Source organism: Triticum aestivum, chromosome 1D (assembly GCF_018294505.1).
Source record: "Triticum aestivum cultivar Chinese Spring chromosome 1D, IWGSC CS RefSeq v2.1, whole genome shotgun sequence".
NCBI classification, from domain to species: domain Eukaryota; kingdom Viridiplantae; phylum Streptophyta; class Magnoliopsida; order Poales; family Poaceae; genus Triticum; species Triticum aestivum.
In genome coordinates, this window is record NC_057796.1 from 96,271,950 (window position 1) to 96,343,629 (window position 71,680).

Sequence of the window (71,680 nt, forward strand, 5' to 3'; positions counted from 1 at the left end):
GGTCCAGCCAAAACAATGTGTTGGTACCCGACCCAACGCAAATCGAAGATCCTACCCGAAGAACCGGCGTCAATTGGTTGATCGAATGCCAGAATTGGGAGCCACCCGCTCTGGGGGCAAAATCTAGGGGTTGCCCACAAAAGTACTTTGCGCGGATAATCTCAAGCCACAACCCCCTTCACCTGTCTCAATGCGCCACAACCACTTGGACAGAAGGGTGATATTCATCTGCTTGGAGGAGGTGAACCCCAGGCCGCCCTAGTCCTTGGGCTTACATATCTCAGACCATCTAACCATGTGGTATTTCTACCGATCACCCTGCCCTGCCCAGAAGAATCTGGACAGGTATTTGGCAATTTCCTCATGAAGGGATTCATGCTGGCTATAGAATCCCATCATATACATCAACAAGCTAACCATGGATGAGTTCATCAAGACTACCCTCGCTGCCTTGGAAAGCCATCGCCCTTGCCATGCTTTGACTCAATGTTGAACCTTGGATACAGTAGGGCGGAGGTCCTTTTCCTGGAGACGGGAATCACTAATCGACAAGCCGAGATAGGTAGTTGGGAATGATCCTAGTCGACAAATAATTCAATTGGCTATGTGGAGGGATTCCTCTGCGGTGTCGCCTAACACCATCACTTCGCTCTTCGCGAAGTTTATTGTCAATCCCGACATTTCTTGGAGCACAAGAGGATGAACTTAAGATGTTGAATGTCCTCGTCTAAGCCTTCGACCATCAGGATTGTGTCATCAGCATACTGAAGGTGGGTAAGTCCCCCTTCTCGAATGAGGTGCGGGCAGATACCCCTAATGTGGTCGGCCCTTTTTGCTAGATCCAAGATAGTCGCCAAGGCGTCGACTACAAGGTTGAATAAGAAGGGTGACAAGGGATCTCCATGTAGCACCCCTTGAGCCGTGTGGAAATAGGGGCGAACCTCCCCATTGATATCAATCGACGTGCGTCCGCTCGACACTTGCTGCATAACACGCGCAATCCAATGGGATCGATGCCCCGCTTCGACATCACCTCCCGAAGGAAGGACCAGTGGACTGTATCATATGCCTTATGAAAATCAATCTTAAAGAAACCGCGCGTAGGCGTTTCCTTTTGACCTCATGAAGGACCTCATGCAGGATGAGGATCCCATCTAAAATATACCGTCCCTTGGTGAACGTTGTCTGGTTAGGATGAAGAATCTAAGGGGCAAGCAGGGCCGTCCTAGTGGCGTACCCTTTGGCCAGAATCCTAAAGATCACGTTTAGAACCATGATCAGGCGGAACTACTGAATATCCGATGCCCCTGGAACCTTAGGGATCAACGAGATAATCCCATAGTTCAGGCGTGACACATCCAACGTTCCTCTAGAAATTTTGAGGAACAAGGGCAAGGATATCCCCCTTGATGGTTGACCAGAACATTTGGAAAAAGCATACTGGCAGACCATCGGTGCCCGGGGCCAAGGCGGGATTCATTGACTTGGAGAAGTCTTCAACATTTGCTTCATCAAAGGGCGCAAGCAAGGAATTATTCTCCTCCTGGGATACCCGTTGTTGAGCCACCCAAATATTATCCGCAAGGGCAATGCCCCATGGGTCGTTTGGCTCCTTCAGCATCCAATCTCCATCCCATAATAGGGGTATGGTACATCGTCTACGACAACCATTAGCGATGGCCTAGAAGTAGGCCGTGTTGGCATCGCCGAATAAAAGCCAGTTCATGGATCCCCACTGCCGCCAATATTCCTCCTCCTTGGTGTAGATGTCCATCAAATCATCTTCGATACCGTATCGTAAAGCCCACTCATCAGATGAGAGATCACCACCATCCGCACGCAAGTCGAGAACCTAAATCTCCGCAAGTAAGGCTCCCTTCTGGACCCTAAGGTCACGCCCCACATTAGCACCCTAGCCTTTCATGAACCGTCTGGAGCATTTGGCGAGGTGATGCCACTCATCCAGCATCGACATAGCTCGGTGCGGTTCCACCTTGGCCGCCACCCAATGCTCCTTCACTTCAGTAATGAAACCAGGCTGACGAAGCCAGAAGGTCTCAAACCGAAAATGCGATGGGGGTCATGGTCGTTCATCCTTCGAGGATAGAAGGATGGGGACATGGTCAGATCCGATGCGTGTGATCACGTGCAAGGTAGCTAGGCGGAATGAAGTTTCCACTCACATGACATAAACACCTGATCCAAGACACTTTGGGTAGGGGGCACATGTCTATTAGTCCAGGTAAATCGTGCCCTTACCCTATCTAACTCGCTTGAAAATATGCATGTGATGGCTTGGGATAATTAGTAAGAGAGGCCAAAGTTCTCTGCAAGTAACTCGCTTGGTAAACATTTCCCACTCAGGTAAGCATCTCGGGAGGTATGCATGTGATAATTAGTAATAGAGGCCAAAGGCTGATAATTGTTCATGATATTTAAAGGATCAATATTGTAGCACGTCACTATGGAGTACACTATGCTTTGGGGTTGAATGGATGGTTATCAACAATATTTATCCAACAATATTTATCCCCGCCCGCAAAAAAAACCATTTATCCCTCCATCGAAGTTTACTAGCCTCGCTTGGAAATCTCCGCTACCAAGCTACCAAGGCAAAAAGGTGCGCTTTGGAGAAATTTTCTATTTTTATTTTAGCAATTTTGCTAAACATTAGGTGCCTGAAATTTTTTGTGGCACTGCGTCAGTCACATTTTGCAAAGCGTAGCGTGAGGACGAACGCGAGGCGCATGAGGAGCACGGGCAATGAGCATTGTCGAAGGCACACCATCGATGGATATAGAAGGAAGACGGTGACGATTTCTTCAAGGATATGTCTGTAATTTCCTATTCTTGTATGAAAGTTATTGTAGGTGTTGGTTTTATCTAGGCGCAAAAAAGTGTTGGTTTTATCTAATACATATATTGCCTTAGACCTTTCAGCAAAAAAGTAACACCCCGATATATAACTAGAATTTAAGCACCTCGTAATTTGGAGCCGCACGAACAATAATTATTAAAAATGCTCTATGAAATAACTCATCATAAAACAAAGTACAAAAGAGAGAATTGTCTTGCCCACCACTCTACGGCCCTATCTTGAGGACCTAAAATTCCAGGAATGATTGACTAAATGAAACTAAAAATGTAAACTACTTATTTATGCGGATTGATATCCTTGGATGTAATACTAAATTGTCCCATCCATATCATATTTAATATATTTCCACCTTAATCATTGCAATATGTTGAAAAACTAGATTAACACATTTTTTTAGGGGAATCTAAAAAGGTTGGTTTTTAGGGGAAGTGAACAAATTTAGGTGTTTCTAGGGCAATAACAATTTTAGGTTTTTTTTCTTAGGTGTATGAACACCAAATGGTTTTTTTGTTGAGAATCGGACAAGAAATTGGTTTTTTTCTTAGGAAAGGACAAAAATAGCCACGATTCCTATTTAACGTTTATGTGCCAGTTTCTATTATTTTTGCAACTAACGTACAACCTCCGTTCTACCTTGGGCTCGGCTCATTAACCTTTTTTCTTCCTTTCTCGTTCACGCCATACATTAGCATCATTCTTTTGTCTCTACCCGTTTTGAGAACCATCTAGAAGGTTTCACGGGGTTTTCCTGTGTTTTTCAGCACAAGTTTTTTGCTTTTCTTATTTTAGTTTTTTTCAAACTCGCAAACTATTTTCAAATTTATGAACATATTTTTCAAAGTTCTCTAACTGTTTTCCAAATTCAACATTTTTTTCAAAATCATGAATTTTTTTCCAAATTCGTGATTTGTTAAAAGTCATGACTTTGTTTTGAATTCACTTTTTTTCTAAATCATGATCTTTACTCGAAACCGTGAACATTTTTAAAATTCATGAGAAATTTTCAAACTCACAATATTTTTTCAAATTTATGGAACTTTTCCAAATGCTCGATTCAAGAATTTTTATAAATTACAAACTTTTCCAAATTTAATGACCTTTTCAAATTCAATAAATCATTTTCAATTAGAAAATGTCCGAAATAAAAAACCTGGGACTGATACAAGTGTATAGATTGCGAGCGGACAAAGCTAACTGTAATTTTTTTAAACACCTATAGTTTTATCCATACTCATAACAATTACAGGCACATTGATTTGGATCCAAGATCCAAGAATATTCAAAGTAACTCTTAGACTAAGAATTACAAAGAAATCTCTTAAAACACATTTTTTGCTGTAGCAATCTCTGTTAGAAGAAATACTGCAAAGACTTCGATAAAGAGACTGCAATTGAACTGGAGCAACGATGTTGTAACTCTTTCACCCGCACGAACATTACAACTAATGGTTTTTAAAAGCGTCTTGAGCCGCCCATCCAAAAAGATGAGAAGCATTGATAGATGAACGTACTTGGGCCGGGGATGATCCCTAGAAGTGCAGGCCGTCGGATCACAATTTTTTCACCATTATGTCAATGAAAATTTTCAACTCCACAAAAAATCAAACCAACAAAGAAAGTTTGAAACACCAATATCAACTCATCAGATCCAAATAATCGGATCTGCGAGGACAGAAACTCTCTAACCTCATAACACCATCAAAAGAATGAGAGTAAATTTATTCTCACAAATACGATGATCACTAGACGATAATAATAAAAAATGTAGAACTCTTGAATATGCAAGGTTCTCAAACCTGTCAGCGGCAAATTGTCAGCCGGAGGCGAGGGCACCGTAAATTCTCTTGTGGCAGCGGCGGATGCACCTTAACAAAACCCTCCCTCTGTATAGGTTCAAAGCTAACTGTAAGTGCAGAATTAATATAGCTAGCGGTCAAAGCTAATGGGCCACAGCCTGTGTAGAGATCATGCGAGCGCCAATGTGTTCGGGAGCGGGCGCCCCTATGTCTCGCTTATAGCAAAAGAAGGGAGCCCTCGGGTAAGGGTAGCACGAGATGGGCTGGCCCAGGTGCACTGGAGGCCAAAGCCTCATTTTCATGTTTTCTTTATTTTTTGTTGCTTTCTCTTTTGTTTTCTTTTTTAATTTTGCTTATACTTCCAAATATTTTAAATAAAACATATTATAAAAACACTTTACATAAAACATTTTGAAAAATATATATTAACCAAGCATTTAAAAATGTTAAATGTGTATAAAGAAAATGTTTCTCATGTATACTAAAGAATATACAATGTGTTTCAAAAAAGTTGATCATGTATTTGGAAATTTTTAATCAAGCATGTGATAAAAATGCTAAACAAGTATTTGAAACATGTTAATAAAGCATTCGTAAATGTCAAGTGTGTATAGAAAAAATGTTGAATATGTATTAAAAAAAACATGTTAATCTTTCATTTGAACAAAATGGTAATCAACCATTCGAAAAATGTTACATGTGCATAAAAGAATTGTTGATCATGTATTCAAAAAATGTTAATCATGTATCGGAAAAATTTCAATTAAACATTTAAAATATTAATATGTGTATAGAAAATATGTTAACCATGTATTCAAAGAAATTAATTTTGTATTTGAAAAATGCTAATCAATCATTTGAAAATTGTTAAAATGTGGATGGAAAAAATGTTGACCATGTACCAAAAAATGTTAAACTTGTATTTGAACAATGTTAAACATGTATTAGAAACAATATATTAGATATATACAGCAATGTACAATGTGTATGGGAATTTGACATAAAAATATAAGTTCTCAAAAAATGTTAATCATGTATTTCGAAAATGCTAACCGTGTGCATAGAAAATGTTTCAGATGTATAGAAAAGATGTTGTATGAAAAAATTTAATATGTGTTGAACCAAAAAGAAACCGATAAGAACGATAAAAACATATAAAAACGAAGAAACCCAATAAAAAATAAAAAATAAAGAAAATAAAAAACCCAAAGAAGCTAATTCAAAAGAATGGAAATGCAGGAAACTGAGAAAGATACGAAATAAAACTAAGAAAACCGATAAAACCAAGAAAGAAGGAAAATAAAACCAAAGAAACAAAGCAAGAAAACTGATGAAAATCGTGAAAGAAACTAATGAAAATGAAAGCCAATGAAAATCGATGAAAGAAACGGAGAAAACCGATGGAAAGGCAGAGAAAACAAAAAAAGCGAAAAAAAAACAAAAACAAAAAACAAAATGAAAAGAAAAATAACCCGAGCAAGAACCAGTGAAGTCAACAACCAACCTAAAGACGGGCTGGTCCAGTAGCTACAACGCGGGGGTAAAACCTTCAGCAACACTTATGGTAGCCTGGCTATAAGCGAGATATAACATCTGCGTCCGGGAGCGCCTGAAGCACGGGCCATCCCGTTCTTACTGTTTCTTCAAACGGGCGCCCACAGGCGCGTTAGTTGGGCTCGGCCCATTCTAGTCTTTTTCCTAATTCTAAATGTCAAAAAAGATGCGTGCACCGTAGTTCAAACTCGCGACGAGTTGGTTGCAAGGGACCAACTCAAACCAGTAAGCCACCTCACGCGCTGATGCAGGGTAGTTTGTTTTTTTCCTTTTATTTGGTTTCCTTCATGTTCGCTATGCCCCCGTTTGGGAAGCTTCCAAACACTTCCCCAATCGGTTTTCCTGGTTCACAATTCAGTTTATGGATGGTTTTATCGTTTTTTCTTTTATCCTTCTTCAAATTTTTGGTTCTCTTTTTTGGTTTTTTGGTTTGGTCTTTTCTCTTCTTGCTTTTTATTTTCCTTTTTAAATTCCACGATTTTTTTTGAAACCGACGAACCTTTCTTTTAAATCGATGAGCTTTTTTCCAAATTTGATGAACTTTTTCTATTTCAATGAAATTTTATCAAAAGCGATGAACTTTGTTTCAATTTTGATTTTTTTTTAATTTGATGAACTTTCTTTCGAATTCGATGACTTTTTTTTTCAAATTTTGGATCAACTTTTTAAAAAATCGCTGTACTTTTTTTTAAATCAATGAACTTTTTTGCAAATTATATGAACTTTCTTCTAATATGATGAACTTTTTTTTCAAATTATATGAATGAATTCTTTTTGATTCGTCGATGGACTTTTTCAAAATTGATGAACTTTATTCAAATTGAATGAAATTTTTATCAAAATTGATGAACCTTTTTTTCAAGACAGACGAACATTTTTCAAAATTGATGGACTTTTTGTTTCAAAATCGATGAACTTTTTTTAAAACCAACAAACTTTTTCAGGTCGATGAATTGTTCTTTCAAAATCTATGAACTTTTTTCATTTTTGTGTTTTTTCTTGAAAATTGGTAAACTTGTTTGAGGGACTAAAAATACTATTATTGAGGGAGTGCGATCTAGCGCGTACCCGTACGCTGGAGAACGATCAATTTTTTTTTTGTGGAAGCACGATCGGGAAGGAATCTAAAAATGGGCCGGCCATAAGGTGGGGCCCGTAGGCGCCAGCTACCTGTTCGGGCGCTTAAAGCGCCGCACAGGATCTCTCTGAAGCACGAGAGCTCCTAACTAGCACCTTAAGCGCCAGTTAGGCCAATTGGGGCACCCGTGGAAGCACGTATTGGGCCGGCCCACCAACGCCTGGTTGACGTGGACTGGTTGATCAATTTGACTGATATTCCCTTGACTTTTTAAAAATAGAATTCAAAAATCATAAAATTCAAAACAAAATCGTGTGTTTTGAAAACATTTCATAAATGTCAAAAAGTTCACTTATATGAAAAAGTGTACAATTTTGAGGAAAGTTCATGACTTTGGAAACAAAACACAATTTTGGATATGATTCATGGATTTTGAAAAAAAATATAGATTTGAAATATGTTGGTGGATTTTGAAAGAAAATCGCAACATTTGAAGAAACTTTGGGGATTTTGAAATGTTCATGCATTTGGAACAAAATCATGGATTCAAAAAAGGATCATGGATTTCAAGAAAGAAATCATGGATGATGAGAAATTTCGTAATTGGTAAAGTCCATAAATTTCTGAAGAACTTCAAAAAAATTAGAAAGGTTCATTAATTTTGAAACAAGTTTGAGAAAAGGAAAAAAACAAACAAAACATGTCCTGAAAAAAATTAGGGAAATACCGCTCAAGGAAAAACCAGTGGAATCTTCAAGATGATTCCTAAAATTTGTGGGAAAAGAATTATGTGGACAAATCAAACAAGGACCTGGCCCACCTGGGACATACCTTATGAACGAGGAAAAAATGTGAAATGGGCCGAGCCAAGCTAGAGAGGTGGTGTTTGCCGGCTTGCCCAAACATCAGTGCTTGAAGAGGTGTGTAGGCGCTTCCAAAATTAGGTTGGCCTCCAAAATCACTAATTAAGGAGTATTCCTTCCAAAGATCACTTCGACCTTCAAGGTTGCGACAAGTGGCGTACTGCACGTGTGTCACTTGTCGCAAGAGAGTTTTCCCTTTTTTCGTAGATTCATTTATTCGAAATGTTTTATCTTCTAATCCTAGCGTTGAGATCTTCAAAACTAGATCCCCTGTTGATAGGTTTTGTTGATTTTTTTTTATGAAAAAAACCGGACGAAAAAATTGTGCCTCTCACGAAAAAAATAATGTATTTTTTTCATTTCCGATAGAGCAATACCATGCCTCTCGTGGAAGCAAAATCGTACCTCTCATGGAAAAAAAATAAAAAACACTTTTTCTTGTTTCCGAGAGGCACGGCCGTGCCTCTCGCGGAAGCAAAATCGTGCCTCTCATAAAAGGAAAAAAATGAAACATATTTTTTTTCGTTTTCGAGAGGCACCGCCGTGACACTCGCGGAAGCAAAACCGTGTCTCTCGTGAGAGAAAAAAAAAAGAAAACATATTTTTCATTTTCGAGAGGCACGGCCGTGCCTCTTGCGGAAGCAAAACCGTGCCTCTCATGAAAGGAAAAAAAACACGCTTTTTTCGCACAAGCAAAACCTTGCCTCTCGCGAAAGCAAAATCGAACCTCCTCCCGTAGAAGAAAAAAAACATATTTTTTCGTGCAAAAATAAATCCAAAAGATAAGAAAGACCGATGTAAAATCAAAAAGCCGAAGAAACAAAGAAAAAATATGTACAAAGCCAAAAACACGTGAAAAAATAAAATATAAAAATAAAATCCGAAGGGAGCGTCCAGAGCCGACACATAACGATGACTGGGAGCGCGCTATGTCGCGTGCTCTCAGCCCACCCAAGTGATCGGCGGGAGGCTCGCGAAGAACACTCGTCAACTCAGTTGACCTCGTTACCTAGTTTCTCGAAGTGGGCTGAGCCTCTTGAGCAGACTTGAAAGGCCTAAAGTAACTGTCCCTAATTTAGCCCAGCAAAAGGGTTCCCCCACCGTTCTCCCGCGAGACAGCCTCGTACATCGTGTGGCAGGCTGCAGGTGTCCGATGTGGGAGTGGGACGCCACCTCCCTCGCCGGCGCCCTCAAATCCGCCGCCACTTGCCGTTCCACTCCCCATGTCAAACCCCTCCACGCTGTCCTCCTCAAGCTCGGCCTGTCGGCGTCCGCCATCCTAGCTACCTCGCTCGCGCACCTGGCACTCCGGTGCGGGCTCCCTGGTTACGCCCGCGCTCTGTTCGACGAAATGCCCAGACGGGACGTGGTCTCCTGGACGTCCCTCATCACCGGCCACGCTCACCAGGGTCTGCACGGAGACTCTCTCGCACTTCTGCGGCGCATGGTCGAATCCGGTGTTGCTCCCAACGGGTACACACTGTCCGGTGGGTTGCTCGCGTGTGCCGGGGTTGGCCAGGGCGCCCTTGCTGCCGGGAAGGAAATCCATGCCAGGGTTGTGAAGATGAGTATGTATGGCCCGGTCGATTCGGTTGTGGAGAACGGGGTTCTTGACATGTACGCGAGGTGCAGGAATGTTGACTATGCGAGGAGAGTGTTTGGGGTGATGGTGGCGAGGGACATTGTTGCGTGGAACTCGATGATGGCTGGGTATCTCGGGAGTGGTCAAGCTGAGGAGACTCTGGGCTTGTTTGCGTCAATGGTTTCTTGTGAGGTTGTCGCAGATGGCTTCTCGTATGCCATAATTGTGGATGCGTGTGGGGAGCTGGCGTTGTTAAAACAGGGGATGCAGGTGCATGCACGGGTTCTTGGTGCAGGATTTGATTCCGATGTGGTTGTAAGGAATTCCTTGCTGGATATGTATGCAAAGTGTGGATGTGTTGATTCAGCAGAGCTTGTCTTCAATGCGGCACCTTCATTAGATGCTGTTTTGTGGACTACGATGATCTCAGCTTACGGCAAGCTTGGTCGTGCGCAAGATGCAGTATGTTTGTTTGATAGGATGGCACGTTTGGGCATCAAAAGAGATGGAGTAGCATATCTTGCAATATTGTCAGCTTGTAGCCATGGCGGACTTGTTCGAGAAGGTTGGTGCTACTTCAAGTTTCTGTTTGATGGCCAGAGCTCGGTTAAGCTGCAGCCTGAGCACTACGGTTGCATGGCAGATCTAATTTGTAGGAGAGGTCACCTAGAAGATGCTCTTGAATTCATTGAGAGTATGCCGTTTGAGTCGAGCATCGCTGCTTGGAGTGCGCTACTTAATTCCTGTCGAATCTATGGGGATGCTAAGTTGGGTCAGCTTGCAGCGTCCCGTCTACTCGAGCTTGATCCAGAGAACCACAGTAACTGGGTTGCTTTATCAAGTAAACATGCATCGGAGGGCGATTGGCATGAGACATGGATGATCAGGGAGAACATGAACAGAGAGTGGGTTAAGAAAGAGCCTGGATGTAGTTGGGTCGAGTTGCATGATGGAGTTCATGTATTTCTAATGGCTGATCAGTCTCACCCTGAATTGGTTAATGTACTGCAGACTCTTGATTCTTTGAAGGAAGATATATGGGTGATGCCTCCAAAACCATAGATGATTTTTGGTGATGCTCTTTGATCAGAGCTATTTTAAATCTTGTTGAACAGTAGACATTGTCCTAGTTGGTTGTTTTCCTTAGAACTAGTGCTACTAGTGCTGTCAAATAGGGTGTGAGATGAAAATATGTCCATGGAAATTTGAGATTGCAGCAAGAGGATAAGTAAGGTGATACGCTTCGGTGACTTGCTTATGTTGTTTTGTAGATTATGCAACATGCAACGGTTTCCATGGTGCTGCTTTCAATTGACCATGAAGAAGTTTTTTCATAAATTAAATTGTCGATACAGATGGATATATTGTTCCTTTCATAAAAATAGTAAGATGTCATCAATACAAATAAGTGTTTTTTTATTCTAAAGGTATTTTGGTGGATTCTACTTTGGATTACCCCCCTATAGCTCTTGTTTCATTTATAAAATTAGAGTACATAGATTTTTTTTCATATGGACTACTTTTCATGCAATTTCACAGGAACTTTTGTATTGAGCCCAACCTCATGGGAAAAGGTTTTGTTTCTATGATGACTATGACAATGACCTAATCATTCAAGAAAGTTCATGTGTTTTTCTTGTGGTTCAACCAAACAACTTCTATTACACATTCAATGTGTTTTAACTCCTATAGGGTTCGACATGCCATGACATTCAATTCCTATCTTTTTCCTATTCTTGTGTGTTTTCAAATCCTGCAAAACAAAGAAGCCCTAAATTTGATTAAAACGAAAGTTAATCCTTTGTTACTGCCGTAGAAAAACTTGCATTGATGGCCTTATAGGATGTGAGATAATAATCCTTAATTTCACTGGTCTTATCTTTTTGTACTTATTTGTAAGTATCTGCTTAGTATGTTGTTCGACTGTATGGCTATGGCTGTATGACTGTAAGGGTCTGATCTCTGTTTTTCCTACTGCCTTTTGTTTTAAGGAAAGTCTAGTCAAGAAGGAGGTGCTTGAACAAGATTGAAGTGAAGGTCCAGTTTCCAAGATGGGCCAGGTATTCTGCCAACTCTTAAGTGTAAGCCCTTCTGCTAAAAAATGTGTTCATGTTTCAATGCAAACACAGTTCTGTTTGTCTTTGTCATATGTTTTGATTGCTAGACATCAGGACACCAACGACACATATGAGATACATAGTGCTGGACATTGAAATTTCTTCAGTCAGGATAGTTGTTCTTCACTCCATGAGGGTCAGACTGTGCATTTGGGACATCTTCATGCTTTGAGTATATCGTGTTGACCTAAGGACCAAATTTCTACCTATAAGATAGAACCATAGCAGCCATACTTGCAATAAGATATTTGGGGGCAGATGTTTGCTGAGACCAATCAATGTGATGCAAAGCATATAGTTCCTGTCGCCGGATGTTTGCAGTAAAATGATTTAGCATTTCCATACTTCAGAATAATTTCTACTTTGATGTATCTTACAACTCATCATAGTATCTTGGTGTATACTTGATGGTATACATTTTGAATACTCTATTATAATCGTAATATGGATCAGAGGGAGTAATATAAATATTTGATGCCAGTCGGAACTTGGTGTTGTTTCTCTTTATATTGCAATGCAATGTGGTAAGTATTATAGATAAATTTGTACTTGTCAATACAGCAGTAGACCGCCTTCTATGGATTCATTTGAACAAATTGAACATTTGTCATGAAAATTTATACCCTTTCACTTACATCAGCATAAGCTTACGCTCTAGCTCCGGAAGAACGTTGCGTGCATCAACGCTTCAGAAGTGGAAACATAAAATAAAATCAAACAACAGTATTATCAGTTTTCAGAAATTCTGAAGCACGGCATCATCTCTTCATCTCCTGATTAGCAGATAGGCAGAGGCTCGTCGTTCCACTCCTTCAGGCACTCCAGCAGAGCGTTGATGTGCTTTCCCTGGTTCATGGCAATGAACACTTTGTCCACCTCCTCCCCGGGTGACCGTGTCTTCTCTCCGGTCAAGTACACTGTCCCTAACTCCTTGCGCACGAACCGGTACAGAGGGTATGACCGGCAGTCAGCGATACGGTTCGGTTCTGCAGCGGTGCCATTCTCCACTGCACCTCTAGCAGCCTCGACCTCCTGAGGCAGTGCCGCGCAGAGCTCCTGCTCGAATGTAGCAACCTTGGCAAACACCGAGGTTTCCTTGTTGCGCTCAGCCTCGCCGTTGGCCAAGGCGTGCTCCACCAGCACTGCGCGCATCTTCTTCATGAGAGGGTAGTTGGCGCTGCAAGGGTCGTCTGCGTATGCAAACACCGCCTCCCGGTCAATTGTCTGAAGCAAGTCCTTCTCACAAAAACGAGCGTTGTGGAGGCCACCCATGTCATTTGTGATCAGGGTCTTCCTAGCCACTCTCGTGACACAATTCTTGACGGCGTTCTTGACATTCTCTTCAAGGTGGCGCAGGTCGATGGCTTGGCACAACGCAACCAGAAACGTAGAGGACATGAGCTTCAGAATGTCGATGGCCTCGGCAGTCTTCCGAGACGAGATTAATCCGAGGGAGTTAACATCTTGGTTGTGCTGCTCCGCGCTCTGGACATGGTTGGTGACAGGGTTGCCCAAGAATTGGAGCTCCGAGCAGTATGACGCCATGGCGATCTCGGCACCCTTGAAGCCATAGTCCAGGCTTGGGTTGCGGCCACCAGAGAGGTTGGAGGGCAAGCCATTGTTGTAGAAGTCGTTCACTAGCTCCGAGAACTGGGCAAACATGAGCTTGCCGATCGCAGCGATGGCAAGCCTCGTGTTGTCCATCGACACACCAATGGGCGTGCCCTGGAAGTTGCCACCATGGATTGCCTTTCCACGAGATACGTCAATGAGTGGGTTGTCATTGACGGAGTTGATCTCGCGCTCGATCGACTTCGTCGCTGCACGAATGACCTCAATTTGTGGGCCAAGCCATTGCGGCGACGTGCGGAGAGCATATCTATCTTGCTTTGGCTTCATCAATGGGTCGAGTTCACCAAGTTTCTTCGCAAGCATCATGTAGGAGCTGCCCTCCAGGATGTGCTCCATGATAGCCGCGGCCTCGATCTGTCCTGGGTGGTGCTTTAACTTGTGAGTCAGGTGGTCGGTGTACTCGGGCTTGCCATTCATCACCTCACAGAACACGGCCGACAAAACTTCAGCAAGGACAGCAAGGATGTTGGCTTCAAAAAGAACAATCGACGCGAGCCCAGAGCCCACCGCCGTGCCATTAACCATAGCAAGGCCTTCCTTGGGCTGCAGCTCGAAGAAACCGTGCTGGATGCCGGCAATCTTAAATGCCTCGGCGGCATTAACTTTGGTGCCATCAGGAGCCACAGCCACGGCATTGGGGCGGCCGGTGACAAGTCCGGCGATGTAGGAGAGCGGTACAAGATCGCCGGAAGCGGTGATGGTGCCCCGGAGTGGCAGGCACGGCGTCACGTTGGCGTTGAGCAGTGTGGCGATCGTCTCGAGGATCTCGAAGCGGATGCCGGAGTACCCTTGGAGCAGGGTGTTGACGCGGACAAGCATCGCCGCACGCGTGGTGGCGGCAGGCAGCACGTGGCCGTCACTGCCGGTGCCGAACGCCCCGGCGTTAAGGAAGCGGATGAGCTCCCTCTGCAGGGCGCCGCCCTCCTTGGTCCTCCGATGGGAGGTGGCGCCGAAGCCGGTGGTGACGCCGTAGCTGTCGGTGCCGTTGGCCATGCTGGCCATGACCCAGTCGCTGCTCTCCTTGACACGGCCGCGCGCGGACTCGTCGAGCTCCACCCTGGCCCCGCCGGCCGCGGCCACGGCCGCGACCTGGGCGATGGTCAAGCTCGCGCCCTCCATGACCACCACCGGCCTGCGGTACTCCTCCACCATCCGCTTCACCGCGTCCAGATGGCTCCCCGACAGCTCCTCCGCCGCTTTCCCCCAGTTGAGCGGGTCAGCAGCGCTCCGCGGCTCGGCCACGCACAGACCGTCGTTGCCGTTGGCCGCCATTGTCTTGGTCGAGGCTGTGTCTTGGAATCTCGATGGAGCAGCTCGGGTGGAGACTGGTGGTGTTTACTGTATCAGCTGGAGCAGCTCGATGAATGTGTGGACTGGAGTAGCCTTGAGAGAGAAGAGCTCTTCGAGGTAGGAGAGGTGGGGGATGCTCTTCTTGGATGGGAATGGAGGAGGGGGGAGGGATTAAATAGGTGGCGCCGGCAGGGTGGGTGGCGATGGAGATTTGGTGTGGGCTGTGACGACCGGGATGGTTGTGTTGACCGCCGGACTTGGCCGGGTGGGCACGACGAAGATGGGTTGGTGGCCTCGTGCGTGCGGACTAGGAAGAAGAAGACGAAGAAAGGCAGCTGCCGCGACACTTGGGATACTAATATACTAGTATGATGTGCCATGCGAGGGGGACGCACGAGTCGACGCTGCACGCGGTTGCTAGCCGATGGCGATGGTCTCCGGCTGATCAAGTCTGTTATGGTCTTATGGAGACTCGGAGACGAGCTGCAGCGCACGCATGCCTACAAACCAGCCAATCAGCAGCAAACTTGTCCATTATCGTCTTTGTGATTTCTAGATTTAACTTTAAACGTTACCTCTTCTTTTGGCGAGTTAAGCGCTACCTCTCTAAATAATAAATAATTTCTGCATATTTTTTGTTGCAGACTTTCCTAAGGCTATCTATTTTGGAATACTCGTAGTAGTACTTTAGAGACAGGTGTTAATGGAAAGCACTGCGAAGAAAACTTGTTCATTCTTGACGAAAGGAAATGAGGACGTTCACCTACATATTAGTAATCAAGTCTTTGGCCAAAGATACAAAGAGAGTTGAGAGAGCACGAGAGTGGGGGAAATTTTACCACGGCTACTACCCGGTTGGAGCATATCACCAAGGAGGTTTATCCAATCATGAATGATGGTGTAGTCTTCGGATATGACCTCCTTCATCTCATGATTGTTTTATGTTTACCTTTTCTATCAAACAATGTTTTCTTTTACTTTTCTTGAACGTGATGGCCGTGCGCGTCATGCTATGCAGATGCCAATGCGGTGGTATCAGTCTGATATAATGATCGAATGAAATTCTGTTTATCGAAAAATTTACAATACACATATTTGCTCAAAAACGAAATTACAGTACATATATATGTGTACTTATATGGGCCGAGGCCCTTACATGGGCGAGCCAGGACGGTCGCCCCTTTCACCGGCCCTGTCCTTCACTAGAGTGAACGAAGCATACATATAATTAAGATAGGTAACATAAGTCATAAGAAATATTGTCCTTCAGTTCTCAAGCAAAATTCTTATATCTAGGCCAGATACGTCGCATGCATCATGCAGTATACGTACGTTCCTCCGGCAATCGAACTCCTGAATGAAACCATGCTCGAGCAAGCTGCGGTGGTGGCGCCCGCCAAATCATCTGCAAATTTATATATCAGCACCTGCATGAGGTGTGTATATATATATATGTATGGAAATGCTAAAACTCTGATGTTAGATTTTTCAGGCATGGCAAATCGAATATTTTTCATGGGAATTTATATTGGTGCGAAGATGGTAAATTTAATTTGCAAGCACGGTAATTTTCTGGAAAAAGAATAAACTGAAGTGAATTTACCATACTTGCCAACAAAACTTATCATCCATGACGAACATAATTTGTCATAAAAAACACTTGATTTGTCATGTCTAAAAATCTGACGATCACTGAATATTCGGATCCTATATATACAGGCGGAACGCGCGTACCCTCCCCATAGGCCTTTCATGAAGTCGAAAGACCAGCTGCCCCCGCCGCCGCCCCTCCTTTGCTGCGGCCGGTAGCCGTCCATCAAGTCCATCCGGACATGCGCCGTCGCCGTCACGGCGAGCAGCAGGACAACCGCCGCGACCATGGCGATGTGCAAGCTCGTCCTCATCGTCGTCGCCGCGTCCGTGCGTGCCGTTCTCCTCCCCTGGCTCTGGCCCTCTCCGTCCTTATCCTGTACTTATGTATGAGCCTCCGGATGCCACGCATGGAGACGCGGTGGGGCGCTACGTGCGCGCGAACGCTTGCCTATATTTGCTATTTGCTTTTCACCAACGCGGCTCGCGATGCATTCAAATGCATGACTCTGCCCAAATCAGGACGCCCTGGGGCAATACAGACACATTCAAACTTATGACCAAAGATGACCCGTGAATGTCCATTTTGTGCTGAACTTGAGAGTGCGCCACTTGTTTTTTGAATGTACTAGTGCAGATCGGTCCTATTAAGCCCCCTATCGCAAACATTTCTGTTAAACTATGTGCGACGAAGACATCAGACACGATATAAAACTTGAACCGTGTGCAAATAAAATGATCGCGTGTGATCCCTGACCCATCGCGCACGATTGGGTTAGCTAAACTGGGTGTGATACCTTACACGTGGTTTCCATGGGCAAAGCATGCGCTGATGAGGCACGTCACACATTTCGGCTCAGACCATTGATTCCTCTCTTCTAGGAAGATGTTGGCCCCCAAATGCATAGGTTTATTACAAGCATCAATTCCTCTTTAATTGATGACCTTAAAGTTTATCGAACCAGTAAGAGTACTTGAATTGCACCTAATGATAAGTATTTGCACATAACTATGGTACTTGTCTTGGTCCACAACGAAACTAATGAGATTCTCAGTCTCACTAGCCTTGCTAGTTATAAGGATTTATGCAACTTGTGATAGGAATTGATGGTTGCAACAAAATTAAATAACGGTTCAGATTGTAAACAAGAAGTAAAAAGAGTGATCGAGGTTGACAACAATTAATATGAATGGGCTGGGATCCATAACTTCACTAGTGGAATCCCTTCATAAAGCATATCACATGTGTGATAAACAAATTACAGTTGTTTATCAATTAAACTGCAGTTTTTATAACTACGATTGTACATGACATAATTGCATATATGCATCATGATCTTGTATCTATAACCGTCATCCAATTGCGTCTATAACTATTATTCCACCCCAAGGTTGCTATCGAGCATCCATCTCAAAGGTATGAAGAGAAAACAGAGTATTGCATTAAATATGATGACATGATTTGACATAATATACTGTATTTACCCCTAGCTCATCACTGGAGCAACTACCCAACTATCATTTCATCATTAGTGGTAACAATATAGTACCAACCTTTTCCACTTTTTGTTACTATGATAGGTTACTTGCAATATTGAACTCATCTAACATACATGACTCCCTCTTGGAGATCATTCATCTAAACATAGTCAGTGCACAACTAGTAGATCGAAGAGCATATATGTCTATGATGAAACGAAGAACTCATATTAATCTACGAATAAAACATGTATAGATCTAATCATCAGTGAAAATTCATCATACCCTAACAAACACACCACAAATTACATCAGATGAATCACAATTACATAGAGAAGCTCATATGATCATTTTATTGATGAACAAGGGAGATTGCCATCTAACTACTATTATGAATTCATAGTCCAAGGAGGAATACTCACACATAGGCATGATGGCAACAAGGATGATAAAGATGGCCCCAGAGATGGATTCCTCCTCCGGCAGAGTACCGGAACAGGCGTCCATATTGGATCTTCCTAGAAACAGAGAGGTCATAGTGGTGGAAAAAAATCCTCGATAAATAAAATTGGGGTTTTCGAAAATATATAAAGGCAACGGAAGGAAGAGACGGTGAAAAGGCGGTGCAAGGCCACCATTCAACCCCAACATGCGTCATGGTCGCGTCTTAGGGATGCGTGCTTCCTAGGGGGCGCTTTGGTGGCTAAGGCTCGTGCTTCCTGTGGGGGCCCCTTTGGTGGGCCCAGGTGGCTCTATCTCAGTCATTGCTTGAATCTCACGGAGTTTTTTTTTCCTGGATCTTTTTGTCCCTGAAAAATTGTTTTCTTGGAAAAGTCCAAAAATAGCAGAAAACAACAACTCGCACATGGCAGTAAATTAATACGCTAGTCCAAAAAATTGACAAAATCATGGTGCCAAAACTGTGTAATTATGACTTTGAGTGAAACATGTTCACACATAACTTGCAATTTAAGACATATTTCATTATCAAGTAGTGAATGAATGTAGCTTAAAGTTCTATGCAGAAGTTCAGCTTAAAAATCTCTGATGAAACACTGGTATATTAAACAAGTAGCGAAATCAGGAAAATCTCTAAATGAACATTTGAGATCTGGTGGAGGGTTGCTAGAATATTTGGACTAGGCCTAATAGCTAAACCCTAAGAAATATCAAAGGCCCCTGAATAAATGGCAAGAGGTAGTGTAAATCTTTAGTTCCATACTTCTAGTGGAGGAGATGTGAGACCACTTTATATAGTGGATTGTCCTCACTACACATTGTGATGATTATGAGGAGAGAAAGAGAACAGCACACGCTCACTCAGCTCGCCTGACCCGGCTCAGACATGGGCCGGGGCGAAGGGCGCGGGCATGCGACATGCGCGTGAATGGTCCGTCGAAATCCGGTCATGGCCTTGGAGGAGTGCAGCTTCCTTTTGCCATTTTTTTTATTTCTTGACAGATAAGTTGATTGTTTTCTTGTCCGGTAGTTTAGGACTTGGAAATCAAGTCAGTTTGAGATCATGATCGCTACGCGATACCGCGTGGGTTCTCCTATATACATGACTTACCTACCGCAGCCAAATATACACCGGAATGAGCTAGGGTTTTTCCTTCGCTCTACTGCATACCGAACGCCGGCATGCACCAGCCAGTGGGGGAGCAGGTCTTTGGAACCTCTCGTCCTTGTGATCCTACAACTAGAGAAGGTGAATTTGGTTTTTGGGGAGTGCTTTGTGCGGCTGCTCGCGTTCTTCACCATAGGTCGTCTTTCATCCAAGTCAGGCGAAGCCAAGTACTAGCGTTTGCAACGTCGTCTACTTCGACCGGTCTTCACCAACGTCGTCGTCTACAACATAGCTTCTGCAACAACCATGGCTACCAACGAACAATACGTGCATCGTGATCTGGTCATGTTTATAATTATGGTTGATGTTGTTGTTTTGTTCATCTAGTATGCTAGAGCTATGCATGCTAATTACTGTTCTATCCTGGATTATTTGCTAAAACTAATTACGAATTTGCCGGATATTCCAACAGTCCTCCTGATATATCTTGTATACCTATGTCTATGAACATTGAATAAGTGTCTTTTTCTCCCCCTAAGAAAATAACCTTGACGGCAACGCCTAATCGGACGGTCATGGGTGTGAATGAGACACAACTCAATCTCAGCTAGTTAGGTTATAGCAAAAGCATTCGATATAAATGGAGATTGAGTTGAATATTATTTTTTGCGAAAGATTGTGATGAATGTTGACATGCACAAATATATATATATATATATATATATATATATATATATATATATATATATATATATATATATATATAGACATTTTCTCATTTATTCATTCATATGTAGTGACTTTTTTGTTTAAATACACTTGCATGTATGGATAGCTCTCCCTCTAGATTACATATATAACATGTTTCAACGTGTTAATCATTCTTATGTCATCAGATTTCTAGAAATCGTCACAATTTGATTGTGTCATAAGTGAAGACGGTATCTTCTTTGTAAAAATAGTTGAAGAACCGAATTGTTAACAAAATATGTATTTTTTTTATCCATATATAGTTTAATTCATTTAACTAAAGTTCAGCACCCGTCGCTATCAGAAATTTAGAATAGCTAATGGTTTTTGGGGAGAAAAACAGAATAATTAGTTGTATAGTTCAATGATTGATTGCTTTAACTAACTTAAGCTTTCCTGAATTAGCTGTATCAAACAGACCGTTCCCCAACTGAATTATTATTCCGATCCTGGGATATCTTCTAATATTGTAGCCATAGACTATTTGCACACGTGAATCACAACCCAAATGTCAACTCTAGGGAGAATATTACATATTTACACCAAAAATTGGCAAAGAAATACATCCACGGGACCACCGCCCTGCGCAAGGATACATTTGCAGACTTCAACAATCAAGTTTGTTTACATATCCATGGCCAATCTAACAGTATCATTTGTATCTGGCCATTTCAAACAATTAATTTTTTGTCAATTGTCAAAGCTAGAGAAATCTGATGGCCCAACATTTTCTTTTCTGAGTAGATATTGAGCTATTTTATTTGGTTGAAATTTTCCATGTTGATCTGATGTTCCAACTGAATTGGAGTCGCGCAATCACACGAGTTGCATCTGATATATTGCAGGAGTTTTTATTTTTTTTGAGAATTATATTGCAGGAGTATTTGAAAGATAAGATAGCACAAAAATATCACAAACTTTAGAGAAAGTTCTAACTATGTGTTAGCTGCGAATCAACCTGTAGTTAGATGGTTAGGTAGACAGTGGTATCCCTAACCCATCAGGGTTTAAATCTTGATGCTCGCATTTATTAGTAGATTACTTTAGGATTTTCGGCGACGCGCGCTCAATGGGAAGAGACGCCTCGTCGACTATGAGGCGCATTTGGTGACTACGTCAATCTCAAGATGATATGTCGACTCAGTCTTTCGGAGGTGGTCATAGGGGTAGAGCATGCGTATATGTTTATAGGAATGAGTGTATGCGCGTATAGTGTCTAAAAAAAACTATGTGTTAGCTAGCTAGCTGGTCTAGCTAGGTCAACTATGGGATCCCCATAAATTAACTCCGACGCGCAAAAATATGGTCCCAAAGAATCAGCAGTATCCATTAATTTACCAAATAAAAATGCGAAAAATTGCAATCAGTGATCTCAAAAATAATTTTATGCATAAATAAATCTGATAATAAAAATTGAGCAATCCAGAGTCAAAACAGTGTCGCATCCATGCAGACGCAACGGAGTCCAGATAGGCTTATAAAGAACAGCAGCACGCGCAGGCGCGCACGTCGTCGGAGCTAGCTTGGCAACGACCGACCATGGTGATGGCGGAGCCGGAGGAGACCCCGAGATCCCAGAGGCCGTTGGCGGGCGGTTGCGCCGTGGCCGGCGATCCGTCCCAGCCCGCGGCGGCGACACCTCGGCGGCTGACGGTGTGGTGCAAGTCGCTGGTGTTCCGCGGCGACGGGTACACGGTGTTCGACGACGCGGACGGACGGATGGTGTTCCGCGTGGACAACTACGGCGTCGGGCCGGGAAGCATGGCGCTCATGGACCACGCCGGCCGCGTCCTCCTCACCGTCCGCCGCCGCCAACGCAAGGTGATCACTGATCGTGATCGATCGGGTAGATCTATTCTATCTACTTTTTTTTTGCTATTATACATTACACGCACTGATTAATTTGCTTCATGCATGACTTGAACCCGTTCGACAATTGGCCGCATGCAGATGCTGAGCTTGATGCCGGAGACATGGGAGGTGTACAATGGCGACGTCGACGACGACTCGAACTCGAACGACGGCCACGGTGAGCCGCACCTCATGATGAGAGCCACCAAGGACCTGGGCAGGTCCAACTGCACCGCCTCTGTGCATGCCGTGGACGAGCCACAACTCTACCGCTTGAGCTGGTCCCGGCGGGAGGAGTTTTCGAGGATCTACCGGCACAGCTCGACCGGCGACGAGACGCTCATCGCCGAGGTGCGGCGGAAACGAGGGGGTCCAGAGAAGGCAACATTGCTGGGCAAGGACGTGCTCTCGCTGGTGGTGCAGCCGGGGATGGACCTTGCCATCACCATGGCCATGCTCATGATCTCCAATTCGTACCGATGACCCCAACCCACCTGAATCACCAGGCGAACAAATGTTCATGCATATAGAATCTTCTAGAACATTTCGGAGGTCGTGGAAGAAGAAACACGTCAGTATACCTATTGTAAATCCCCATATTCTTTGGCATTCATTTCAATGTTGCATTCATCCTTCCAGAACAGTTGCAATGTAAACCTTGCAGTGTTGCTGAAGTACTGAACAGGTCTGCTATTCTGCTACCATTTCATCCAAGGCCACACACCATGTTCCCAATAGAGATACCAATAACATGGAAAAGGTAGGCAAGCAAGCAAAGACGTACACATCACAACACTAGCCAAACAAACATCACCAAGTGTTTACTTCCCAGGGCAAAACAACTCACATGCTACAGCTAATTTACAGATCCTACAGATTCCTCCTCGTCTTCTTGTGTGATGGGTTTGCGCCATGTCGATACGTAGCAGCATTGTCGTGCAAATCACGGCGAGAACAGCCGCTGCGTTGCTAGGCTTACAGCTGGGTACTCGCTGTGCCTGGCCGCAGCCTGCCCGAATTCATCACGCCCCTCGCAGTTGTCTAACATAGGGAGAAAAATGTATTAAGTACAAGGGCAATGTCTATGGGTAGTTAACCGATCCCTAATTGGAAGAGCTTACCTCAAAGAAAGAGTTAAAGTTCAGTCTCATCAGAAACTGCCTCAGGAAAGGTGCTCTCTGACTTCCCGCAAGTCGACTACTCCTTAGGATAGTGTACAACGAATTTGATTTCTTGTTGAACTCCTGAATATCACCAAATACTAGGTATGTAAGTTTATGCTATATACTAGGAAACTAAGCAAAAGGCTGGCTAGCTTAGACATCCATGAGGATGTGCCATCCCTATTTGTTCACAGAAGGCCGATAGTGTTGGGTGGGACAATACCTCAGTTATGTGATCAATCTCAAACATGTTTGCGCCTGTTTCGTATTGCTCGATACTCCAGCAGAACTGCAAGCAGAGCTTCATTATACTGTCCAGTATTCTAGAAACTGATCCTATATCCAAGAAGGACTGTGATATCAATGCCGACAAATAGCTGCAATGCATGAGGTTATAGTCAGCCAAGATACCATAACAGATTAAATCTGTTGCGACCGTGGAAATTCAAAGGTAACACTAGTTGTGGTAGTATTTCCATGTAACTAGGCAAGGAAATCACTATAGTATAATTAAGTGGCCAGGGTCGACTACACAAAAGTACAGGGGAAATTATTGCAACCTGTAGAAAGGGCTATGCAAAACTAAAACATCCATCTATATAAGCTTCAGATAATAGACGGCACCAATATGCAATGAAACCACCACCATTGGTGAAGCAAAAGAACAAGTTGGTATGAACACAGATCCATAATGTTTCCTTATCTTCTAGGATCGGACCTTATGAAAATATTCTACTCAAAACAAGATGAACATGTCGTAGCATGGATTCAGTAAACAGTACACTATCAAATAAAAAGCTTAACCTTCCTATCGATAAAAACAAATAAAAAATGTTCATAAAGTGTAAAACGGTTGCTTACTCTTGATGAAAGGTCACTAGTTCTGTAAAATCATGCGAGTCTTGAACGTGAGTTTGTAAGACATTCCACTGTGACTCAATTACATCAACCTGCAAAAGGAAGTCAATAAGAAAGGAAAAGTGAAAATTATCAAACTAAACAAATTTCTATTAACGTCTAGAATAAATTTGAAACCAGCACATTCCTAGCAGCTATCTGGTCAAATGCCGTCATGTTGTAGCTTCTCGTTATTAAGCAAACGCCATGCACATCCTCTGAATTATTACCAAAGGTAAATGGTAGTTTATCTGGTTGTTACCTGGATGTAGAACTGTAGGTTTCTGATCAAGAAAGCCATATGCTCCCTTACTCGCCAAAAAGGCTTCGTGCGTAACCGACGCAGTTGTGTTGCAGAGGAATTCTTCCGATCCTTGCAATAATCAGAAAAATCAACATGATCTTGATGCATTACAGCTGTCCAGGATTTCTCCAATTCCATTTGTGTCCTCTTCAACCGAATGAGATACTGAAAAACTTTGCAATACCTGGATACAGTTTATGTATCTTAAAAATGGGAATGTAAAAAGCTCAAAAGACTTCCCCTGACTTCCCAGTTGAGTTTAGCAAGTCTTGATGTAGCTTTTCAGGATATTAATCACACTCAAAGATCTATGAAATTCAAAATATAATAATTTTGTTGAGAGTAAGATATGAAGTACAACACTTACTTAGAAAGAATGTCAGGAGTAAAGAAGAGTTGTAGTGGCCAATCGACGGAATATTCCAGAGCAATACTATGCCAACCATCAAGTGCCAACTCTGAGCTAGCCTTTCCTTGCAAGGAAAGATCTGATGTGTTGGACTTCTGAAGATCTTTCTGTGATGTACTAGATTTCATACCAAACAGTGGCATCCTACGAAAGACAAACAAAATCAGTTGTCAATGTACGGCACTGAAATTCGAAAAGCATGGCTTGACATCAATTACTCTATGTGCCAAACAGAAATGCTAACCTTAGAGATACCCTGGTGAAGTATTTGTCTTCATCGCCTATAGTTTTCAGTGCAGCCTGCAGAATTAAGAACAGGAAATAAATCAAACCTATTTGCTAACATGAGGTAACGCAGCAGAAAACAGAACTCAGCAGGATTCTATTAAGTTGGTGATAATTAAACCACATAATAAACTGAAATAATAAAATTGTGTATCTGTAGGTCTTTGGCAAGAAAAAAGGGGTTGTGTCACTTACCAACTGAAATGGGACAATGAGATCTGCTTCAGCTGTAGATTGACGAGGTGGTAGGCGCATCAATTGACGGCTTTCCTCAAGAAAACACTGGTTCAAAATCATGATTTTGAGTTTCCGAAAACAACCAAGGAAGGCACTATGGCACAATTTGCACTGTACTAGCGCAACCACGGAGAAACGTACATGTGAAAGAAGGAATACGGAAGATATATTACCTGGAAAAAATCACCTTTCGCCAAAAGAAAATAATCTTTAAGTGCCTTCAAGTGGCCATTGAGATCAGCGCGTACAACCACTAACTTTTACCAAAGGAAACAATCGGTGATGCTCATGTGCAATAAAACATTGATAGAATATAATGCTTTAAGCCATCTAGTACCTGCCAAAGATGATTAGCTGCAATTGTACGTATTGAGCTAACAGCAGACTCAAACAACCTTTTATGAAACTCGGAAGCATGCTGCAGAAACAATATGGACTTATGTCAATAATGCTCCCATAAAGGATAAGGATAGATGAAAACTTTGGCATACAAAACAGGGAAAGATGCATACAGCAATATAAGATGCTGATTTTAAATATTGCAGCAGAAAGCTAACAACTAACCTTTAGCTGCTTAAGCATGGCATCAACTTTATCTGCTTCAGCCTGTGGCAATAATTCTTCTGCACTAATGTTAGAGAAGTTTGGCAGCTCTTTCAGAGCACCGGGGCCCCCCGTGAAACTTTGCATTCTATGAGATCCTTTCAATGTCTGACTTTGGTTAGTTCGTTCCAGCAATGTAGCACCAGGACTAGGATTTCTAAGAACCCTTATTGCTTTGCCAGCGAATAGAATCGATTCTGCAACTCGCATGTGGATATACTCCGGCAACATGTCCTGTCAAGTGAGAGAAAAACGGATATAATTAGCTAGGGGAGCATTTATTGCCTCATACACATGCATTTCAGAATAAGAGTATAAGCATACCAATGATACATGAAATCCTGAGTGCCAACTAGTAAGGGATGTGTCTTTAGCTAATTTCTGCGCAAATTTATCAGCAACATCAGACTGAGCCGATTCATTCTCCTCATCCCTGTCAACCTGTCTGAAAAGAAAGGTAAGAAGTTTTATATTGCTCTGGTTCAGGGGCTCAATTAGCTTACTTTTCCCGCTTTTGATACTTTCTTGGTGCCCTTATTTCAAGCTCCTCTGGGGTTTGGCCAAAGGCCTGCCCTTGTAAATATTGTAACATGTAACTTGTCTTCTCTCGTTTATTAATTTAAGAATGTAGGAAACTCTCCTACGGTCATGTCATGTTCAAAAAAAAAAAACTAGTAGTTCTCATGCAAAAGGCAACTGATACAATTCCTGCTATAGACTGTTGGATATAGAGATACTCAAAATCATTAGACAAAGCTCCAAGCAAGCAAATTCTCATGCCCATCAGTTGACAATATTAGACTTTTTGTGAACCATAATTATAATTATCACATAACTGTTTGCTGATTAAGGGGCGAAATTTATGAAATAAAGTAAGTATGCACAACAAAATATAGAATTATTCATATTATAACCAAAACTTCAAAAGCACTCGGGATTTGTGCTCCTATAGTTGAAATTTCACATGCCATTTAGCAGGCCAAAATGTCTAACTGGATATGCCGCTATAATATATCAGAACCAGCAACTGGATAGGAGAAGAGCAATGACAAAATTACAAGATAATTTAATGGAAGCTCTGTAAGTCATGCTGACCTTCTGATGAAAAATTCATGGTACTGATCTTGAAGAATACCATAAACCATCCAAGAAGTCAGCTGGTTAAACATGACCTGGTGTCCATGCCAAAGCAGCCTATTCTTATTTTTACCATCAATAAAAAGAAAATGAATAAGCAAACAACTGATCATAAGGGGCATAACAAATATGCAGTGAAGTAGTGGCAATGAAAACAGAAGTACAATGTTTCCCATGCAAACACGAAAGGACTGGAAATGTCAGTTATATTTCTTCAAACGCTGCATATATATAAGAATAATTGAGGCAATACCTCTGAATGCAGCTTTGCAATTCTGGAACCCCACAATGGCATCTTTTATGTAACAGGTTAAGAAGCTGTCCTCCCTTGATGTCTTTCTGCTCGATTTCCATAACAAGCTCATAAAGTGGAGGCAGAAGAACCTCAAACTACAGATTCACACAACAGTGAATAGGGTCAGTGTCAAAAACCAGACAAATCACATCAGATAACGCATGCGAAAGGAATATAATATTGATCTCTGTGCAAAAGCTAATAAAGACAGTAGAGTCAGTGCTTAACAAATATTGTAAATGCAATAGTTAAGTCCATGATTGTGCAGAAATTAAAAAATGACACATGGAGACAGAAACTGTAAGTGCAAGATGTCGAAGAACAGACCTTATTTAGCCCATGGGTTACTGTCGCCAGGATACGCAATGGATCTGACAACAGGTTTTGCTCAACCTGCAGAACAGCTGACCTATAAACTGATAAAATCTCAGCAATACCATTGGCAATTGCCCTCCGGTATGCACTCCCTTTTCTCACTTTGCCGTTCAGAGTAATATCAGCATTAGGTGATGAAACCTCAACAGAAGACTGAATCCAACTCAGATCACGAGACTCCGTCGCAAAACGATTCAGTTCTCTGTAATAAAATCCCAGAGATATGAGCCTTTCAATAGCACTCCTGCACAAATAGGAAAAGCCATTTAGTATTTGGTGAACCATGATCTAATCATCTAATGACAAAACATACTGTCTTCTACCTATATCTTGCTTGCCAGGCCATGTCCTACAACATTGATGACGATTCTAAGAACTAAATGCACCAAAATGATTGCTAATACTTCGGCACTGAAAACTTCTATACATTGAGATTCTAATGTAATATTCCTCCCTATGAGATACGATTTCTTGTATCCAGTAGAGTACTTCGCAGTTAACGCACAAAATGAACACTTACATGTAGAGCAAAAGCACTGTATATGTATTAAATATGAATATTTTCAGGTACAATTGTTAAGCAGTAGTTTTTGGTGTATTTATCATGTAAAGTGGTCGGACCCTTCCCTGGACCCTGCGCAAGCGAGAGCTACATGCACCGGGCTGCCCTTTTTTAAAATTGTTAAGCAATAGTTTTTTGTGTATTTATCATGTAAAAGAGCAGATTGGGTAGACACGGAAAGCGCTAAATGTGCAATGGATGAACCTGTAAATGAATGTGCTTGCTTCTGAGGTGCATTCATCTCTATCTGCTTAACTAGTATAAATTATCTACCAAACCTAGTTATCTACAGAGGTTGACGAGAACTAAAGTGTGAAACATTTGAAGCTCTTTGGACTACTGAGGCTACATTTCTACGAAATATCTCATTTCAGAATTTGTTAGTTTGTCCCTTAGTTGAAGCCATATTTCTCGCAGATTCATCATGTGCCAATGTCTTCCTCCATCCCAATGTTCAAACAGCACGGTCAATCATGGCATTATGCAATTCTATATCAACTGATACACTGGCGGACCGACTGGTAGGCATTATTACAAGCTAAATGATGAAAACGAAGCAAATTGGTCCAATCCTCCATTCACCAATTGTGGTTAACTCTGATTTAGGCAGCCATAAAGCACTTAACGCGGCAGAAACTATGCTTACTCGAGCAATACGACCAGGGAAACAAGTCACCTGGCTTTTCATGTTTGCTTGCTTGTGCCGCATCGCATCGAATTAGACCACCTAACTACACCACAGATCACAGACACCACGGCGTGGTTACAGATTCACAGCAGAGGAGAGGTCTCGGGTCTCCCATACCTCTCGGACGGCTGGAGGAAGGTGAGGTCGGGCGCCAGGCGGAAGGCGGGGCCCACGTCGCCGTCTCCGGCGCCACCGGCTTCGGCCGGCTCGGGGCGGCGGCGGGCGGAGGAGTTGTCGAGCACGAAGTCACCGGTGAAGCCGAGAAGGGCGAGGAGGAGCTCGTGCAGCATCCCGGCCTCCCCGGGGTTCTCCTAGGGTTTCGGCGAGATCGCGAGGGGAGAGAGAATGGGAAGGAGAGCGACGGAGAGTGGAGTGGGGGGAAGGGCGGGGACGGCGGAATTCAGGTGGATCTGTTTTTTTGTGTTGTTTTTGAAATTATTCTTTTTGAGGGAAATTACTTGTATTTATTTTTCAGAAAACCTTCCAATCTACTTCTTCCGTTCCTAAATATAAGTCTTTTTAGTGATTCCACTAGATGGACTACATACGGAGCAAATTGAATAAATCTACACTTAAAATGCATCTATATACATCCGTATGTGGTTCATAGTGGAATCTCTACAAAGATTTATATTTAGGAACGGAGGGAGTATTCATCTTCAATCATGGCAGTATAACGAACACCAGAAATAAAAATTACATCCAGATTCGTAGACCACCTAGCGACGACTACAAGCACTGAAGCAAGCCGAAGGCGCGCCGCCGTCATCGCCCCTCAATCGCCGGAGTCGGGCACAACTTATTGTAGTAGACAGTCGGGAAGTCGTCGTGCTAAGGCCCCATAGAACCAGCGCACCAGAACAGCAACCGCCGCCAGTGAAGAATAACGTAGGTTGGAAGGATTCAACCCGAAGACACACGAACGTAGACGAACAACGACGAGATCCGAGCAAACCCACCAAAGATAGATCCGCCGAAGACAAACCTCCAGAAGCCCAGCAACGATGCTAGACGCACAGCCGGAACGGGGGCTAGGCGGGGAGACCTTTATTACATCTTTAGGGAGCCGTCGCCGTCTCGCCTTCCTGAGCAGGACACAAACCCTAACAAGACAAGAAAAAACGACTAAAAACGGAGCCCTCCCGCCGGTCCTTGTCAGGATCCACCGCGCCTCCATGGCCCTAGGGCCACCGGAGATGAGGCGGACCTGCGGCTGTGCCGGCGAGAGGCAGGAACCCTAACTTTCTTTCTTGGAGGAGGAGGAGCGACTTACAAAATTACTTGTATTTATTTTTGAAAAGACTTCAGATCTATTCATCAAATATCATAACAGTACAAAGAACACAAACAATAGAAATTACACCTTCATAGACCACCTACCGACGACTACAAGCACTAGAGCGAGCCGAAAGCTGGGCACCTTGTTGTATAGACAGTCTGAAAGTCTTCGTCGTAAGCCCCGAAGAACCAACACACAAAAACAGCAATCGTTGTTGATGATGAGCGTAGATCTGAAGGATTCAACCACTAGATACACGGACGCAAATGAACGAAAACCAAACCAAGCAAATCCACCGAAAACAAACCGAATCTCACAAGATCCATCGGAGACACACACTCCGATAATGTTAAACGTATCGCCGGGGCAGGGCAAAGCAGAGAGAACATTACTTCATCTTCAAGAAGCCATCGCCGTCTCGCCTTCCTAAACTGGATATAAACCCTAACGAAACTCGAAAAAACACCTAAAAGAGTAAGATCCCTCCTGTTGGCAATGGTCGAGATCCAACGCACTTTCATGGACATAAGGCCACAGTAGGCAAGGAAAATCGGCGATGGCGCCGACGGAAGGCAGGAAAACCCTAGTCGCCTTGGGAGCCTCTCGTGGAGGAGGAAAATAATTGGACAACTCTGATGTAGATGTTGATCACCTAAGGGGTTCCTTGATAGAGAACACTAGTGGAAAAATACTTGTATTACTCACGTAGAAACACTACAATCATTCTTATAAAGTTGTACCACAGCATCATTTCCTGAAGCAAGCCATACTATAATGTGGCCGCTGGTTCTACTATAATACGAGAATTTGGTTGTTCCATGAGTTGTATGATCTCACGAACAATTAAGGTATACTGAGATCTGTCCATATCTTCCTTCCTCAATAGATCAATGGCCTCCAAGCAATCGGGCTCAATAACAAAACGAAGATCACTCCATTGCAAGGCAAGCAAGAAACCTCCCTTAATTTTTTTTTGTGGTTTTTGAAATTATTCGATGTTGCCCTACCTTTTTCTTGTTCTCATACTAAAAAAACAAGGATATGAAATATGTTTGTCATCTTCAGTTCTATAGGACTAAAGAACATTTTTTTTACTGCCACAACAACATATCAATTTTTCATTCGCAAAAAAAATATGATTTTTCAAATGTTTTTGAGTCCTGAAACTTCATCATGGTGCAAATGAATATTTAGAACAGAAAAGGTCTATGAATTGCAATTCTACAAATCAAACAACCATAGATGAAAAAAGTGTGAAGTTTCCTTTTTCACCTTTTTATACTACTAGGTAAATAATAGAGAATTTCTTTTTTTAGAGCAGCACGCAAAAGCCATCTTATATCTGATATTTATCATCGAAAATAGTAGCGGGAGAACAAGACGCAAAACAACTTGTAAAGAAATTACACCGAAAATCATATTGATCATCTTCTTCCTTCACTTGTCCGTCATTTTGCCAGACTGAACAGATAGTAAGGGATAGGGACACATGCAAACGTCCTCGCCATACAAGGCTTTAAAGACCACAATAACCTCTGGCCGCTAACAACAAGATCTAGTAGTTGTTGAAAAAAAATAGTTGGGGCAGCACCCCATATAGCGCGGGCTTGAAATCATCCACCATCAATCCTTGCATTGAAAAAAAAAACAGATGATATGTCAAAAAACTTAAATCACCATCACCGTGAATGCTCTTGCAAGCCTCTACAATTTATTTGAAATAGTTTTAAATCAAAGGAACCCTCCATTTTATAGTATTCTCTTTGAAACATTGCTGACTTTATTAGCAACGCAAGAACAACTAAGGGAGTGGTTTCTTAGCTCTTGTAGGTCCTATTTCCCGTAGGTTTGGTTCTCTAGCAGCATCCACAGGTGATGATGGCGATGATGCGTTAGAATAAGGTCTCCCCATCCTTTTCCTACCTCGAGAATGTCTGATCCAGCACAGACGAAGGGCCTGTGAGGGTAGGTATTGCCAAACTTGTTGGCTCTCTTCAGATATTGACAATTTGTGTGTCAGTCGGAAGAAGCAATTGACCGTCTCGTGGTTTGACGGCTTCGATCCCTTCTTTCAAGTTGTTTTGTGTTGCGCGGAAATGTTTTCTTGACTGTTACTAGATCTTATTTCTGGCGACGACTAGTTATTGCATACGGGACATTTGCACATGTTTCTTTTCTTAATTGCTGGTTCAACATATTTTTTAGACTGCGACATACAATCAAATGAGGAAGACCCACCAGTATGATTTTTTATATAACTTTTCTTTTGGTAGTTTTTGGTCTCATTGTCTTTCCAGTTGTACCGTCTATTATTATCATTCATAATTATATAATCATTTTATTCCAATTGTGGCCATTGATAATTAAATATAATCGTTTTATTCCCCAGAAAAAAATATAATCATTTTATTTCAATCTATTCACATGGCACTGATTGCTTCAATCGGAGCGCCTATGATCGAGCCCTAAAATCACTGGCGTGCATGACGGACAAAAGGCTTGCGGAGTTGAGCAATGATGCTCATCTCATAAGCACATTCCTTTCTACATGGTAGAAAAAATAACGATTCTCTATTCTTCGGTGATCGTCCAGGCATTTCTATTGCGTGACCTGAAAAGCACGTAAAGTGCAATGCATTTCTACACGATTGTGCTAAACCCACGTCGTGACAAGTAGAATATGCAGTTAAGAAAGTAATGTGGCACGGCGACCATATGCAGACCGATTAGTATTCAACCATCAACCAAAAAAGCAGATAGGAAATCACAACAAAGGGCGAAACTTCAAATATCCCAGTTTGATTTTCAAATATGTACGAGACGGAATTCACATTAACCAAACCAAAACGTTTTCCCTCCGGGTTATTTCCTGTTTCTCCCTCGCAGAATTCCCCGGAAGTTTAGCGCGCAAACCCGGTTTAATTCCATACAGATGGGTTTTCCCCCATCTTTTCTTACAAGCAACTCCGGTTCCAAATGTGAAGTTTTAACTTAGGTTGCCTCCGCAGGGGGCTGGCTACATCCGAGGAGAGTGCATTTGTCGATACGATGAGCCCTCGGGCGATCTATTCTCGGGCGACGACCTGCCGAGGCCGATCCACTGCCCAAAGAGTCTCCTTGGTGCAGGTGCGGGTGTGGATTCTGATGCGCCGTGGGACTGCTGTGAGCTCCACCAGCTCGTCTCGCAGTCGACCGGCATCAATGGGTACGGCGCGAAGCGATCGCGCTCCCAGGCATAGAATCGGCTTCCTCCAGCTTCATCGGTATCCATTGAACTATGGCCAGATGAACCCGGTGGGAATAGGCAAAATGTTGGGTTCTCCGGTTGAGGTGGCGGAGGGGCAGGTCGCATGCCTCCTGATCTATGAGCTCCAGCAAAAAGGCTGGATGATGAACTCTGAGTGTACTGTTCGTTGATGTTGCCATGTGCCCTCATGAACTGAGGTACCAGAGGAGGAACATTAGGAGCTCTAGATCTAGAGCCAGATCTGAAAAGAAAAAAGAAATCATCACGCATTGATATTCATGCATCACAAGCTGCATCATACTGCAATAATTCCTGCTATAACAAAATAGTTTAATTCTCAAGGGATACTTAGGAAAATGTTATTGTTTGTAAATGGTCTTAGCCTTAGACTAGTCTAGTTTCAGACTTCCAGACTACCTGACTCATATTACGCCATAGCATGTGCAACCAACATAGCATAACTTCGAAAACCTCAGGAGATTTGGATAAAGCTGACATGGTAGAGGAAACAATGCAACAGCATCAAATGTACTCCCTCCGTCCCATAATATAAGAGCGTTTTTTACACTAGTGTAGTGTCAAAAACACTCTTATATTATGGGACGGAGGGAGTAGGTCACAGTAAATGCACATGTCACAGCATCCTTTTTAGGGTAATACTAGCATAACACCCGTGCATTGCTACGGAACTACAGAATAATTGAAGTTGTATTGGATTAGCAGTATGCAACAACCAATGGACTTGCAACACTGCAAAGAAAAACTCAAGCAAGCACGCAACATTGCACCTGCGTAACTGCACAGACATGGCAGCACTGACATTACTTATAAAATGCTTTCCCATTCAAAACATGAGCGAGGTAGTGGTTTTGTTGGTTTGATTGTGTGGTTTGAGGCTCCCCAACTGCATTATTTTTTAGTGCTTCATTTATAAATAAAAAAATCAAACCGGAGGGCTCTGGTGGGTTCTAATGGATGAGGAAGATTGGACTGGAGTGGGGAGTGAAGTCACTGCCACCACCACCAACTCCAATTTATAATAAGATAGTAGAGTGCTTCCAACCAACAACTTTTGGTTGTTAAGTTTAGATGACGTTACAATAAGCATACTGCCTCTGTTCCTAAATGGATGGTGTTTTAGAAAGCATGCAGTCAGACCTCTCAATCTTTGACATCTGATTAACAAAAAACTAGTTCTATTGATTAGGTGCAAATGGTACCATTAGATTCACCATGAAGAACTGTTTTGCAGTGTAAAAGAATTGATCCCCTATTTACATATTTATACAGAAGTAATGGTCGAAGTAATGTTTGAAACTATTCAAGTTCAGAAACATCATCTGTTTTAGCGAGTTAATATTTTGATAAAAGCACAAATGCAATATATTTTTAAGTGTCTTTTCAGTTATCAAAGCAAGGCCATACGGGCATCAACAGTACTGTAGTCTCTTATGTTACCCCTAATAAAACATCAAATCTCGAGAGAACATGATGCATATCACATCTCAAGACAAAATGATTCCACGGAGCACTTTTCAGTTTTCTGTTTCATTGTCTCATATATGTCATTGTGCCTAAGTTATCCATATTCCCAAGCTATCTCATGCATGAAATACAGCTCCATTCTCCATCACCAAAAACACTAGATGGCAACGCTAGAGACAGACAACATCACAGTATGGACATGCCCTAATAGTATGTCACGAGAGCAGAAATAGACAAGAGGTTACCCATTACTGAAGTACGATGGAGAAACAACAGATCCTCGACGTTGGCTATCACCATCCACCCTTGCAGCCCTCATTGATCCAAAAGGGACCCCTGGCTGCTCCGTCACCCCGTTATTGCTGTTGGATTGCACATAGGAATGGGGCAGATGCGCCCAATGGTTATGATGGAAGTCAGTGGGTGGCACCGTTTGCAAGGGCCTACCATCTGATGGGCCAGCCAGGTGATTCCAGTGATCATGATAAGCGGAACCATCCATAGTTCTCTCAGGGACATGGGAGCTTGATGATGATGCCAGCGATGGAAGAGGATGCAAGTATGCCACATATGGGCAAGGATGTGCCCCTGGTGCAGCAGATACAGATAGATTCTCCGGAAACACATGCTGTCCCATAAAGTCATGAACTGCATGAAATATATCCAGACATGTTTAGACCTCAACATAACTTAAACTTACAAATAGATGTCATTTGAATAAGAACTTACAAGTAACTGGGGGTGGTGATTCTCCTTCCCTGGCAGGAGAGGGTAAAACATTTAGCAACATAAGAGAATAATAACATAACTTTCCAATATGCTGAAAACTTTAATATAAATATGACATAACCATGATCTCTGAAACTACATCGTACAGAACAAGTGTGATACAGCAACAGATATCCATTCAATGCGGTATATGTTGACTGACTGATACTGGCATTGAGAGATGACAGGAATGACTGTTCCCAATATTGTCAACCATTAGAGTGGCCGGTGCTTTGGCTAAAATTATGTCTGCTGTAGATAGACTGTATCACTATGTCAGTATGGTTTGTAAACTATTACATGCACTATGCACGTCAGAAGATCCATGTATACTCAGCCACTATGAAGATTGCCAATAACCTCATGCAGAATGACAGGGTTAAGCCTATCCAGAGTTGCACATTGTTAGTCCCTTCATCGCAAAAGGATAAACTGACAAAGGTATTCATCTGATTTTATCGGATCACTTTAATAGATTGTAGAGTAGACACAACAGAGTTCTAAGTTACCATTTTCATCTTAGTCTCCAAACAGTAAACGGACAAGTGTAACATTAGCCAGTATAAATACAACATCTAGTGAAAATAAATAACAGGAACTAGCTATGGCCCCACATTTTTCTACATGAGCAAGATACGATAGGTGAAATATTTGAGCTACTAGACCTGTGCTACAAATTTACAGGACAAAAGTAAGACCTTTATATAAAAGCTATCTGTCCAACCATGGATGCATGGAAACTAACTCTGTGGAGAGTTATTATACGATCAAAAATGATAATTTGGAGTATAGAACATACTCAAAGAATGATGGAAGCTGTGCTAAGCGACCAAATGGACACCAATGAAAACGAAATGGCTGCAGATTCAAGATATATATTTGTCAGAATGGGCATGCAGGAATAAATGCAAAGATATAATGAACAAGTAACTACCTTCTCGTCAGGAAAAAAAAGTACGGAAGTTAAAATAAGACAGCAAACAAACAATCAAGAATAAAAGAACTCAGATGATTTACAAATAGGCTGCACAACTGTTTCGGAAAAATACAATAATGACGCATAGACATGCAGGGAAGTTGAATAAGCAGAAAGAACATAGGTCACAGGTCTACACTGGTTTCGCTCATGGGAGCTTGATGATTAAGATGAATAAACAGTAAACTAAGATGTCTGGACACAAGATGAACCACCTTGAAAGGAGACAAAAGAATATTTTTCTACGATGTTAAACTAAGACAGGGTCAAAATTGGGGCATAAGAACGTTGCTCTGTAAGTGCACGACTAAGGCATGGTCTCGGCAATATTGTATCAAAGTCATAATAGCATGGTATTGTATCAAATTCATGATAGCATGATAACTCTGGTTACGGAATTCACCAGCGACCTATCAGATCAGTGTTAAAAGACTTTGGTGGTGAAGAAACCCACAAGGCAATCAAATGTTTCCAGCAAAAATATGTACGAGCTAAAGCTTGTGTTATTAGAGGAATAGAAGGCATAGCAAATTTTGCAAAAATGGCAAGTATCTACAAAACAAATGGTCAAATAATCAAGCATGGTCAAGTGTCAACCATTTGAGTGCAGACAAACTGAATATTGCTAGGTAAACAGAACATAACTAAAATTTCGAACACAAGAAAATTGTGTTGCAAACAATGAACATTGCCGGCTAGAAAAAAATACAGATCACTACTTCAACAACGATTTCATAATATTCAACAAATCAAATTCACATGGTCACGTACCATCTCAGAGTAACTAACATCATAAAGGTCCTCTTCATGAGCCCACTCATCCATGTTAATATCATGTGAGGGGCGGGAACCATTTGCATACAGCCAATTCCCTTTCTCAATTTTGCGGCAGTTCGGGCATTGCATAACTCCTTTGGCATTGAATGCCGATCCAATGCAATCTGAAAACATTGACACTCAGAGATTAAATAATTTGCAGTCCAAACAAATGGCATCCATAACATGCCCCTCCATGTTTAACTGACATGTGGGTCCAGGGCCCTGATGTCAATGAGACATGGAAATGATTTTTTTTCCTTTGAATAAACCAAAGAACAACAAACAGTATAATTAAGGAGCACTGCTTTAAGGTTGGTTAAAGCATAGTACAGTATCATGACGAGAACAGAATAAGTAGTATTGCATTAAACCATGTAGTTGCACTTCTGCACCCCAAAGGGCCACCATAACCATATCCCCTTGCACAAAACTGCTTCTCAGAGTCTAATCTTACCTTACATACTTCACACTGTTGGAGTTAACCATGTTGTCTAAGTGTTCTGTCATGTTTCATTGTGATGCATGGCACTGTTACCATATAGAGGCAGGGTGGTGGTCAACTAAGTTCTTGTTAGTTGCATGTGTGGCCTCGTGGCCCAGAATCAGATCAGTAAAGAGCAAAGTGTGCGCATTGCTGGCGAATCAGCAGACATTAGTCGAGTGCATATATGCACATGTTGCTAGAATTAGTCATGACTCATGTGTTAAATAAACCCGTAATTAGTGCATGCAGTGGAGATGTGGCCTGACTGTATGTGTTAGTGTCAGGCTACATCTTATATGCATGCAATGTGTTCGAGTTATATGGCCTTTGAGTGAGAAGAGGCTGTGCTAGTGCTGAAACTATGCAGGAGTGAAGTAAGTGAAGAGCCATGCTCAGATCAAGTAGTTGTGGACTCAATTGTGTGCTGTTTCCTTAAAAAAAAAGGAGTTGCAACCATTTGTAATTGTTGCGTGAGATGATAAATCCATTACGGTATCATACTGAGATCAACATTCACAATAAATCCATTACAGTATCATAGTATGCTAGTGATGATATATGTGTGCTTCCTCGGTTAAGTTAACATTCACAATAAATCCATTACAGTATCATACTGAGATCAACAGCCAACCCAGACTGCTTGATGAAACCACCAGGTTCACTACTACTGAAGTTTTGAGTATCGTCTTTAAGGCCCTCTAGGTTTTAACTTTAATTTTAGCAATTTCGTGGTAATGTATAAATCTCATCAAGATCAGCCTCCAAAGTCCACACTTCCAACAAAATTTAATGACAGCTGGCTGAAAAGCCCAGAAATTTCCAGAAAAGGGAGCACATTTTACATCAAATTCTTGTTGAATCTAGACAAATCAACCTTATTCCGCCGAAATAACAAAGAGGCTAGGTTAATCGAGACACAATTACCAAATCCAGTCCCCCAAACTGCAATTTCCTATCGAGCCTGAGTAAGATAACGCAAAATAGGCTCCCAAAACCTACCGCACCGGGATACTGGAACTTCGTCTGAGGTCAGAACAGCGTGAAATGATCGCAATTCAGCCAAATACCCACAAATAAATATCATTCCGAAGCTCCTTCACATCAGAATCGCCGGCCCAGTCATAATCCCAAAAATAGCATCGCATAATTCAGTGCAATAACGCATCAACAGATCGGACCATAGCCCCTTACCGAGGTGGAACTCGTGGCCGCACTGCAGCCTCGCCATGGACCTCTCCGCGCTGGCGGCAACGACCGCGTCAAGGCAGATCGAGCACGACACCGCCGCCTTCTCCTCCTTCCCGCCAGAGCCCTCCTCCGCCTCGAGGGGCTCCTCCTCCCTCGGCTCCGCCCCGGCCCCCATCCCCCCCGTGCTCCTCCTCACCCGTCCACCAACCAGTTCTTGGCCGGATCCCACCAAATCCTCGGCGATAGAGGGCTCCAAACGGCCGGCCCGGCGAGGGCGAGACTGTCACGGCGCCGGAATCGACTCCCCGCGCCTCGGGGATCGCACGCGCGCTCTCCTCGGGTTCCTCGCGCCCTGTCCAATCGCGAGGGATGCCTCCTCCTCCGTCCCCTTCCTCTCTCTTCTCTATCTCCTCGCCTCCACGAGAAATTAGAAAGAAAGAAACTCTGGGGGAAAACAGAAGAGAGGAGGGGAATAAAAATGGCTGTTTTGGGATGAAAGCCCTCCCGGAGTATGGTATTTGCACTTGTCCGCTTAGTAGGTGGTTCACGCTTCACTGTAGCCGCTTTAGAAGGATTTTTTTCTAAAAGAATATTTTAATTCTACTCTAAAATTTCAGCAATGACGTAGTACGTACCCATCCTATCGTCTACAGCATGAACGATTAGGAGATGGGCAATGCTAGCCGCCGATCGACCGGTCAGAATATCAAATCGGTGACCCTCGGAGCCGCGTGATCAAAGTCGCATGAAGATGCAACTCCGTCGTTTCTCGAGTGTCACCCATGGAGCGAGAAAATCTTGTGTGTCTCTTTCCAAGGCTCGCGCATGGAATAGCTAGCCGCTGACATGCTCCTCCATTGACAGCCATGACTGTCGCACCCTGTCTCAACAGCACCATTTTCCTGCTTCTAGCACGGCTGACAGCAGAGCGCCCGCTGGCGTTGCTCCTTCATCCACGGCCAAGATTGTCCACCGAGGGCCCATGGTTGCTCACCGTCTCAACAGCGCCCCACGACCTCGCAGCACGTTGGCTCGACGCAGTTGCTGTCGCGGCTCTAGTGTCACCGGTTGCAACCCCTGTTACCGATTCCAACTCCTCGCATGATGGGTCGCATCATTTTGTAGGCACCGATGCAGCTCCACACGTCACTGGTCCCAGCTCTCGATGTGCATGGTTGTAGCACTGCCGATGACGGGCGGCAGCATCCTGCAGGCACAAATGTGACTTCGTGTGTCACCAGTTCCAGTTCCCAGCTTACACATCCGTAGCACTGTCGACGACGAGGCGCAGCATCCTGTCGACACCGATGTAACTCTGCGCGTGACTTGTTCTAGCTCCTGGCATGCACGGTTCCATCTCCCAACGTACACGGTTGTAACACCACCAGCGTACACGGTTCCAGCACATCCTTGTAGTAACATCGTCGTCGGCCGGTTCCAGAATGCGGTGACCATGGTCGCAGCATCGCCGAGAGCCTGTTCCATCATGTGGTTGTAACGTCTCGGCCAAGCCCATCGATTCACCCATAGATTCCGGGCCATTGCGTTTGGGATCTAGACTGGCCCCACATACCACCACTAGTCTTTCATGCGCACTTTGTCCTCACCCCGTGCGCACTCGAGATCAACTTCTCAGTCGATCATCCATCCTCAAATTGCTACAGGCCAAGCACGTTTTACTTTGAGATTCCTTTTGGATGGGCTCCCGAAGAAGAAGGTGCATCTTGTTTACATGAGTAGTCTATCATTCCTATTAAGTCAGGATGTCATATGCACCCCTCCCTCCCTCAAAGGAACCGATGTCCTTGTCGGACCAACAAAACGTTCCCTCTTGACACACGTATGTGCACGCCAGTGCTAGCATCCACATGTGCCCCATGTATGCATCACCTACGTGCACACGCCCGTGTAACCGTGAGGGTTGGATCTTATACCAATTATAACGCCCCGGTCAAACCCATCGGTTCCTGGTAGTTGCGCATGGGTAGACTGGCCCCGCATACCAACACTAGTCTTTCCAGCGCACTTTATTCTCACTCGTGTGCATCCGGGATCAACTTCCCAGTCGGTGACCCATCCTCAAATTGCTCCAAGCCAAGCACGCTTAACTTTGAGATTTCTTTTGGACGGGCTCTTTGCAAAAAAGGCGCACCTTCTTTATATGAATAGTTTATCGTTCCTATTAAGTCGGGATGTCATAGTGGTCCTCTGCCATGATGCTCGACCACGGTTGTAGCATGGCAACCTCATTGCATATGGTTCCCTCCTAGCAGTTGTCATGGCCGGTGGCAGCAGCGGGTGCTTTGGCGGTAGCTTTGTAGCCACGCCCACAACAAGAGGAGGAGGATGAGGAGGAAGTAGGCGGTGGCCATGGTCCTTGCCAATTTAGACAGGCGTGGTAAAAAAGTGGAGAGAAGCTGCTCTTCTTATCCACTGCCATTAAAAACTACATGCGCCGGGGAGGAGGATGAGTAGGAAGGTAATGACGCGCAGACATGGCATCTACAGTGACGATCGGCTCGTCGGAGTCACTCAATTTGGTTACTGGAAAGAAAAGATGAAGTGAGTGAGAGAGAGGGGGGATAATAGTCGGGAAATAGACTGACGCATGAGGGGAAAATAACAAAGATGCCACCACACGTGCGTGGGCCCAGATTATGCTGGTGTCTATGGGTGGCCCGACAAAGACGAGATTGGTAGCCTGATCATGATCGATTACCTTAGTAGATTGCCATCGAAAGCGAGAACAATGGCTTGTCTTTTTCATCAAAGACGATAGTGTCATTGCTGCGATTAGTATTTTGTCATACTTGTTGTCTACCTAAGATGACATCGGCAAGTCGCTTTCACTTAGTACGATTGAAGGATCTCATTCGCGGCATGGATGATAGGAAACTACCGTTCCCTCTCCTCAGACAAGAAGTTTATTTTACACCCTCCACCCCTAGTCACTCTCATGCCAATGCTCGTGTCATTTCTCCTTTTAGCCCCCAAATGTCATGTGTGGTCACGGAGGACATCCTCCCCGCATCCCTCGGTTCACTGTGGTAAGAAGGTGTGTCAACAGACTCCACCCCAACAGGCTTCCAGGTCACTGCCTCTGTACATAGTTAGTCCACCAGCCCCCTACTTGTCATGGAAGCTGCAACAACAACCATTCCGGATGGCATAACATTATTATGTTCTGATCATTAGTTGCTTATAATTATGTAGTTCTCTATGATCTGATTATGCAAGCGTCACCATAAACGCCACACGAGTTCGCCACCACTCCCTGGTTTTGCAGGGTGGGTAGTTTACCTTACATCATGGTGGTTGAACGATGTATTAGCACGACCCGATACTTCAGACTCCACCACAGTCGCTCATGTAGATAGGTTCATTTGGTAAGTCAATAAAAGGTGGGAAAATTAAGATAGTATTCAAGAGAAAATGATGAGAAAAACCAAAGATATATGAGGGAAACAATCATAATGGAGAGAGGGAGAGGGAGGGTGTACATAAGGTTGGGTGAAGTGTTTTATTCGGCAGGAAAAAGAACCTTACGTTTTTAAGCAGTATAGACATTCATGCATAAATAATATTGAGGTCATGTGTTTTGTCTACTATTTTTCGTATTGTTCTGAGTATATAAGTTATAATTCATTTGTTGCGAATAGTTATAATCATCTTCTAATCTTATAGAATTAAAGACAAATGTGTCATAGTTAAACAAAACAAACAATTAGAATGACGATAAATGGTTATGACAATGAATATGAAATTTGACCTTGAATTGTTTCATGTTCTTGCCTATCTTGTATGTGTTTCTAAGACGATTCACGTAGGAGGGGTTTCTTCTTCTCCTTTCATCGCCGATTTGATTGATAGTTATACTCCCTCTATACATATATATAGGGCCTAATGCGTTTTTGGGGCTAACTTTGACCATATGTTAGAGCAATAATATATGACATGGAAGTTACACAAAGCATACCATCAAATTCGTATGTGAAAGGAGCTTCCAATGATATAACTTTTACATTATACATCTCATATACTATTAATCTTATCAATAGTCAAAGGCACTCTCGAAAAATGAATTAGGCCCTATATATATGGATCAAGGGAGTATCTTACATGCCATGCAAGCGACTCAAAGAAAGATGGCCATTCGCTTGTTTGAAGTTCTTGATAGTACTCAAATTAAATGAATTTACACTGTTATAAAGACAGACGGATATCAAGTATCGATTCCCGAGCTCAAATGCATCCTCGTGAACAGTAAAATAAAAAACAATCATATTGTTTTGGAAAAAAATCAACAAACATTGTTGAATGTTGTACGTAAGTACAAATTTCCGTTAGAAAAAGATTCCTAATGCTCCGGTTTAAAAAAATCAATGCTTCAAAAAGACAAGTTTTGAAAGTATTTTGTAATGTTCATTTCTTTTTTCCAGATCTCCACGAATGTGATTTTATCACGAATATTTACACGCGAGATGAAGGATGAAAACTAAGCAAAGTTTGTTGTAAAAAGATCAGAATTTCTTTTGAATTGTTTTTCCTTTCTTTGATTTTTGCTGTTCATAGAGGAGCACTTGAACTCGATATCAAAAGGGCACTTTGCAAGACAGTACCACTTCTTGCTTATAACATGTACTAGGCCCTAACTCGGATTTGTTAACAATGCACAGCGGTTTGGCTTCACTTCTCTCCGGAAGAAGAGAGAAATGCAACACCTGTGGAGTAGCATCCAAGTAAGAACCACGTCGCGATTACAGAAAATACAGAGCGTTTGGATGCAAAAGCTAAAGCTGCCGCTTCTTGCGTTGCGTGGTCCGAGAGCGCACTCGGCCGCCCATCACCTGCAACATACCGCCACCCGTGCCCGTCTGATCCGAATCCGACGCGTCACAAAACAGCCTACCAGCAGAGTGTCAGACAACAGCTATCCGTGGGGTGGGGGGAAGGGAAACGGCGGGCGTTGGCTTGCCCGCACCGAAACGCGAGTTCCGGGTCGTCCGCCCGCTTTTGGTGGACCAGCTACGTCAGCGGTAGTTCTTGGTGGCTGGCAGTGGCACCGACGTGAACGCTGCCCAGATTTGACTCGCAAAGACGGCCAGTGGGGGAGATGCTTAGGGAGGTGCTTAGAAAAATAAATCGGGTTTTTTAAGACACTTAGTTAAGCGTCTACCTTGTACAAATAAGCATCGGTGCTTAAGGAAATCCTGGTTTATTTTTTTAAGTACCTCTCCTAAGCACCTCCCATTGTATAAGGCCTCAGGAACCAGGTGCGCGTGTTGTACCTGGTCAAAGCAAAGTTGAGAGGCCTTTTACAGTTTTTAGGCATCTGCCGACCCATAAACCAGCCGGACTGCCTGCAATGCTTTGTTACGCAAAAAAAAAAGAAAACCGGGTTTGTATTTGTTCGTTGGATGATCTGGACGTCTTTTCCTCGTAAAACTGAAAGCAAATCGTGGGCTTCGGGGACATCCGGACCTGCAGCGACACGCGTTTCTGATAACTCTAGCCCATCAAAAATCCTCTCGTGTCTAAAAAAATAAATCAAAAACCCTCTCTCTCTCGTCCGCACCTTTTTCTGCCGGTGCCACTCTAGAGTGTCGCCGCATTCATGCCGGCCTAGAGCAGACGCGACCTCTCACCGGAGCCGACATTGAAGCGGTGCGTCAGCCCAGAGCGTCGCCCGCTGCACGCGCCTTCTCTTCACAGTGAAACGCCATCCGTCCGCCTACCTCTATTAAACAAGCGTGTCCGCCGAGGCACCTATTCCGGCGCCCCGAGCACCACCCGCGCCCCAAGCACCACCCGTCCGTCCGCATCCTGGCTGACATTAAACACCCCGCCTCTTGGCGCCTAGCATCCTCCCGCTACTTAAACGCGGCCAAAGCCTCGGGCAACAGCCGCACCACGTCTCCGCCCTCCATCTCCTCTTTGCAGCACACACGCCATGGCTTCGAACTCCAAAACCCTATGGGACGGCCTCTCCGATGAGTAGAAGATCTGTGCTTCGAGCAGGCGAAGGCTATTTCCCCCCTCTCACTGGAGCATTTAGCTCTGCGGCTCATAGCGAGCCGGTGAGCTTGCTGCCTGACATGGGAAAGATATGTCATGGGAAACGGGCTCTACCACATGCGGTAATGGATTATGTTAGAGTAACCTAGTCTAGTCCAATATTGTTTAGTTGAAATATGTCCGAAATGTAAATGTTTTTGCCCGGTTTATATGAAAATAATCCCGTTTGCATGAATTTCGTCCGGTCTATTGAAATCCGCTTTGAAATGTATGTGGGCATGGTTGGATGGCCGGCTCCCACATCAGTGTCCGTGGACTGGTCCCCACTAGTCCGTGGACGGATATGCTGTTCAATTTAGGGGTCGGTGTAACATCCCAAAATTCTAAATTTTGGAATGTTATAATAAATAGATAGATTTGATTGTTTGTTTGATTGTGGTGTGATTGATTGAGTGAAATTCGAAACTTTTTGAAAGTTAAATGAGAGGGAATAAAAGGACTTTCCCAAACTTTCATTTTGCTTTTATGATCTCCGTAAATTCAAATTTTTTTCACCACAAAACCCTATATAGAAGATGACATGACTTCTTCCATTTATTTAAATGACAAGGGGTGTTGAAAATATTTGAATTTCATTTGAAAATATTTCCAATTCAGAAACTTCAAGCAACTCAATGATTTTCATGAGAGAAGATAAAATGACTTCTTCAAAACATATGAAATATGAGTTGGAAGTTTAAAAGGATCTAATTTAAAGTCCTTTTGGAAATTATTTTCAATTTGGAGTATTTGGGTTTTATTCAAATTATTTTTCTCCAAAATAAAAATATATGGAAAATAGGGTAACATGATTCCCTACAATAGAAAATTGGAGAAAAATTAATTTGAAATCATTTTGGTATTTTAAAATGACTTTTATGAGGTTTTATTGCAGCAGTAGCACTCTTTGCTTTATCTGAATTTTTGTATATTTTATTTGACGCTAGAAAAATGCTCATGTTGTAGAAAATCTTTTTCTGAAATTTTTGATATATTATATGAGTATATTTTTTATTTTATTCTGTTTGTCTGAGAAAATGTTTTTTTTAAACTCTCTCGCGCCGACCGACTGGGTCACGGCCCAGCCAGCCAGCCGGCCCAAACCGGGCGCCGCCTTCGCCCCGAGTCCGGGCGCTGCACGCCCCGCCGCCGCTCGTGTCCGGCGCGGACACCGCCGCCGTTGCCCCTCCCGCAAGCTCCGCGCCGCCTCCTCCCGCATATAAATCGGGAGCCCCGGCCCCCTCTCTCTTCTCTCTCCTCGCCGCCGAGCTGCCGCCCGCGCCGCAAACCACCTCGCCGCCGCCGACGAGATCTACGCCGCCGCCGCCCGCTGCTGCACGCCACCGCTCTCCGCCGCCACAGCCGCGCCTCGCTGTCGCCGCTGCTTGCGCCGACGCCCGCGCCGCCTACTGTCGTCGCCGGAGCTGCCTCGCTCGCCGGAGCCGCCGCCCCGCCTCGTCGTTGACCTCGCCGCCATCGACGAAGAAAAACCGACGAAAAACCGCCGAGCCGCCCCAGTTTATTTTTGTTTTCTTCGGTTTTTCCCAACGTTTTGTTTTATTTAATGGACGTTCGCTGGTTTAGCCTCTATAGTGAACGGTTTTCGTCACGTAAGTTTCTGTAGCGAACGTTCGCTATTTAGTCTTTTTCTTTTATTTTAGTTTTTCGCCAGGGACCTATCTGTGATGATTTTATTTACAGTTTAGTCCCTGTTCTTTAAACGGTCACAACTTTTTGCTCGTTAGTCCAAATTCAACGAAACCAACGCCCACATCTTCGTTATGATCCCCTCTATCCAGTAATCCAACTCAAACATGTTTTTGAAATTTTAAAATTTGAATTAGACCAGATTTGAATTCAAACTTCGTCTGATCGTAATTTGAGTTTCGTAGCTCCGTTTGAGTTGATTCTTTTTGCTTATCGAAGCTCTTGACCTAAACTTTCTGATAAGGCCAAATTCACATAATTTTGGTGCTGTTAGAAATTGTTTTATGTTGCAAGAGTTATTTGCTTGGTTTTGATGTTTTCCGAGTTGTTTTCTTCGTTCTATCCGATCTTTTGAGTGATTGCTCATGTGTGATTACTATTGCTTGCTTACGCTAGATTGACCGGAGTGTGTCGAGTAGAACTATCAGGAGTTAAGAGTGCGAATCATCTTCATCAACATTGCAGGCAAGTTCACACTTTGATCATACTTTTCATTACCCAGTTTTTATGCATTCGTTTCACCCCTCAAACATTGCATGGTTAGGATCTGAATAACATGTGGGTTTTGGGAAGTAGATGAGGTAGTACCTATTGCCCTGTTTATTATCAAACCTTTGGGAGTTACTTCTACGTTGCTTATATTGTTATGCTATGCTCGTAGACGTGGATTGGATTTGAGTGAATTTTCCATGACCGATGTGAGATTGTTAATAAATGGTTCAACTTAAGGTGGCTACTTAAATAAACAACTGGGTGGATTGAGGCACGTGGAGAACCCAGTGTTGCTTGTATTTTTGGATATCCCGGAGTACCCGTGTGATCATCCTATGGACCGCCACCCAGACTCAAAGGGATCATAAGATTATTCGTGCTAGAAACTTCCGTGTGCAGCCACAAGCCATTATGGGCTCTGGCATAGTTGAGTAAGGTGTGTGAACTCTTGAAGAGGTGGACTAGCAGATGTAGGGGGATTGTAGGTGTAACGGTCTGCCCGGAGTAGAGAGTAAATGCTTTCTGAAAGACTGTGTCTCGATCATCCGTTTCTCAAACACCAAGTAGTGCGAGAAATCCAACGGAGGAGATCGAGTCTTGTGGGGAAAAGTGCGCAAACCTCTGCAGAGTGTACAAACTAATCATGATTAGCCGTGTCCCCGGTTATGGACATCTTGAGTATCTAGTTCCTGGATTATCATGTGTATCTCATCATGTTACTTAATTTAAATTTGATTTGGGTTTAATCACGTTCTTAATTGGGATTGAGATGCTGTCAACCATCTCAATGTTTAACAACCACCATGATAGTTAAATAAAATTTATTCCTTTGCAGTAGGGAAAAATTGGCTTTTCGCAAAAACATTATAACCATAGAGCTTTTCCACCAGCCATATATGCATGTAGTGATAGCCTTTGTTCATCATTTCTCTATGGTGTGAATTTGCCAGCATATTCCATGTGCTGACCCGTTTTCGGGCTGCAACGTTTCATGTTGCAGGATTCTTACGACGAGTAAGTGATACGTTAGGGTTACGATTTCTACACTCAACTTTGCCGTTGGTGTTGATGGGAATCCACAACCTTGTTACTTCCGCTATTTGGATTGAGGTAATAGTATTTACGTTACTTTATACATGTGATTTACCTCTGTTATAAATCCTCGAGTACTGTGTGTGTCAGCATACCGATCCAGGGATGACACTTAAGCACAGAGACTTGATCCATTCGGGTCGGGTCGCTACAAGATGGTATCAGAGCACATGTTGACTGTAGGACGTGACCCTAGAAACTGGCAAGCCCATAGGAAGGATTTTCCCTAAAACTTTCTTTTCAAAAGGATCTTTTACCTCTCTTCTCTTCTGAGCTTATTCAAATATTCCCTTTAGTGAGACCATACCCCTTTTCCCTTTTGACCACTCGAAGATTCGATTGATGAGACCACTCCAAGAAGTACAAGATATCGGATAACTAAGACCATTCGGAATGAAGAGGATTTTACCATACATTATGATAATGGAAACTACAGTGGTTGAAGACTCCGAAGACTAGGAGATTTTGAAGGCTCTGAAGAATTCCTAGATTTTTTTATGACCTAGGAATGGCTACTCTTATGGAAGTTGGCAGACTATGGAAGCCGTCAATGCCGAGATCAAGGTGTATCGGAGAAAGACCGGAGCATGGAGAGTTAAAAACTCAAAGTTCTGTCAAGGAAAACCCTAAGGCAGGAGATATCAACTATGGAGAGATAGCTCATGGAAATGACAAGAGCAGAAACACGGCTATCCATGATGTTATCGCCCGCTTATGCTATTGTCACCGTGCCGAGTTAAGCATGCATATGCATGGAAGGATTGGATGGTAGAAGGCTGATGGAGCACCTATCAGCAAGACGAAGTTTTAACCTTAGCTGGTGTATCACCAGGATCTGGAGCATTACATCAGGAAGTTTAAAGATGAACATTCAGGAAGCAGTATTCGACAAGTAAGCATTTCGTGAAGGACTCATGACCCAGAAGCTGAAAGTAGCCATGATGGAGGAACAAAACCTCGAGACATCAAAGATTCATCATGAACTGAAGGACAGTAGGATCATGGTCCATGTCGAGGTTGATGAAACCCAGAAGTTTGGAATGCAACTCCAGAATATTCAAGGATGTCACGAGAGACTTTGAGTCAATAGAGATGATCTGGCAAAAGAACTTAAGAAGGACAAGCATGATTGGAAGAAGCCATTGGAGACATGAACAAGACTTGAAGAGTTTGATGACGTTGAAGATTTATTGACCTTTAGAAGACCAAACCCCTGTTATACCTACGTTAGATGCGACGTTTGTGAGCTGTCATTTGTTTGTTGTTTTTCCGACAGCCACAATAAAAACCTGTCTCTTCAAAACTATTGTTTGCATTGTCTCTCTACCTCTCTTATCTCACCCCAAACCCATGGACCCAATAGAGGATGAATGGAGATGAGTTTGTATTTTCTGGACCAATGAGTCAATTGGAGACGGACCGATGGATTCAGAACATGGAGGATCACATGGAGAATAACCCTATAGCCGGAAAGGATATGACCCAGCATGCTCTTCAGTGCTTTGAAAGAGGTGCTGCTACTTGGTGGAGGATGTACCAAACCACCAATGGATGGCAAGGAGTAACCACTTGGAAATAATTTAAGTTGAATTTACCAAAGTCTCGAGTTGTGCCCCAGAAATTGAAGCCTTATGGAAGTTCAGTCTACATTGTTGGGAAAGATCCGTGAAGCTCAGAAGGATGGCAAAGAAATTGCTGAGTTAAAAGAGAGGATGAGCAAAGGAAAGGCCAAAGGTTTTCGTAAGGATGAGCACGACACCTTATGGTTCGAGGACCGTGTATATGTGCCCAATAATGCAAAGATCAGGAAGTTAATACTTTAGGAGGCTCATGACTCACCATACTCGATTCGCCCTGAAAACACCAAGATGTATTTGGAGTTGAAGGAGCGTTTCTGGTGGACTGGTATGAAGAAGGATATTGCGGAGCATGTAGTCGTAGGTGATGTATGCCAGAGAGTAAAGGCAGAGCAACAGAAGCCAGCCGGATTACTACAGCCTATGCCGATACCCGAATGGAAGTGGGATAAGCTTGGCATGGATTTCATTACCGGATTTCCCGGAACCCGATCGGGATATGATTCTATCTGGGTAGTAGTTGATTCGCTTGACCAAAGTGGCTCACTTTATCCCAGTGAAAACCACCTATACAAGTGCGAAGTTGGCCAAGATATATTTGACCAGGATCGTATGTCTGCATGGAGTTCCGAGGACCATCGTATCAGATAGAGGAACACGGTTTACCTCAAAGTTTTGGAATCAGTTGCACCAGACTTTGGGTACTAGGGTAGAGTTTAGTACAGCCTTTCATCCGCAGACAGATGGATAGACCGAGAGAGTCAATCAGATTCTGGAGGACATGTTGAGAGCGTGTGCGCTAGATTATGGATCTAGTAGGGATGATAATCTACCTTACGCGGAGTTCTCATACAACAACAGTTACCAAGCCAGTTTGAAGATGGCCCCTTTTGAAGCTTTGTATGGGAGAAGGAGCCAGACACCGTTGATGCGGGATGAAGTTGGAGACCGTCAGTTGTTTGGAACAAATGTGATCAAGGAGTCAGAAGAGAATGTTAAGTTGATTCAAGATAGACTGAAGGTAGCTCAGTCCAGGCAGAAGAGTTATGCAGACTCAAAAACGCAAGGAGGTAGTCTATGAAATTGGAGATAGAGCATGTCTTCGTGTGTCCCCTCTGCGAGGAATTAAATGATTTGGAGTTAAGGGAAAGTTAGCCCCGAGATTTGTAGGACCATACCGAGTTTTGGAGCGTATGGGAGAAGTGGCCAACAAGTTGGAGTCACCCGAAGGACTGTCGGGAGTTCATGATGTGTTTCATGTTTCCCAGTTGAAGAAGTGCCATGCAGAGATGGCCAATATTCCCCTGTAAGGACGCTTGACCCTGGAAAGGATAATGATGTTCCACGAAGTGGAGTATGGACTTCATAAGTATAAGTTTTTTTTATCTCGGTATGTGGGATATCCCCCGATGATGAAGAGATGAATTACTATTGGATATAAAGGAGGTATGATGTTGGAAATATGGATCAATGGAAATTCCATAATGAGTCTGAGTAATCATGTCCTAGTTTGGTGCCAATAGAAGGAAGGAAGACAGTACAATTGGATGGATTTAAGAATACTAGGAAGTTGGATGTTGGATTAAGGATCAGTTTCCCCGATGATGAGTTCAAGGTTTACCAGTGATGAGATGGGCCATAACCCACAGGCCCCAGGACCTGCCAAGAAGCAAGCACATTCTTGCTGAAGGAAAAACCCTGGAAGAAGTTACGATTTTATCGACAAACGATCTTATAGGAGTTACGCAAAACCTGAGGGTTGGGAAGGAACGATAGATGTTTGTTGGGCTTGCAGAATCCATGGATTTATCCGAACTTGGTTCGTCGACAAGAGAAATTCTGCAACGCTTGTGAGGATGACCGAGTGTTAGAATGCGAGATTCGCTAAACCATATACAAGGTAATGATTTGGGTGCGGGATGGATTGATCACCATACCGACTTACTCTTATTATTCGCTTTGCTATACGGGATGGTAAATCTGAGTGACTTACCTATAGTAGAGAGACGACGATATTAAACCTTGTTTAAACCTTAGAATGGTATAAGTATTTTTCCCTTATACAAGGCAGCCGTTGCGAATCGTAGGTTATACGGTGAGGTTCAACCCAGACCCATTTCCTGCAGGAGAAACCATAAATTGTTGACCATCATGAGATATCGATATTGGTTTAGTTTTGGCGTCAGACCCGTCAGCTATGAAGACCCAGTCTCGAAAGAATCCTACCAAGATGAAAGGACAGAAGTATTGCGGTAAAGATTATGCCACTATCGGAAGAGCCAGAGAAGGAATTATACTGAAGATTTGAGAAGATCGGCCCTGTCAAGAATAAGGATGGAGGACATGAGTATCGATGGGACCGTAACGATGTTTCTAAGGGTGGTAGCACCCCAGACCCCTGTGACGATCGATGGATTTTGAGAAGACCCCCAAACCTAATCTATTTCTTGCTAGCCTCTCCGAATCTCGAGGACGAGATTCATTTTAAGGGTGGTAGGTTTGTAACATCCCAAAATTCTAAATTTTGGAATGTTATAATAAATAGATAGATTTGATTATTTGTTTGATTGTGGTGTGATTGATTGAGTGAAATTCGAAACTTTTTGAAAGTTAAATGAGAGGGAATAAAAGGACTTTCCCAAACTTTCATTTTGCTTTTATGATCTCCATAAATTCAAATTCTTTTCACCACAAAACCCTATAGAGAAGATGACATGACTTCTTCCATTTATTTAAATGATAAGGGGTGTTGAAAATATTTGAATTTCATTTGAAAATATTTCCAATTCAGAAACTTCAAGCAACTCAATGATTTTCATGAGAGAAGATAAAATGACTTCTTCAAAACATATGAAATATGAGTTGGAAGTTTAAAAGGATCTAATTTAAAGTCCTTTTGGAAATTATTTTCAATTTGGAGTATTTGGGTTTTATTCAAATTATTTTTCTCCAAAATAAAAATATATGGAAAATAGGGTAACATGATTCCCTACAATAGAAAATTGGAGAAAAATTAATTTGAAATCATTTTGGTATTTTAAAATGACTTTTATGAGGTTTTATTGCAGCAGTAGCACTCTTTGCTTTATCTGAATTTTTGTATATTTTATTTGACGCTAGAAAAATGCTCATGTTGTAGAAAATCTTTTTCTGAAATTTTTGATATATTATATGAGTATATTTTTTATTTTATTCTGTTTGTCTGAGAAAATGTTTTTTTAAAAACTCTCTCGCGCCGACCGACTGGGCCACGGCCCAGCCAGCCGGCCGGCCCAAACCGGGCGTCGTCTTCGCACCGAGTCCGGGCGCTGCACACCCCGCCGCCGCTCGTGTCCGGCGCGGACACCGCCGCCGTTGCCCCTCCCGCAAGCTCCGCGCCGCCTCGTCCCGCATATAAATCCGGAGCCCCGGCCCCCTCTCTCTTCTCTCTCCTCGCCGCCGAGCTGCCGCCCGCGCCGCAAACCACCGCGCCGCCGCCGACGAGATCTACGCAGCCGCCGCCCGCTGCTGCACGCCACCGCTCTCCGCCGCCACAGCCGCGCCTCGCTGCCGCCGCTGCTTGCGCCGACGCCCGCGCCGCCTACTGTCGTCGCCGGAGCTGCCTCGCTCGTCGGAGCCCCCGCCCCGCCTCGTCGTTGACCTCGCCGCCGTCGACGAAGAAAAACCGATGAAAAACCGCCGAGCCGCCCCGGTTTATTTTTGTTTTCTTCGGTTTTTCCCAACGTTTTGTTTTATTTAATGGACGTTCGCTGGTTTAGCCTCTGTAGTGAACGGTTTTCGTCACGTAAGTTTCTGTAGCGAACGTTCGCTATTTAGTCTTTTTCTTTTATTTTAGTTTTTCGCCAGGGACCTATCTGTGATGATTTTATTTACAGTTTAGTCCCTGTTCTTTAAACGGTCACAACTTTTTGCTCGTTAGTCCAAATTCAACGAAACCAACGCCCACATCTTCGTTATGATCCCCTCTATCCAGTAATCCAACTCAAACATGTTTTTGAAATTTTAAAATTTGAATTAGACCAGATTTGAATTCAAACTTCGTCTGATCGTAATTTGAGTTTCGTAGCTCCGTTTGAGTTGATTCTTTTTGCTTATCGAAGCTCTTGACCTAAACTTTCTGATAAGGCCAAATTCACATAATTTTGGTGCTGTTAGAAATTGTTTTATGTTGCAAGAGTTATTTGCTTGGTTTTGATGTTTTCCGAGTTGTTTTCTTCGTTCTATCCGATCTTTTGAGTGATTGCTCATGTGTGATTACTATTGCTTGCTTACGCTAGATTGACCGGAGTGTGTCGAGTAGAACTATCAGGAGTTAAGAGTGCGAATCATCTTCATCAACATTGTAGGCAAGTTCACACTTTGATCATACTTTTCATTACCCAGTTTTTATGCATTAGTTTCACCCCTCAAACATTGCATGGTTAGGATCTGAATAACATGTGGGTTTTGGGAAGTAGATGAGGTAGTACCTATTGCCCTGTTATTATCAAACCTTTGGGAGTTACTTCTACGTTGCTTATATTGTTATGCTATGCTCGTAGACGTGGATTGGGTTTGAGTGAATTTTCCATGACCGATGTGAGATTGTTAATAAATGGTTCAACTTAAGGTGGCTACTTAAATAAACATCTGGGTGGATTGAGGCACCTGGAGAACCCAGTGTTGCTTGTATTTTTGGATATCCCGGAGTACCCGTGTGATCATCCTATGGACCGCCACCCAGACTCAAAGGGATCATAAGATTATTCATGCTAGAAACTTCCGTGTGCAGCCACAAGCCATTATGGGCTCTGGCATAGTTGAGTAAGGTGTGTGAACTCTTGAAGAGGTGGACTAGCAGATGTAGGGGGATTGTAGGTGTAACGGTCTGCCCGGAGTAGAGAGTAAATGCTTCTGAAAGACTGTGTCTCGATCATCCGTTTCTCAAACACCAAGTAGTGCGAGAAATCCAACGGAGGAGATCGAGTCTTGTGGGGAAAAGTGCGCAAACCTCTGCAGAGTGTACAAACTAATCATGATTAGCCGTGTCCCCGGTTATGGACATCTTGAGTATCTAGTTCCTGGATTATCATGTGTATCTCATCATGTTACTTAATTTAATTTGATTTGGGTTAATCACGTTCTTAATTGGGATTGAGATGCTGTCAACCATCTCAATGTTTAACAACCACCATGATAGTTAAATAAAATTTATTCCTTTGCAGTAGGGAAAAATTGGCTTTTCGCAAAAACATTATAACCATAGAGCTTTTCCACCAGCCATATATGCATGTAGTGATAGCCTTTGTTCATCATTTCTCTATGGTGTGAATTTGCCAGCATATTCCATGTGCTGACCCGTTTTCGGGCTGCAACGTTTCATGTTGCAGGATTCTTACGACGAGTAAGTGATACGTTAGGGTTATGATTTCTACACTCAACTTTGCCGTTGGTGTTGATGGGAATCCACAACCTTGTTACTTCCGCTATTTGGATTGAGGTAATAGTATTTACGTTACTTTATACATGTGATTTACCTCTGTTATAAATCCTCAAGTACTGTGTGTGTCAGCATACCGATCCAGGGATGACACTTAAGCACAGAGACTTGATCCATTCGGGTCGGGTCGCTACAAGATGGCATCAGAGCACATGTTGACTGTAGGACGTGACCCTAGAAACTGGCAAGCCCATAGGAAGGATTTTCCCTAAAACTTTCTTTTCAAAAGGATCTTTTACCTCTCTTCTCTTCTGAGCTTATTCAAATATTCCCTTTAGTGAGACCATACCCCTTTTCCCTTTTGACCACTCGAAGATTCGATTGATGAGACCACTCCAAGAAGTACAAGATATCGGATAACTAAGACCATTCGGAATGAAGAGGATTTTACCATACATTATGATAATGGAAACTACAGTGGTTGAAGACTCCGAAGACTAGGAGATTTTGAAGGCTCTGAAGAATACTGCTAAAGGAAACACCATACTGCTAAAGGGGTCAAGGAAATACTAAGGAAAATTTTCGAAGTAATGCTCAACTCAAAATCCTACACCTACAAATCCCTTCGAGTGAAGCCATTGGAAATCTCATACAGTTCGGTCAATTTCTTCAGTGACAAAGATGAAGTTCTTCTAGTCTCTGAGGAATTTATTCTGACTGAGGAGTTAGGAATTCGCTAGTGCGGATTGCCTACAAGTGAGGAACATGATAGCCCTGAGGAATTTGATAGTCAAATTTCCGACCGTTGCTGTGCTACGCGCCAGCTGTCCCAAAATATCTACCCACCTAATGGTCATATTATTGAAGGGCATTTATGTCTTATCATGCCGGGCTGCTCCCTAGTCTATAAATAGCCGCCCCCTACAACCACTAGCTGGTTGGCTGCTCCGAGAGAAACTGACATTTGTCATTTGAGAGCATCCCATCCTCTAAGGACTTTGAGCGAAAATCATCAAGTGAGGAAAACCCAAAACCAAACACCTACAAACCCAAAGTGATTGAGCATCACTGAAGAGATTGATCCTGCGTGGATCCGACGCTTGTTACTTTTGAAGACTGTGCATCTTCTAGGCGGTTAGGCGTCATGGTCTAGAGCATCCAAGAGGAAATTGTGGATCGCCGAGTGACCGAGTTTGTGAAGGTTTAGAAGTCACCTGAAGACTTACCACGAGTGATTGGGCGAGGTCTGTGTGACCTTAGCTCAAGGAGAATACGGTGAGGACTGTGTGTCCTCAGGTTTAAATACCTAGCAGCTCCAACCAAATGTACAACTGTCACAACAGTTGGAACTGGTCTACCAAATCATTGTCTTCACCAAGCCTACTGGTTTTATTCCTCAACTCTTTCATTTACTCATTACTGTGTTGTGTACTTGTTCATATCTATTTGAAGACTTTGACTGAAGACTTTCTCAATTTCCTCAGTTTAATTTCTTCAGTCTGTTTGTCTTCATGCTGTTTATCCTGTGTTTACGCTTTCTGTACTCTGTGCGTGTTTTCATTTCATCATGATGACCATGCTTATGCTCTGTTATGTTTGCATCTGAGTACTTATTCCGCTGCAAGTAGTTCTTCTCTTAGGAATTTCCTCACCCTGAAATTCCTTAGTGAAGAATTCATAAAAATCGCCTATTCACCCCCCTTTAGTTGACTTAACGCACTTATTGGTATCAGAGCAAGGTACTCCCTTATTCTGTGTGATTTTGGTTTAACTGCCTGGAGTTTTAGTTATGTCGACCGCAGGTATGATCAAGGTCTCTGCTGGGTGTCCTACCTTCGATGGGACGGACTAACTGGAAGAATAAGATGCGAATGCATCTTGAGGCAATTGATAACAATCTCTGGTATGTTGTGGAGAATGGTGTCCCCTCTATCACTCCTACCATCAACGCTGCTGACGTGAAGAGATTCAAGCAACTCGATTCTCAAGCGAAGAACATCATATGTGGCCATCTGAGCAAAGGGCAGTATGGCAGAGTGAGTGCTTTGGAGACAGCTAAACTTATCTGGGATAAGTTGTCCAAGGTCAATGAAGGAGTCTCAACACAGCGTGACTCTCGAGTTGACGTTCTTCGCAATCTCTTCAACCGCTTCAAAAGACTCGACAATGAAAATGTTCAGCAAACCTTCAATCGCCTCACCGACATCTCAAATGAGCTTCAAGCACTTGGTGCCACTGACATCACCGACCATGAGGTGGTGAAGAAATTGCTGAGATCGCTTGATTCCTCATTTGACACTCTGGCACTAATGATACAAGAACGTGGAGACTACAAGTCACTTGATCCCGCTGATATCCTTGAAAGACTAAACACTCATGAGTTCCAGCTTGCTGAGAAGAGAGATCTCTATGGTCCGAGCTATGGCAGATCACGCACCCTGAAGGCCAAGGCAGTGTCTGAATCTGAAGGTGAAGATTCTGGTAGCAGCCTTGGTGATCCCGAAGAACTGAGCCAGGAACTAGCAATGCTCGTGAAGAAATTCCAGAAGTTCTCAAGGTGTGGTCGCTTTGGAAAATCCTCAAGAAGTGATGATTCCTCATCCCGTGACTACAAGAAGAGGCTATGACACAAATGCAAGAAACCCGATCACTACATTCAAGATTGTCCTCCGTGGAAAAAGGAATCAAAGAAGAAGAAATACAAGGATTACAGTTCTGATGACTCAAAGAAGAAGAAGAAATCTTCAAAGTCTTCATCATCTAAATCCTCGAAGTCTTCATCTCACAAGAAGAGCAGCTCTAAGAAGGCTCAGGCATTCATTGGCAAGGAAATGGACTCTGAAGCTGAATCTGAGGAACATGAGGAAGAGGAGGCATCTGAGGAGTCAGAATCTGGTGTGGCGAGCCTAGCCCTTGCTACAGCGTTCGTCAGCAAGTCCATCTTCAACACTGAAGAAAATGGCTTCCACAACAAGGCTGATGACGACGATGATGACTACGCTCCCACCTATTGCTTCATGGCAAAGGGTGCCAAGGTACTCAAATATCCCTCCTCTAAATCAAGTGAGGATGAATCTGATGAAAACCTCAAGCATAGCTACTCAAAACTTGCTAAGATTGTTGTGAAACAACAAAAGGTTTTTGAAAAGGTTCAAAACATGCTAGATAAAAGTGATGATATGTTGGGTGAAGAAATGGATCAGACTAAAACCTTGACTGAAAATCTTCAGAGACTTCAGTCTAAGTTTGACAACCTTCAAAGTCATCATAACATGCTCTTATCTAATCATGAGAAGCTTTCTTATGAATTTCTTCAAAGAAAGCAAGATCTTGAGAAGCTAAGGGTGAGTTATGAAGATCTTTAGAAGGAGCATAATTCATTACTTGCTCAACAAATCAGCGGTACTCAGGAAGAATTCATTCCTCCATGTTTGAAGTGCATTGAACGTGAATCTGCTAATTCTTCACCTGAATGTCCAAATGCTTCTACTGCTACAAATTCTTCACCTGCCTCTGCTATCACTAATTCCTCATCTGAGGATATTGCTAGTATCACTGACGATGCAGGGCTGAAGGAATTGTATATGACAGGCATGTACAAAAGCCTCAAAGGGCATCAGGCTCTTTGTGATGTGCTTAAAAAGCAGATCCTCAACAGGAACCGTAGGAAAGAGGGTATTGCCTTTGAGAGGAAACTCAATGCTGATGGAACATACTGGAAGCCTGAGCAGTACCCCAAAACCTCATGGGTTGCTGCAAAGGGACCTCCAGTAGATCCATCTACTTTATCTGGCTTTACATGTGAAACTCCTCATTCTTCTGATGAGTCATTTGACTCAAACTATAAACTGTTCAAAAATCAGAATGGTGAAGTATTTGCTAGATATGTTGGCACTAACTGTAGGAACGGTTCCCCTATGAAGAAAATCTGGGCTCCCAAAAGGTGCCTTGAAAGTCTTCAGGTGAATGTCATCATGACACCACCTGTGAAGAATAGGAACCCCAGATCAAATTCTTCATATGGACCAAATTCTTCATATGGATCCAAGTCCTCATACGGACCGAATTCCTCACGTGGATCAAATTCCTCAAAAGGATCAAAATCCTCATATGAACATCATCTTGCTAACACTTCTATTTCGAAGGGAAGAACTAAGGGCTATGAATATGAGCATTATTCTTCAAACCATTATGTTCATAAGTCCTCGAAGAATTTCTCTGCTTATTCATATGCTTACCCTAACTCCTCTTATGTGAAACGAAGTGGACTGGCTTCTATGCCACCTTTCTCTTATGGAGTTCGCAGAATGATGAACTCTTTGCCACCCCTTCAGATGTGGGTGGTGAAGAAAAAGAACTAATCTCTTATGCAGGGTCAGGTCTCCAGACGAACTTAAACGTCCGAAGAATTTGCTGGAGACCTGAATAATGCCTGAAAGGACGCAGGCTAATCATGAAAAAATGAATCCTCATTTCTCACGTCCTCATACCGCTTTATCTGTTCTATTGATTTGATGAAATTGATCTGATGTAATTGATGTCATATTCTTCACTGATGAAGTATATGAGTTCGTAAGTTACACTAATTCATCTGCAGGATGATCTACCCAAAGCCACTGAGTGGGTCCTCGATAGTGGATGTATGAATCACATGACTGGTGACAAGAATCTATTGATGGATGCTCCCTTATCTCCATCGCATCTGAAGCATATCACCTATGCTGACAAAGGAAAAAGCAAGGTATTGGGTCTAGGTAAGGCTGTGATCTCAAAGGATCGACACATGGACAAAGTCATGCTTGTCGAGTCCTTAGGATTCAACCTCATGTCAGTCTCAATGCTTTGTGATCTTGATATGTTGTTATCTTTGGCAAGTATCGTTGTGTTGTGATCATGGAAGCTGACAATTCCAAAGTCTTCGAAGGCTTTAGGAGAGGAGATCTGTATATTGTTGATTTCTCTACAGGACCACAACCAGCTATATGTCTACTTGCAAAAGCTTCAGAAGGCTGGCTATGGCATCGACGACTAGGTCATGCTGGCATGAGGAACTTGCACACGCTCGTGAAGAAGAAGCACGTCATTGGCATTGAGAATGTCAAATTCCTTAAGGATCACTTGTATGGAGCCTGTGAAGCTGGAAAGATGACCAAGGCCAAGCATCCAGCAAAGACTATCATGGCTACCACTCGACCATTTGAATTGCTTCACATGGATCTCTTTGGTCCTAACCATTACTCTGCATTCACTAATGAAGCATCTCTATATGGCTTTGTTATTGTTGATGATTACTCTCGTTACACATGGGTGCATATTGTCACTTACAAACGTGTAGTGCAGGAAGTCTTCAAACGATTTTCCTCGAGGGCTTCAACCAACTTTGGTGTGAAGATCAAGCACATCAGAAGTGACAATGGAGCTGAGTTCAAGAATACTGGTCTTGATGACTATCTTGATGAACTTGGTATTACTCATGAGTTATCTGCTCCTTATACTCCTCAGCAGAATGGCGTCGTGGAGCGCAAGAACATGACTCTTGTTGAGATGGCTCGTACTGTGATTGATGATACAAGATGCCTCATCACTTCTGGACTGAGGCAATTGATACTGCGTGCCACATCATCAACAGGGTATATCTTCACAAATTCTTCAAAAATATTGCATATGAACTCCTCACTGACAAGAAACCCAATTTGAGTTATTTCAAAGTCTTCGGTGCTAAATGTTGGATTAGAGATCCTCATCACAATTCTAAATTTGCACCGAAAGCACATGAAGGTTTTATGCTTGGTTACGGAAAGGACTCGCACACCTATAGAGTCTTCAACACCGTTCACCACAAGGTTGTTGAAACTATAGATGTGCGGTTCGATGAAACTAATGGCTCGCAAAGAGAGCACCTACCTCCTGTGCTAGATGAACAGTCACCTCAGGAAACCATCAAATTCAAGGTCACTGAGGATGTCATTCCTACCGAAGAATCTGCTAAAGAAGTCACTCCAGAACGTGAAGAACATCATGTTGATGCACCTGAGGAAAATGGTGCTGAAGAAAATGCTGATCCAATTCCTCAACGACAACCCGCTCATCCTCGCGTTGCAAATGAAGTGCAGATTGAGAAAATCATCAGCGACATCAGCGCACCAGGTCCTCTCACACGCTCAAAATCTTCACATTTGTCTAACTTTTGTGGGCACTTTGCTTTCGTCTCTATCACAGAGCCCACTAAGGTAGATGAAGCATTTCTGGAGCCTGAATGGATTCAAGCTATGCAAGAGGAATTACATCAATTCGAGCTCAAAAACGTCTGGGAACTGGTCAAATGTCCAGACCCTCGCAAGCACAATATCATTGGCACAAAGTGGATCTACCGCAACAAGCAAGATGAAAATGGCCTTGTGGTGAGGAATAAGGCACGGCTTGTAGCTCAAGGCTACACACAGGTTGAAGGAATTGATTTCGATGGAACTTTTGCACCCGTTGCTAGACTTGAGGCTATTCGCATATTACTTGCTTATGCTAACCCTCATGACATCATCCTATATCAAATGGATGTGAAAAGTGCATTCCTCAATGGTAAGCTTGAGGAAGAAGTATATGTTGCTCAACCCCCAGGTTTTGAAGATCCAAAGCATCCTGATCAAGTGTACATACTCAATAAGGCCCTCTATGGCCTCAAGCAGGCCCCTCGGGCATGGTATGATACTTTGAAGGAATTCCTCATGAAGAAAGGCTTCAAACCCGGTTCACTTGACCCAACTCTTTTCACTAAATCTTATGATGGTGAATTGTTTGTGTGCCAAATATATGTTGATGATATCATCTTTGGCTGTACTGACCAACGTTAAAGTGATGAATATGCCTATATGATGAGTGAAGAATACCAAATGTCTATGATGGGAGAATTAAAATTCTCCTTAGGTCTTCAAATTCGTCAACAGCGCAATGGCATATTCATATCTCAGGAGAAATACCTCAAGGATGTACCGAGGAAATTCGACATGCAAGATTGCAAAGGCGTCAAAATGCCTATGCCCACAAATGGCCATCTATGCACTGATGAAAATGGTATTGACTTCGATCATGTAGCGACCCGACCCGAATGGATCAAGTCTCTGTGCTTAAGTGTCATCCCTGGATCGGTATGCTGACACACACAGTACTCGAGGATTTATAACAGAGGTAAATCACATGTATAAAATAACGTAAATACTATTACCTCAATCCAAAATAGCGGAAGTAACAAGGTTGTGGATTCCCATCAACACCAACGGCAAAGTTGAGTGTAGAAATCGTAACCCTAACGTATCTCTTACTCGTCGTAAGATATCCTGCAACATGAAACGTTGCAGCCCGAAAAACGGGTCAGCACATGGAATATGCTGACAAATTCACACCATAGAGAAATGATGAACAAAGGCTATCACTACATGCATATATGGCTGGTGGAAAAGCTCTATGGTTATAATGTTTTTGCGAAAGCCAATTTTTCCCTACTTCAAAGGAATAAATTTTATTTAACTATCATGGTGGTTGTGAAACATTGAGATGGTTGACAGCATCTCAATCCCAATTAAGTATCATCATTAACCCAACAAGATTAATTAAAGTAACATGATGAGATCAACGGGATAATCCAAGAACTAGATACTCAAGATGTCCATAACCGGGGACACGGCTAACCATGATTAGTTTGTACACTCTGCAGAGGTTTGCGCACTTTTCCCCACAAGACTCAATCGCCTCCGCTTGATTCTCGCACTGCATGATGTTTGAGAAACGGATGACCGAGACACAGTCTTTCAGAAACAATCACTCTTTACTCTGGGTGGACCGGTACACCTACTTTCCCCTACATCTGCTAGCCCACCTCTTCAAGAGATCTTGTAACCTACTCAACTATGCTAGAGCCCATAATAGCTTGTGGCTGCACACGGAAGTTTCTAGCATGAATAATCTTATGATCCCTTTGAGCCTGGGTGGCGGTCCTTATACAAACAGACAACACTGGGTTCTCCAGGTGCCTCAATCCACCCAGATGTGAGTTTTAGTTGCCACCTTAAGTTGAACCATTAATAAACATCTCACATCTGTCATGAATATCTCTCAAACCCAATCCACGTCTACGAGCATAGCATAGCAATATAAGCAAACGTAGAAGTAACTCCCAAGGGTTTGATAGTAAACAGGGCAATAGGTACTACCTCATCTACTACTTCCCAATACCCACATGTTATCAATCCTACTCATGCAATGTTTGAGGGTTGAATCTAATGCATAAAAACTGGGTATGAAAGGGATATGATCAAAGTGTGAACTTGCCTGCAATGTTGATGAAGATGATTCGCACTCAAAACTCTTGATAGATCTACTCGTCACACTCCAGTCAATCTATCGTAAGCAAGCAATGGTAACCACACATAAGCAATCACTCAATAGATCAGAAAGAACGAGGAAAACAATTCGGAAAACTTCAAAACCAAGCAAATAACTCTTGCAACATAAAACAATTTCTAACAGTACCAAAATTATGTGAATTTGGCCTTATCAGAAAGTTTAGGTCAAGAGCTTCGATTTGCAAAAAGAATCAAGTAAATCGGAGTTACGGAACTTAAGTTATGAACAAAAGAAGTTTGAATACAAATCTGTTTGAATTCAAATTTTAAAACTTTCAAAAACATGTTTAAGTTGTTTTACTGGATAGAGGAGATCATAACGAAGAAGTGGGCGTTGGTTTCGTTGGATTTGGACAAACGGGTGAAAAGTTATGAGTGTTTGAAAACCAGGGGCTATTATGTAAGAAAAACAAATTGCTACTAGGTCCCTGGCCGAAAATAACAGAAAAAGAAAAAAACTAAATAGTGAACGTGCGTTAACTAGTTCTAAACAGTGGACGTTCGTTGTTTAGAAAAAACCTAAAAAAAACAGATCTAGTCCAGGGTTTTTTTTAACAAAACCAAAACGAATAAAAAAAATAAACCGGGGCGGTTCACGGTTTATACCGGTTCGCGGCGGTCCGGTGGCGGCGGCGGTTCCGGCGAGATGGCGCGGGGCTCCGGCGAGGGCGGCGAGGTGGCTCCGGTCGTCGAGGAGGGCAACGGAGAGGTCGGGGAGGGGCGGCGCGTCGCGGCGAGGAGGAAGGCGGCGTCGTCGGCGGTCCTCGGCGACGGGACGAAGCGCGGCGGCGGCGGATCTCATCGGGGCGGGCTCCGGCGAGGGCGGCGGTTGCGGCGGGGAGGAGGAGAGAGAGGGGTCGGGGCGGAGCTATTTAAGAGGGGGGGAGCTAGGCGGCGGGGGGGCGTAGCCGAGCCGGACTCGGTGGCGTGCGGCGGCGGGAGTCGTCCCGTGCTCGGGGACGAGGCGTACGAGCAGCGTGGGCTGGGCCGTGGCCTGGCCTGGGAGCTGGGCCGGCCCAGTCGGAGGGGAGGTTTTTTTTTAAAAAAAGAGAAAGAATTTATAAAAACAAAAGAAAATGAAAATATTATATAGGCATATAATATATCAAAATTTTCAGAAAAAGATTTCCTACAACATGAACATTTTTGTAGAGTCAAATAAAATCCACAAATTTTTTAATAAATCAAACAGTGCTGCTGCCTTAATAAAATCCAATAAAAATCATTTTAAAAATACTAAAATGATTTCAAATTTATTTTTCTCCAATTTTCTGATGTAGGGAATCATTTTACCCTAATTTCTGTATATTTTATTTTTGGAGAAAAATAATTTGAATAAAACTCAAATAACTCCAATATTGAAAAATAATTTCAATGGGACTTTGAATATATCCTTTGAAACTCCCAACTCATATTTCATATGTTTTGAAGAAGTCATTTTATCTTCGCTCGTGAAAATCATTGAGTTGCATAAAGTTTTAGAATTGGAAATATTCTCAAATGAAATTCAAATATTTTCAACACCCCTTTTCATTTAAATAAATGGAAGAAGTCATGTCATCTTCTCTCCAGAGTTTTGTGATGAAAAGAATTTGAATTCATGGAGACCATAAAAGCAAAATGAAAGTTTGGGAAAGTCCTTTTATTCCCTCTCATTTAACTTTCAAAAGATTTTGAATTCCACTCACTTTCAGTCTATCAGTCAAACAATCAATCCAATCTATCTGTTTATTATAACATTCCAAAATTTAGAATTTTGGGATGTTACAAACCTACCACCCTTAAAATGAATCTCGTCCTCGAGATTCGGAGAGGCTAGAAAGAAATAGGTTAGGGTTTGGGGGTCTCCTCAAAACCATTGGGTCATCCAGATCACCAGGACGAGACCAAGGGGTGAGGGGCTACATGACCAGTGAGGCTCCTGAGTCGCGATGCTCAGGAGTCCCCCTTGACGTATGAACAACCCTCAGGAAGGAGATGCGGGTGTAGGTTTTAGCGTTCTGCGTCGGCAGGGCCCAGCCCCGCGCATACCTCAGCCATCGTTCGGGCGTCCGGATCACCAGGACGAGACCAAGGGGTGAGGGGCTACGCGACCAGTTAGGCCACTGGGTCGCGATGCCCAAGAGTCCTGTCGGTGTCAAAACTGGCGGATCTTGGGTAGGGGGCCCCGAACTGTGCGTCTAAGGTCGATGGTAATAGGAGACAGGGGACACGATGTTTTACCCAGGTTCGGGCCCTCTCTATGGAGGTAATACCCTACTTCCTGCTCGATTGATCTTGATGAATATGAGTATTACAAGAGTTGATCTACCACGAGATCGTAATGGCTAAACCCTAGAAGTCTAGCCTATATGACTATGGTAATGAGTATCTCCTCCATCCGGACTAAGCTCTCCGGTTTATATAGACACCGAAGAGACCTAGGGTTACACAAGGTCGGTTACAAAGGAAAGGAATCTACATATTTGGTCGCCAAGCTTGCCTTCCACGCCAAGGAGAGTCCCATCCGGACACAGGTGCAGTCTTCGGTCTTCGCATCTTCATAGTCCATCAGTCTGGCCCATGGCTAACAAGCCGGACGCCCGAGGACCCCTTAGTCCAGGACTCCCTCAGTAGACCCCGAACCAGTCTTCAATGACGAGGTGTCCGGCTCATAGATTGTCTTCGGCATTGCAAGGCGGGTTCCTCCTCCGATGACCTTTAAGTAATGTATTCGGCCTTCCATTCAATGTCGTACCCCTCGACTTCTGTGTATCAACAACTTCAGCTTCCACGCGTCGAGCGGATGCGAGAGGTCAGGGCATTTTTGCACATAACACCCCGACCACGCGAGGCACAACGTCTATTTAACGAGATGGGATCCCAGATCCATTCAATCATCTTGCGGAGAAAATCCTCAAAGGTTGCCAGGAAAGAACACTCCAACATGTCCAGCGTTCCCTGCCCCTCCTCCCGTCCCTGCGGCCCAGAGAGAGGCAAGTGGGAAAAGTGCTCCGTATCCCATGGTCAGCTAGTGAAACTGCAAACGCAGGGGTTTCTCCCCCTGCGGATCTAGTCCCTGTTCGAGCAGGGTTGACCTCCTTTGATGGTAAGACCCAAGCAGAGGATTTCCCCAATCCATACGGGGTGGGAACGAGTGTGTTTTGTCCCCTATCTGCTAAGAGGCGTCAGATTTCCAATTCATCCGTTCCTCCGAGGGCTACTGGAATATTATGGCCTCCAACTGCACAACTTTACTCCTACCTCTATTCTGCATATCGCGGGTTATGTTGCTTTATGCGAACTATTTCTGGGTATTGAGGCCCATTTTGAACTGTGGAGAAAGTTGTTCTGCCTTGTCCCGCGTAACCACGAAGGATCAATATTTGAAGTGGGCGGAGCCGAAATATGGCGCATTGCCGAGACCGGATACCTATCCGGCACACCGAAGAAGGCATCTGAAGAGTGGACCTCTGAGTGGTTTTATATTGAGGACGTCGTACTTCCAGATCCAGTCCGGAGGGGTCTCCCCGAGTTCACAAGTGTCCCTATGAAGAAACGCCACAGCTGGCATCCTTGGAGCCTCGAGGAGGAAGATGGTGCGGAAGTTCGTCAACTCCTGAGCAAGATCAGGACGCTCGCGTAGTCCGGATATACGATAGTTGAAGCAATGGCGACCTCCATAGAGCGGGGGGTCCAGCCACTCCAATACAGAGGACTTCCCATGTGGAACTACAATGGGGAAGATGACACCTCCCGCTGTGGCAGGAAAGGTCCGGACACCCCTGCCGCCCTAGCCAAAATATTGGCTGAACTGTTCAAGGGTGAGGAAGAGGAGTTCCTGCGCATCACGCACAGAGAAGAATATTCCATGTACAATCCTCCTAGTTGAGTAAGCCCCCAACTCTTCTGCTCTACTCATTTCACTCCCTGTTTAACGAATACTAACCCACCCATTGATAACAGCACTGGCGAAAGATTTCCGAAGGGCTTTACAGCCCCACCCCGCAGCCCGAGGGCCACAATCAGGACATTGACCCTGGATTCGAAGAGGATCCGGATATATTCGTGGTGCTCGAGAATGGCGTGTTTTACCAGGCGAGCTACGATGGCACCGAAGTGTCCATCATCGCCGATTACCCTGGTCTTCTCCTCACTTCACACGTAAGTAGTCAGAAGACATCTCCCCCAAAAGGGTTCCCTCGTTCCGCCTCACCCACTGCACTGTCTCGTGCTTCGAAGGGGAGGCGTTCGACATACCGTGCTCCTCCAGGAGCGACTCCGAAGAGAGCGGCTCCCGCGCCGGGCAAGCCTTCGAAGAGGAAGGCAAACGAAGACACGGGCCGGTCCTCGTCAAAGAGGTATGGGTTTGCAAATATGTTATTTAATAGTCGCATCCAACTGTGACTTTCATGTTCGTCCTGTATCAGGAAAAGAGTCCGCCGGACTATGTCTGGGGGTCCGGGCAGTAATACTCCCAACAACCAGGATCCAGCCCTAGCCGATGGGACGGGGGCCGATATGGGAGTGACGCTGGACTGTCCTTCGGCCGAGGGCTCGGAAAACATGTCCGTCACCAACTCGGAAGTGGAGAGCGCCATGAATCATCGGTGCTGGAGGGCCATTTTACGAGACCCCCATTGTTCGAAAGAGGCATTTAATGCCTTCAGCTTGGCTGATGCATACATCCGAGCTGCTCGAGATGGGCTTAGCGGAGCCACAAAGCAGCATTTAAAAGATGTGCAGGTAAGTTTACTGTGACCTAGTATGATAACCATATGCCAGTAGCCCCCGAGACTTAAAGCAGTTGGGACAACTGATTTGAGGATCGCTGCATAATCAGGTTCTTTCGGAGAAGAACGACTTGCTGGCCCAAGAGCTAGAAAAGTGCCAGACGCAGTTAAACACAGTGACCACCGAACTGGAAAAATCCAAGGAGGCGTCCTCCGGTAATATTTCCCTCCATCGAGAAACAGTTATTGTATAGCGACTGTGCTAACATTGCATTTTTATCTCATAACAGGATCATCTGATCAACTAGAGGAAAAAGGGTCGAAAAGACTGCACGCCGCAGGCGAGCGTGTCCTGGCCCGAGTCAGACAGGAGAAAAACAAACTCCAGGACTCAAACACCAAACTGGGCGAAGAACTGAAAGATGTGCCGGCCCAGCTAGCCGACTCCGTGAAGGAGAATAAAAAGCTGCGAGGCGGTATATTCAGTACGTGGCCGGATTTTACCTTATAATAGTTTGGAGGTAAAAGTAGCTGATATAGCTATGATTGCAGGTATGTTGACGGGACGTCCCGAAGAGGAGGTGTCTGGATCATCAAGTGATCTTCTGCAAGGGCTATCGCAATTGCACGAGCAAGCTAAGCAGGCAATGAGGAGTGTAGCCAAGGCCTTATGGCCATCCGCCTCCCCTCCAGGGAGTATGGAGGAGCTTGTAGAGCTGTTCAAGGGAGCGCGGCGGCGTATCCGACTATGGAAGATATCGGCTTGCCGAGAGGGTGCGCGAGAGGTCTGGGCCATGGGGAAAACGGGGTATACCAAGATGATCCAAATCACATGGCCCGGGTCGGACCGGTAGGGTCAAATGGGGAAGAAATTCCCATTAGTTTAGTGTATGACCAAGTAACAGTAGCCGCCAAGTATTACCAGCAGGATTGTAAGTTAGATAGCCTGCTCGACGGCATAGAGGAGGAAGTTTTTAAGTCCTAAGTGACTATGTACTTTCCTTCGCATACGCAATTCTAGCTAGATTATAAAATGATTGTCATGGCAAACCTTTTCGCTTCGACCTTTGGACCCGAAGGTGCGGAGTATTTCCGAATACCAGAGCGGCCGAGTAGACTGGGTATGCATGGAAACCAGGCGTAGGGCTCATAGTTGCTTGAACAGACAATTATCCGGCTAGTTATGTTATATTACATTGAGAGTGTAAGAAACATCTTCCAGAGAGAATAGTTCCGTTAAGGGTTCCTTTCCCTAGGTGTGCATGCATCGATGTTCATGTGCGGACTGTGATGAAGAAATCACAATGTGTATAGCTTCTGGGGGTTCACGATGGGACGAATGCAAAAACATCTTTAGTTTGCCGACCGAATATTCCCTTAAGAACGCTAGCTTTCGGCTTCACCCAGTCTGAGGTACACATCCGGATGACCCGACAGTAACAATCGCAGAGGTGCTCCCTTTATGCCCTAGCCGAACTAACGGGAATGTAGGGCATAAGCACAGGAGCCAGGCAACCCAGCTTGGCCAAAACTTAAGTCATATCGATGCATATAATGGCGAATAAAAGGTACATATGGGGAAAACACACATATGTGATGAGCTTGATGCTCGGAAAATAACAATAATAAGCTTCCGTCCAAGAAGCCCCCAGGTATAATGGACGTACATATTTGAGGATGTGTATGTCACAGGTGCACGGTTTAACCGCACGAAAATCTTTAAGGCTAAAAGGGAAAAAGCGAAAAGAGAGGAAAAAGTAATGGAAACAATAGGGAGAAGGAAACAAACAAAGAGTTCGGTGCTAGGCATAGAATCTTCGGAGTCTGGCCGCGTTCTAGGGGTTCGGCTCTAGGCGATTGTCTAATGCATCACGCAGGCGGTACGCTCCTCTGGTGAGAACTTCGTCAATGATGAAGGGACCCTCCCACTTGGGCTTGAGTTTGTCCATTTTCTTCTCCGGTAGGCGTAGAACGAGTTCGCCGACGTTATATGTTTCGGCCCGCACTTCTCTGCTTTGATACCTACGAGCCTGTTGTTGATAAAATGCGGAACAGGATTTTGCGACGTCGCGCTCCTCCTCCAGGGCATCTAGGCTGTCCTGCTGATCGAGCTCGGCCTCTCTCTCTTCGTACATGCGCACTCGAGGTGAGTCGTGAATAATGTCGCAGGGTAGTACTGCCTCTGCGCCGTACACCATGAAGAAAGGTGTGTATCCGGTTATGCGATTGGGCGTGGTCCGCAGCCCCCAGAGTATGGAGTCGAGCTCCTCAACCCAGTGCTTGTCTGATTCCTTCAAAGACCGCACTAGTCTAGGCTTAATGCCGCTCATAATAAGACCATTGGCTCTTTCGACTTGACCGTTTGTCTGTGGGTGATAGACAGAGGCGTAATCGAGCTTGATGCCCAGATTGGCGCACCAGGTTTTCACTTCATTGGCTGTGAAGTTGGAGCCGTTATCGGTGATGATACTATGCGGAGCACCGTAACGGTGTACAATGCCAGATATAAATTCTATCACCGGCCCGGATTCGGCCGTTTTAACTGGTTTGGCCTCTATCCACTTAGTGAATTTATCCACTATGACCAGCAGATATTTTTTCTTATGGCTATCTCCTTTAAGGGGTCCAACCATGTCCAGTTCCCAGACCGCAAAAGGCCAAGTGATGGGGATTGTTTGTAGGGCAGTGGGGGGCATATGTCTTTGGTTGGCGAAGAGTTGGCATCCGACGCAACGTTGGACAAGGTCCTGTGCATCTGCTCTGGCCGTCGACCAATAAAACCCTACACGGAAGGCCTTGCTAACAAGGGCCCGAGCTGCGGTGTGGTGCCCGCCAAGACCGGCGTGAATCTCAGCCAGGAGCTGCCGCCCCTCCTCCTCAGAGATACATCTTTGAAGGACTCCGGTAGCGCTTTTCTTATAGAGTTCTCCGTTGTGAACCTTGTAGGCCTTCGAACACCGGACAATTCGGCGGGCCTCATTCTGATCCTCAGGAAGTTCCTTC

The 71,680-nt window shown here is 43.7% G+C and overlaps 5 protein-coding genes across 5 annotated transcripts; 2 read left to right on the forward strand and 3 right to left on the reverse strand.

The window, feature by feature from the left end:
• Nucleotides 1-9,235: 9,235 nt before the first annotated feature.
• LOC123180546 (putative pentatricopeptide repeat-containing protein At3g23330) lies at nt 9,236-11,101 on the forward strand. The gene has a single exon (XM_044592616.1). The coding sequence runs from the start codon at nt 9,323-9,325 to the stop codon at nt 10,811-10,813; it is 1,491 nt and encodes a 496-aa protein (XP_044448551.1). The 5' UTR covers nt 9,236-9,322; the 3' UTR covers nt 10,814-11,101.
• Nucleotides 11,102-12,424: 1,323 nt separating this feature from the next.
• LOC123180545 (phenylalanine ammonia-lyase-like) lies at nt 12,425-15,014 on the reverse strand. The gene has a single exon (XM_044592615.1). The coding sequence runs from the start codon at nt 14,770-14,772 to the stop codon at nt 12,646-12,648; it is 2,127 nt and encodes a 708-aa protein (XP_044448550.1). The 5' UTR covers nt 14,773-15,014; the 3' UTR covers nt 12,425-12,645.
• Nucleotides 15,015-21,575: 6,561 nt separating this feature from the next.
• Nucleotides 21,576-22,677, forward strand: LOC123180548 (protein LURP-one-related 5). The gene is made up of 2 exons (XM_044592618.1): nt 21,576-21,997; nt 22,127-22,677. The coding sequence occupies exons 1-2, from the start codon at nt 21,716-21,718 to the stop codon at nt 22,508-22,510; spliced, it is 666 nt and encodes a 221-aa protein (XP_044448553.1). The 5' UTR covers nt 21,576-21,715; the 3' UTR covers nt 22,511-22,677.
• Nucleotides 22,671-29,394, reverse strand: LOC123180547 (gamma-tubulin complex component 4). Its single transcript, XM_044592617.1, has 16 exons — nt 29,100-29,394; nt 27,685-27,976; nt 27,316-27,452; nt 27,021-27,119; nt 26,250-26,370; nt 25,887-26,159; nt 25,660-25,740; nt 25,496-25,579; nt 25,281-25,367; nt 25,045-25,100; nt 24,759-24,944; nt 24,350-24,575; nt 24,052-24,140; nt 23,414-23,567; nt 23,149-23,271; nt 22,671-23,068 (listed from the first exon to the last, which is right to left on the reverse strand). The coding sequence occupies exons 1-16, from the start codon at nt 29,270-29,272 to the stop codon at nt 23,003-23,005; spliced, it is 2,247 nt and encodes a 748-aa protein (XP_044448552.1). The 5' UTR covers nt 29,273-29,394; the 3' UTR covers nt 22,671-23,002.
• Nucleotides 29,395-33,040: 3,646 nt separating this feature from the next.
• On the reverse strand, nt 33,041-39,673 carry LOC123180549 (E3 ubiquitin-protein ligase RFI2). The gene is made up of 6 exons (XM_044592619.1): nt 39,232-39,673; nt 37,509-37,678; nt 36,561-36,619; nt 35,723-35,751; nt 35,239-35,641; nt 33,041-33,749 (listed from the first exon to the last, which is right to left on the reverse strand). The coding sequence occupies exons 1-6, from the start codon at nt 39,401-39,403 to the stop codon at nt 33,278-33,280; spliced, it is 1,305 nt and encodes a 434-aa protein (XP_044448554.1). The 5' UTR covers nt 39,404-39,673; the 3' UTR covers nt 33,041-33,277.
• Nucleotides 39,674-71,680: the final 32,007 nt, after the last annotated feature.

Bases quoted from the DNA above. Each gene is read 5' to 3' on its own strand.
- LOC123180546 (XM_044592616.1), top strand. From the start codon at position 9,323: ATGTGGGAGTGGGACGCCACCTCCCTCGCCGGCGCCCTCAAATCCGCC.
- LOC123180545 (XM_044592615.1), bottom strand. From the start codon at position 14,772: ATGGCGGCCAACGGCAACGACGGTCTGTGCGTGGCCGAGCCGCGGAGC.
- LOC123180548 (XM_044592618.1), top strand. From the start codon at position 21,716: ATGGTGATGGCGGAGCCGGAGGAGACCCCGAGATCCCAGAGGCCGTTG. The intron at 21,998-22,126 runs GTGATCACTGAT...GGCCGCATGCAG, and splicing joins TCCGCCGCCGCCAACGCAAG to ATGCTGAGCTTGATGCCGGA.
- LOC123180547 (XM_044592617.1), bottom strand. From the start codon at position 29,272: ATGCTGCACGAGCTCCTCCTCGCCCTTCTCGGCTTCACCGGTGACTTC. The intron at 27,453-27,684 runs GTCTGTTCTTCG...GTGAATCTGTAG, and splicing joins TAACCCATGGGCTAAATAAG to TTTGAGGTTCTTCTGCCTCC. The intron at 23,568-24,051 runs GTAAGCAACCGT...CATGCATTGCAG, and splicing joins CTAGTGACCTTTCATCAAGA to CTATTTGTCGGCATTGATAT.
- LOC123180549 (XM_044592619.1), bottom strand. From the start codon at position 39,403: ATGGGGGCCGGGGCGGAGCCGAGGGAGGAGGAGCCCCTCGAGGCGGAG. The intron at 37,679-39,231 runs GTAAGGGGCTAT...CAATGTTTTCAG, and splicing joins CGGCCACGAGTTCCACCTCG to ATTGCATTGGATCGGCATTC. The intron at 35,752-36,560 runs GTATGTTCTATA...CTCTCCTGCCAG, and splicing joins CAGCTTCCATCATTCTTTGA to GGAAGGAGAATCACCACCCC.